The sequence below is a fragment of the Nannobrachium achirus genome (genome assembly GCF_963921795.1).
Source record: "Nannobrachium achirus genome assembly, chromosome: 16".
In the NCBI taxonomy this organism is placed as follows: Eukaryota; Metazoa; Chordata; class Actinopteri; order Myctophiformes; family Myctophidae; genus Nannobrachium; species Nannobrachium achirus.
In genome coordinates, this window is record NC_137823.1 from 50,830,854 (window position 1) to 50,902,942 (window position 72,089).

The following is a 72,089-nucleotide window of genomic DNA, read 5'->3' on the forward strand; positions in this document are numbered from 1 at the left end:
AAGAAATCATTGAGTTTCAGCCCTTTTCTCCCAACCTCCTTCCCTCTCCCCTCCCCTCCAGACTGCAGACGGGGCACACAGGCGATCCTGCTCTCCAGCCCCCGATTCCCCTGTTCATGTGTTAAGTGTCTGTATTTCTTTATTTATTTTCCCCCTTTTTTCTCTCAGAAATGAAAACGGAAACAGAGCGAGTACTTTTCTCAGCGAGACTGAATGGTGGCCCTCAACCTTTTTATTAATATTTTTACGTTTTTTTGAAGAAAGAAAAAAAAATAAACACGGAAAGTGGCTGAGGATTTTACTGTGAAGGCTTACTGGATTTAGGTAAGTGTGTACATTCTGTCTGGCCTGGCCTTAAGGGTGACTGGAGGCTGGTGCCCACTGATCATGGGGTTGCATTTGTAAAAACAGAAAACAGTTTATTATGGTTTACAAGATCTTGTTACATAATTACAACTAGACCTTACCCGTTCGAAGATATGTGCTCCAAAATATGTCAAACGCACCCGGTGAAAGTGTGTGAGAGAGAGAGAGAGAGAGAGAGAGAGAGAGAAACATTCCTAACTGTGAGAGAAAGGGGTGTGTGTGTGTGGGGCTACAGATCCCATGGCCTGGAGGAACGGACCGTAACCCTGGCAACAGACAGCAGAGTTCAACAGAAGTGGTTAAGAAAACGCTAAAAAACTGCTTTAATTTGGGAGAAATGAAATTCGGGCTCCGTCAGCGTTGGTATAATGCTAATGGCCAATACCATGTGAACTTTGGGATCAGTTGCTGAAGCGAGTGAATAGATAAACGTAGATAAGCGTGAGCGTTAGAGCGTTAGAGCGTGAGCGTTAGAGCGTTAGAGCGTGAGTTTGCTCCTTTATTAGTAGGATGGGACCTACAATGTCATACTATAGTAGTTGTTGTGGCAAGGTATTAACGTTTGTACCTAAGATTTTGCAGATGTGAATGCTTGCTGTCACATAATAGAAAACAGATCCTTTAGTTTTTGTTTTTTGTTTTTTACAAATCATCCATGCGTGTGTGTGTGTGTGTGTGTGTGTGTGTGTGTGTGTGTGTGTGTGTGTGTGTGTGTGTGTGTGTGTGTGTGTGTGTGTGTGTGTGTGTGTGCTTCATCAAGTTCATTATCCACTTAGGTCAACAGTGGCATTGACCATAGGCATACTTGGAAAAGTGAAATGCTTTACTAGCTTGTTGCCATATACCGGTAGTTACATGGAAATAGGCCTAGTTGAGTGACGTGACGTGCCTATGCCTGTGGACACACACTTGTTGAGCCTTTGATAAGAGTGACAGGGCCCACATCTGCACTGACTGAAAGCCTCAACATAGATCAATGTAGATCAATGTCACATTTAACTGAGGGGCCGCAGACAGCAGTGTTGCAATCAGTGGGCCTTCCATGATCATCACAGTAGAGAGTCAAGCAGGGTCTCTATAAACTAAAACCGCATCAGTGAAAAAGAACAATGATAAGCATGTTGTGCAAGTCAGTTACCTCTTTTCACAGCAAACATTTTGACATGTCATAGATGGTGAACACAGTTGAATGTAATGTAATAATGTTAATTCTGGGTCTGTTTCATTTAGATGTTTGCACATGCTGGCACACATAAATGGCTATACAGCAATTCTGTTATTACACTCAGCTGCATTTACCATCTACGACCTGTCAAAATGTCCACTGTGAAATGGGTCCATAACATTCACATTATGAGGCTGGATATTCTCCTCCTAGCTTGGTGCACCGTGTCTGCAGAGTGCAGACACACTTTCGCTAAAGTGACATAATGGTCATCCAATTTCGAGTTAATTCCCCAAGATATTATGTCACTCTGCAATGTCACCTACACAATGTGGAAACTATTAATTCATTATTTCCATGTCATTGTAAGGGTCCAGAAATCCAATTCTCAAATTCACCACAACAATGCAAGTCTGCAAATGACTTAATTATGCATCGGCAAACCAACAACAACTTCTCTAGACTCGTGTTGTGGTTATAATAAATGAAATGTGGATACAAATTCAAATCTCACTGAAATAGCAAAACTATCCATCTCATTTAAATGGATTTAATAGATTGCATAGCAATGAATAAATGTACTGTTTTCATGAAAATTAAGTTGCACATTATGATTGGTGTCCCTAGAGTACATGGAAGATTCCTACATGGCAGTTTAATTATTAGATTTTGTAGTATTATTTATATAACATTATTGAGGTTATTACTCAAATTGTATAATGTAGTGAACAAGCTAGCTTTTAGTGCCCAGATATGCTTGGATTATAGCTATCACTCCCTAAAGTAAAATAAATCAATCATTCATGATTTTCTCATTTAATACATTTTGGCTGCACACACATTTAAAGGACCCCAGTGAGCACAAACACATGCGCATGCAGGCACACACACGCACACACACACACACACACACACACACACACACACACACACACACACACACACACACACACACACACACACACACACATACACACACACACACACACACACACACACACACACACACACACACACACACACACACACACACACACACACACACACACACGCGCACGCACACACGCAACCACAAAGTAACAGAAACAAAGTCACTTTCAAGTGTTCCACATCAGCTGTCCTGGAACCCAGTAGAGCTGCAGACATACAGTAATGCATCTTAAGTATGAAAGCTACACATGTTTAAAGAAAAGTCATTATCTCAGGATAATACCAAGATGAAAGAAGAGGAGGGAAGGACTCCTCACTCATCATATTGTTCAGGGTCATCGAGTGCCCTCCTTATTTCTAGCAAAGCATCCTTCTCACTATTCTTGCACATCAATGTGTACGTTTTTACTTAAATTATTGTTTCATATGCATTTGTCTGTAGATCACATACATGGCTGAATACTGGTGGAATTTTAATAAGTCAAAATATGATAGTGAACAAAAGTGCATGGTATGCCAAACGTGTTCAATTCAATTCATTGGAGCTTTTTTGGCCTTGATAAATCCCAAGTTTACATTGCCAAAGCAAGTGTCAAAGTGACAAAAAACCACATGAACCCCATCCCTATTCTGGGGCAAACAGTTGGCGAAAAGAGTAGGTCGACAAGCTCATGAACGCATTACAACAAAACGCCTTGTGAACTCGTCTTATGATCTTGCGTTGTGAACTTGTAGATGGGCTATTTTTCAGTGAAATGATTTGGTGTGGAGGGGAAAAAGGAGTGGACCAAGTATCAAGTCCTGGGGGAACACAGTCAACTATGGAATGGATGTGCAGTGCTGTAGGGCACTTTCCAAAACACTGGGCCAGGACCCATTTGTAGGGTCGTGGACACATTTTTATGGGTCTCTACATTTTGTTTTGAATTATTATTTCTAAACATTTTCCAAAAACATTCAAAGATTTTCATGAATAAAAGTAAAATGGAATGATTTTCCTAAGTAATTTCATTAACAAATGAAAGAAAAATCTAAGAAATTCCAAAGATTATAAAACAAATGTTTAGAAAATAGCCGATCTACAAGCTCACAACGTGAGCCGGCACGTTGTGAGCTTGTAGATCTTCTGTTTTCACTAGTTTGTGTCCCAGACGTCTAATTTCTCTTTTGGGTCTCGAGCTAAAAAGTTTGGGAACCACTGCAGTAGGGTATAAGTGGTAACGCTACAGTATACAGAGATGTGGGTAAGCTCTATAGCTATGTTTTCAGAGGAGCCAATAACAAGGAGTAATTTAAGCACTGTGTTGTCCAACCTTAGACAAGGACTGGAACCTTCCCCTAATGATGTTCACTAGACACTGCCTCCCTTCCTCACACAAGCTACGGCTATTTTAAGCCAAGAAGGTTTTCAGCCAATAAAAGCAGCTACACAATGACAGAACAAAGCCATAAAAGGGCAACACAGGCCAGAGAGACCATTTCAAATAAACCACACTAAAGCAGCATGGAAAATATTAAGACATTTTCCAAAGACAAAGGCTACAGCTCCAGCCAATCTGTGATTGCTCTGCTCTGCGAGTTAGTGTGCCGCTTAGAGACTAGAGTTAATGTCACAAGCTGTCCTTTGACTTTCTAAGAGGGCAACTGAACACAGACAAAATACAATGTACCTGTAATAGGAATTTGGTTTATTTTTGGTTTTATTCTTTCATTTGGCATGATGTTTTGTTATTTTAAGCCATTGCCGTTAAAGGCCATAATAATGGCTTAGTCTCGTTTGTTCCTCAGTCAGCACATATCTTAGAGTACTCCAAGAAAGTAACTTTTGTAACATTTCAGACACTAAATGCAATTTTTATGTTCATTGAAGGGGAATTTCGGTTTAATTAAAATTAGTATGTAACCTTATCTCTTGAGTCTAGAGAGACACTTTTGCAGAAGTGTTTACACACTGGAAACTGTCAACTCAAAATGTGTCAAAACCTAGGTCAGCTGTTTTATTCCTAGAAATTCATATTGCATACTGGTACCGTTTCTGAATACATTGCAGCGCTAAGTACAATCAAGTAAATAGAAGTAAGTGTATGATTATGTACAATTGCTTTTACCAAGACAAAGCAATACATTTTCTTTCCTGAGATATAAGCGCATGACGTCTCGCATCACGGCATGCCTCAACACAGTTAAGAATCATTAAGTCTGGAGGACCCAGCCAAGTGGTTAGGGGGCATATGGGCTCTAATGCTTGACAGCCAGTCCCTGGTTCGACTCCCAGACGGAAGGACCATTTGGCCGCAGGTCACTCCCCTAGTCTCTCTGCATGCTTCCTGCCTCTCTCCACTCTACCTGTCAAATAAGGGCTCAGACAATTACCCCCAAATAATTATAATACATAGAATCATTACTGTAAGTCTGTATCAGTCTAATCAATGTCTAATTTATATACTTTATCGTACGGTGCCCAAAAATAAAAGCTCTACAAGCTCAAAATGACCAAGTATAAATCAGGCTTAATGGGTGACAGACAGCATCAGCTCATCAGACACATGCTAATATATGGATTTAGCAAAACTAGACCGACACTATGCAGACTGTCGGCATAATGTGGTTTCAATCTGGGCTGTTTTACAGATCTTCGTTTACTACCGTACTGTTCCCCCAGCCTCCATAATGTTTGTGAGGTCACCGTTTAAAATCAACCAAAACAGGGAGAGGGAGAGTGCAGCCAACAGTTGTGGTTGTTTTATGTTTTATGACTCCAGGCTGCACTGCGACTCATCTTTGAATAAATAGTCATGTTTTACAGTGACAGCCACAGCAGGCCTACCTACTGTACAGCAAGGTGTTCACTGTCAATTAAACCACATACAATAGCCTACTACGTTCCGTAAAGATGCGAAGCGTTTGGTGGATATTTACCCTTTCAAATTTTCCTTTCAGCCACAGAAATGTGAAGTCCACCACAAAAACAAACTGTACTGGGGTACAGCAGAAACCAAATGTGCTCCGACAGCAGAAAGAACCTCTGCATGTCTTCTAGCCCACACATTCCTGGGTCGTGTTTCAGAAAGGATTCCAGATGCAGAGGAGTGTTGATGAGGATGCGCAGTTGGATGATAACGTGTTAAGTGATAAAGTGAAGCTTTGCGATGTGTTCACTGTTGCACAGGCAGAAGAGTCGGACTGAGAAAACTAAACCTCTTCTGTGATGCAATTGTTGAGCAAACAGAAATTCAACAATAGCAGCTCCTTCCCTCTACCCTCCTTATGTTGAGATAATGAGGTACCGTAAATGCTGTACTGTATGCGTTAAAAAAGATCTTTGAAAAAGCCTCTAATCTTAAAGAAATACAAAATAGAGCTAGATATATCCACTTAAAGCCCTTGTGTGATGTACCACACACCACAGCCTATCTAAATATCTGACCTTCATTCATTTATAACAACTAGAATATACACCTAATGCCATGTATAACAGCGATGCTTGCAAAACACATGGACACTGCTCCTACAACTTTTGCCCTAAATCACACAAAGTGGTACACAGTATGTCTATACTCATGTCATCAACATGGATTTGTCCCTTTTAGTGACACCATCAGGGCGATTTTATCAAACACATTTTTGGACACTGCTTCTACAGATTTGGCTCTAAAATCACACAAAGCGGTACACAGTATCTCTACAGTCATGTCATCAACATGCATCTGTCCCATCTAGCGCCACCATCAGGCTGATTCTTTGCAAAACACTTTATTGGACACTGCTCCTACAGATTTTGCCCTAAAATCAAGCAAAGCGGGTACACAGTATCTCTAAAGTCATGTCATCAACATGGATCTGTCCCATTTCCCATATTCCCTCTGGATTGGCTACCATTGCCTTCTAAGGTTTGTGCATGCGACCTGACGGTCGCTTATCCCCCGATTTAGGGAGTCTTACTGGTTTAGTTGTGAATAGCAGTTGAACATTTTACTTTTGTGAATCAATCAATCAATGGCTTTACACAATTGCGATTGCACATCATCAATTTGAAATGTCACTCAAACAGAAAGATACAGTCACTCTAAAATAATATAACATTGATTATTTTTCTTAAACAAACTTTGCCATTGCAACTCCACTAGTTCGAAGACTCATTGAACCATGATGAAAGCAAGACCACTCTCTCGGTAATCGCTTCAGAAAACAGTTAGACTTTTTTACTCTTCAAATAAGCCCCATTCACTGCTCTTATATAGAATTCCTGTCGGTTTCACTCTAAAATCTAGACATATTTCCTGTTGCTTGCTAGAAAAGGTCAGGGTTGTGCTTAACTCAAGATGGATTGGTGGCTCTGAGCCAGAAGAACCTTAACTACTGCCTTCAAGCCTCAAGGATTTGTAGCAGAATGAAGGTCCTTGAACAATTAGAGGCTTGTTAGTGCTTCATTGATTACTAGAGAGTCAGAGTAGTAATTGTCCTGTATTCAGTAGACAACCAGTAACCAGTAACAGAAAAGGGAGCATGACTGGCATTGTCATCCTGAGGGAATTAGACAGGGACATGCTGGGCCCCTGATTCAGCCCGGGAAAAAGAGTTGATCTCTCTATAGTGCTGCTGCTACTCAAAGATTTGCCATTTCAGATCATGACAATTAAGTGACAAGCCAGTGGGCCAATTACATGAGTTATATTTCGTTGTTGTCGGGTGGAAACCTTGTATGTCCAAATCCGTTTGTTTTGTATTTATCATTTAAAAAATGATTTAAACTAGTGAAAACAGCCGCCGAGGCGTTGTGTGCTTGTAGATCTGCTGTTTTCACTACTTTTGTGCGACAGCTTTATACAGTATGATGAAGCAGGGCTTTGCTTTGCGAAAAATGTACAAATTTCAAACTTGGAGATACAAGGTTTCTGCCCGACAGTGACGATTTACTTTGTTGTCTGCCCAGCCCCCAAAATGGAACGAAGGCCGACATTTTATTTTAAATTTTTCCTCATGGCTCATGCCTGGACCGGCCGGGAATGAACCGGCCGTTCGGGAGTTGTCCCGCTTTTCCCAATGGCCAGCACGTCCCTGGAATTAGAGGTGGACCTGTGCTCATTCACCATGTGTGCCCGTAATCTTCACATATTCAGCCTGTGTATTACTTTTACTTCTAGTAAGTAGTCATTTGTGAACGAGTGTGACACACACACCACTTTAAAGTGTTCCTCCTTGATGACTCAGAGAAGTGAGTGCTGAAGCTCGGATTAAATAACTACTTCAACTCTAGCATCCCTACAGTATTCTGGGCACGTCATAATAGGCAAACATTCTGTGAAAATGGGCAAATATTCGAATTTGGTGTAGACTGTAGACTAAATGGAAAAAAGAAGGTGGCCAAATATCCCATTCTTCTTCTTCCCTTCCTCTTATATAACAAAAACAATCAATGGAGCTGGCACAAAAACACATTTCACCCACAGTTTTACACCTGTAAAACCTGTGATGTGACAATAAAGTTGATTCTGATATTCTCTTTTCTACTTTTATTTAGACTCTTACTCTTTACTGAATCCTGTTATAGAGAGTGATATACCAGTAAGACGCCCTAAGGGTGAGAAGCGTCGCGCATACGGGTGGGTGCGTGCATGCATCCGCCTGGGTGACAGCAGACTGCTGGGCGAGCGCTGGCGCTTTGAGGCATGGGATCAACTTTGACCAAAGAAATTGCTTGGTCGTTTAGGTTGGACAAAATGTGGCCAAAATGTGGCCATATTTTCCCAAATATGGAGATGACTGACGTCTGACATCATAGATGTTTGACGTCATAGACCACATGACGTCAAACAGATGGCACATCTCAAGGGGTTTAGCCTAATGAAGAAACTTGAATCATCAACACGAGACTGACAATTATGTCCATGATAGGGGCTTAATATTGATTCTTATATCTGGGAATAGCAAATATAGTTATCCTAGAAAGTGAAAATCTTACATCAAAGGCCATAACTACCTACCTACCACCATACTGCATTCCTCATTAAACTACCTACCAGTAAGATGCCTAAGGGAGAAAAGCAAAGGGCGAGGTTGCACCATTTCTTGGTCTTCTGGCCAGTGATGTATATCGGACCATTTAACCATATATGGAGACATCTGGTACCCATAGATATTCACAGATATGGGCTTAATATTGATGACATAAGGGATCTCCATAATATGGGCGTAAAAGGGATTTGGTTCCCCTGGCATCACAGGGATCTCCATATATGGGCATAAAATGGATTTGGTTACCCTGGCAACACGGGGATCTCCATATCTCCATATATGGGCATAAAAGGGAGTTGGTTCCCCTGGCATCACAGGGATCTCCATATATGGGCATAAAAGGGATTTGGTTCCCCTGACATTACAGTGATGTCAGTGGCTGGTTCTACAGAGGGGATCTCCATTTATGGGCATAAAAGGGAATGTATGTATGATGATGTCAGATATCATAGACGTCATAGGACTTTCACATAACGAATAACTGAGTAAGCATGTAAACCCGTAAAATCTATATTTGGGCATGGCTGATTTATGACCTCATCATGATGACACGAGCAAACACAGCTGAATTGTATAAATGATCAGTGCAGAAACCAACAGAAGTATTTGACCAAGACTCTTGATCTTCAAGAACCCTGAGAACCTGTATTGTTTGGTATTTTACAATTTTTGGTGTTTGAAATGTTGAACTGGACTTTACATCGTGAAATCTGTCGGTAGATAATGCCGGTCTTATATAAGAGTCATTTGTGTACGGTGTGATGTCATACTGATGTCAGCAGTGTGATGCCATACTGATGTCAGCAGCTATGTCTCTATATATGGAGTTATATGTTGTTCGTGTCCAAATATGGGGCTTGTGAGGTCAGACTTAGTGAGATTTGTCGGTTATCTCCATATATGGAGGGATGTAGGGTAAAAAACATGGTTGCTATGGTAAACAGTTGGTTGCTAAGGTAAAAAAAAACATGGTTGCTATGGTAAACAGTTGGTTGCTAGGGTAAGAAAATGGTTGCTATGGTAAACAGTTGGTTGCTAGGGTAAAAAAACATGGTTGCTATGGTAAACAGTTGGTTGCTAGGGTAAACAGTTGGTTGCTAGGGTAAAACCATGGTTGCTAAGGTGGTTGCTAACGTACACTAACAGACCAGCAACAACAGACTGTTGCCACAGCAACGTACACAAAGGTTTGTGTACACATGTGGTGTGATGTCATACTGATGCGGAGATATGAGCAGGGCAAAGGTGTGACGTGTGACGTGTGACCGACCGACCGACGGACGGACGGCCGGTGGAGGTTTTGATACTAAACTGCGACCTACGGCCGCAATAATATCAGGGATCAGGGATCTCCATATATGGGTATAAAAGGGACACGGGCGGAATTCATTTGCAACATCGTTGTGATGTCAGAACAGGTCACCTATATGCTGAGCTGGGATGAGGTGTCACGCACTGTGACGCACGCACGGACAGGATCCAGAGGTCTTTATATGGGACCTACGGTCGCAATATAAACTGCTGCAAATCTGCCCTGGCATTTATCGAGACCATTATTTCTCTACAGTATGTTTTTGCACTGTTGCAAATCCTACTCCTAACTAAAGACCATAAAGACTGCATTGACCCTCTATTAACCTCATCATCTGTCAGTTCACTGAAGTCATTCAAGGTCACTCACCCCCTCCTCCTCCGTTCCAGGTTTACCATGTGGCGCTACTGGACATTTTCCATCTTCCTCTGGGGATCAATGGCAGCCCTGACGCTCTGCCAAAGCGGGGATGACGACTGGGGTTCAGGCTTCCACATTTCAGCTGCCAACATGTCCCAGGCTGCCGGCGACGAACCTTTAAGGTTGGCGGAAAAACAAAAGCGGATGACACCCACGTCGACCTCGTCCCCGACCACACCCTCACCAACACTGCTCTATGAGCCCCGACCAGACAAGTGCTCTGTCCATTTCAACACCGATCCTGCTGTAGCTCGACGGCTTAAGGCCCAGAAAGAGGAGCTGGCCTACCTGAAAGCCATCCAGCACGGAAACCAAGCGGTGGTGGAGAACTTGGTCCAGTATGTTGGGGCGGAGCTGGGGGATCAGAGCTATGCAGATGTGATCCAGGAGAACATTGCTGGCATCAAGGAGGAGCACGGGAGCTGCCATGGGGTGGTAGAGAAGGTTTTAGAGGATTTAGAAAAACAGCTGGGAGGAGACGTCTCAGAGGCCCGTGGTTCACTGCACAAGTAGGTTGAATGAACTGTATTTAAAGTTAGAATGCACCAACATATTGGGTGGCTGTTAGCTGTTGCTAGCTGTTTTAGTGGCATGCTACCAAAAGAATGACTGTAAGATTAGATGACTTAGGCAATACAAGGCAGCATCAAAGCTGTTTTTCTTTTTTATAGTAACCTTTCAGTCATAGACCTTCTTCAGGCAAGAAGGGCAAGAATGTGAATGTGACAGTATGAGGGTCCATTTGATCACTTTATTGATCAATGTACCACACCTGTGCCAAACAAGTTTGTGTCAAAAACTCAAGGGAGTTATTAGTCCTCCTACTGTACAATTAACTAAGTGTACTACACAAATGTGTCCACTGAGACAGGAAACACCAAAAATATTACTTACCATATACAGTACAAACAGAAAAACAAAAAGGAATAGATGAAATGCAAGACAATGCAGACATCAGGCAGTAGCCATCATAAAGCAAAGACCAAATATTGTGATTTGTTTATACATTTTTAATTTAAACCTAGAGGTTGTAGACTTTATAGGGTATGTATTTATATATTTTATGTAATTATGATATTACATAAAGAATCTGTTCCCTTCCATTACACAAATGGCAATGACTAACTGTAGCTGTTTTCCACTTTTAAAAGACCATGAGCTCAAACAGTACAAATGGCTTGACTAAAATAGTTTTTCTTATTATCTTTACAAGTTACAAGATCAAGTAGAATCGTAGATCATTTGCAGGTAATTTGTTATTGTACTTTCAGTTGATTTGAAAGACTGCCAGTAACAATCCAAATATTAATTTATTTATCAATTTATATATTTATTAATGAAACGTGCTGACATTCTTTAAACATGATCTTTCACTCGTGCTTCAGAATCTAATTTACTTGAGTATTTCCATTTTCTTGATCATTTATACTTTTCCACTCAAGAAAAATGTTGCATATATAAGACTTTTACTTGCAACAGAGTATTTCCTACATTGTGGTATTGCTACTTTTACTTCTTTCAACACGTCCCCTGCCGCTGCACTCATCAACCTCTCGCCTGTTTCTTGCTCGCTCACACGCTGCTACTGTTTGTCTTTTTGATCAGAATCAGAGAAGAGTCCCTTGCCTTTGAAGGCATGCTCCGTACAGCTGCTGACATAGCTGGCAGGCTGGAGAGCTCATCACGCTCCCTGCATGCTGCATTCACCAAGAAACTGAAGAACACTCGGACCGTCCATCGCTAAAGCAGGAGGTTGTTGTTGAGCACATGTTGCACAATGCTCAGGAGGATATACTTTTGTACCTTTGGAATCTTTTGATAAGCCCAGTATCATTAATTATGATGAAAAATACAACCTCCTGCGTGAAAATGGAAGCTCCGGCGACCTTGTTTCCAACCGAGCTATTACAAATTCCAGTGTCTCTTGTTACAGTGCTTATTTTATGGAAATAAACTGGAAAAATACATTTCAGAAGAAAGGGGAAATCTATGCATTTACTGTGAGCCGTTTGCAAAACACCTGAGAGATAACAAAGCGAAGCATAGGCTATATCATCTCCCATATCACCAATGCAGTGAGTGGTGAAGAGAAACCGGGAGGTCATGGGGAAGTCATAATACTTCTTCCTCTGTATAAGAATGACCATAATTATGCACCTTGGGAGTCAAGAACACCTGGGGTTTTTATTGCCTGGTTTCCTGACTCTCTTCACAATATATATTCTATCTAAATAAAGCATATAAAAAAATAATTTAAAAAACTGCATGCTATAACATTTGACTGCATTAAGTGCTTAAAATAATATTTTCCTTCCAGACATTCTTTCCTGGAATGTGGTGAAGTCAATGATGGCAACAGTATGTGGAGCAAGGGAAAGACAAGCAGTATATTTATGCATTATGTCCTATTGGTCATTAGGGGGCAAATACAGAAAGTCTCTGGTAGTTTACTCTATAGGTAGCGACTCTTTGGCCATCTGGACTTCAGGGTAAGGATGGCGACTGGGATATAGGCTTTGGGTCTTCTGTGTGTTTTTTCTACAAAGCAGGGGTTAGTAAACTAAACTCTGAGAGGGTACAAAATGGAACCAAATGGATCCGTAAGGGTCCATTTTGTACACTCTGAGAGTTGCAAATGGATGAATTAAGCCTGAGGATTTAACTTTTTGAATGGAGATTTCCCTTTCTACTGTGAAAAGAAGCAAGAACACCTTCCATATATGAATAACACTCGAGGAACTAATTGGTCTTTGTTAGAGGGGTTATTGGGGTTATGCTTGTTAATGCTACATTGTCCTACAGTATAAACCACAGAAATAAATGGATGTTTCCGTCAGTCACAATGCTGTGTTTCCATGTCAACACACTTATCAACCCCTGGGGGACACTGTGGTTGTTTTCTCCATATGAAGATGTGGTTGGTTATGGTATGTATCCATAGTGATTAGTGTCATCAGGTCCACCAGCAAAGTACATCTCTGTTAACATGGGAGCTTATGTGTGTTAATATTTACACTACTATCAATGGCATAAACTATATTGACACAGACTGTTCTTCTGTCTTCAGAACCGTGACAATGGCTAATGTGAGAAGGTTTGTGCATATCAGGAACTCTCTCTCTCTCTCTCTCTCTTTCTCTCTCTCTCTCTCTCTCTCTCTCTCTCTCTCTCTCTCGCACGCACGTCTCTCTCTCTCTCTCTCTCACACACACACACACACACACATACACACACACACACACACACACACACACACACACACACACACACACACACACACACACACACAAGAGTCTACATGCATTAGTTCTCCTGTGCCCTTTCCTGTGTGTGTGTGTGTGTGTGTGTGTGTGTGTGTGTGTGTGTGTGTGTGTGTGTGTGTGTGTGAGAGAGAGAGCGAGAGTGTGCGCATGCATGTTTGTATCTGTGTGAGAGAGAGAGAAAGAGAGAGAGAGTAATTCATATGATGCAACACATGGTGATGATTGATGAATGCGTGTGTACTTGCTTGCACATGCACTCACATTTCCGACCAGATATGATATGGAAGGGGAAACATGTTTGGGCAGTACATGTTGGATTTATCACATTATCTGCAGGCCTATCTGAGCAAAGGGAGCTTCATTGATCGTCCCGATGCATTACTCTGTCAGGAGAAATATGGATTTAGTGTTTGCAGTCATAAAATGTATGAAGCTATGGTCCCGCTGTCCTATATGTATGATGTAAGTTAGGCTTTATTCAGTAAAGGATATTGGCACAAAAAAGTCAGCCTTGTGATTTTCTTTCAAAGCCTGTTTTCAATGTAATTTACAGGTCACTTCATATCTCAATAGAACATGCTATTTTAAGAATTCTGTCATGACTGATTAGAAGCCAGCAGCATCCACGCTGCCCTCTAGCGGTATATACGTGTAAAAACATAAGCCTTTCTTCAGCTGTGAGAATAACTTGTTGGTCATCATTTTGAGACATTACCTGCGGAATTGAATATATCAGTGAAACTACCGTTTTCCCCTTATGCGATTGATTAATCGATTCTTTCATCTTGCAGGAGCACACAAAGTGCCCAACCCTCATTCATGGGTTTATAAGATATACATATTATATTATAATATTGATTGGTGTGTGTGTGTGTGTGTGTGTGTGTGTGTGTGTGTGTGTGTGTGTGTGTGTGTGTGTGTGTGTGTGTGTGTGTGTGTGTGTGTGTGTGTGTGTGTGTGTGTGTGCGCGCGTGTGCGCATACATACACTAGGGAAGGGTGGGGTGGTGGACTGTGGGGTGGGGGTTGGTTTACTGGGATGGAGCCGAGGAGGTTGGTGTTGATAAGCGTGCAAACGCGGCTTGTGTAGTCAAAGAAGCAGAGAGCAGGTGCATGGAGTTTTTCACGGCACTTCTGGAGCAGACTTGACTCGGGAACAACTTGCAATCGTAGATAAGATATATTTACTGCAAGAATGGACACTATGAATTGCACCCTTATGTTGCGTAAACTTCGTGCGCAAGAAGGAGCGATTTGGAGATTTTTTGGAGAGCATGGTGAGTCTGCACGAGCAGCGAGCAGCACGGCGTTTAAATTCGGCAGAACTAATTAAGTGACTACATAAGCTTATCCATTAGTTTGTCATTCTGTTTAACGAACTTACAACAGTGTTGTTGAGTGTGGACGGGTTTTTAAACCAACCAGGGCTAACGTTGAGGAACAGAAAGGACACTGGTACTCACGACGAAGTCTTCGTCCGCAGAGCTAAGCCAGGAGGTCTCCACTCCACCAGACTGTTAAACAGCGTCATCCACTCCCCGCCCACAATATAACACAACAGGGATATCACAATAACTGATGCTACTTTTCAAGTTGTCCTGAAATGCCGACTAGCAGCTGTGAAGATGACACATTTTCCCCGCGCGTCATCATGGATTCAACATAACGCTTTGGAAGTGGCCATAACGACCTCCATGCGCTCCAGTGAAGCTCCTCATTCTCCGGGTCAGACATGGGATGCCAATTCAACCACCTGTTCTCTCTGAGGAGCACTAATGCCTGGCTGCTCTTCCTGTGCAGCTCCAGTAAGTTCCGTTTGCTTTTTTTAAAATTCATTCAAATTGGCAGTGGTGGAAAAGGTACTAAATGTCATCAATACTGCAATAACAGTCTGGAATTCAAAATGTACTTGAGTAAATTGTGTTGGCATCAAAATGTACTTAAAGTACCAAAAGTAAAAGTACACAATGATTGAAAATAGCAGATCTTGTAGATCGGCAATTTTCAAATAGCCTAGGTATAAAATAGGGCTAAAGTGGTTAATGTATGTTTTATTGCTACCGTAGGTCGCAGTTTAGTATGTGAAGCGTCACAGCTTGACCGTATCTTGACCTGACACATCACTGTGACATCACGGGTGATATTAAGCCCATATATGTAGATCCCTGATTTCAACCAATATGCACATAATATCTCCATGGATCTCCATATATGGGTATCAGCCTATCAGGGACCTCCATTGTGGGTAACTGTTCTGACATCTATACTATAATTTTGCGAATGTCTGAGTGTCTGAGTGTCACAGCGTTTCTCCTCAGTGGCTGGAGCAATTGATCTGAAATCGCATCACCATAAGCATATGAACACACCTGACATAACTGTGAAGCCCGTTTGTCACTTTCACAAATCGTATGCTGTATATTAGCATTTTTATGGTGTATCTACTATCTATTCTGCATCTAGCATGAGGCACATCTATTCTGCATCTAGCTTGAGGCAAAATGTTTAACCAGCTCTGTGTGTGTGTGTGTGTGTGTGTGTGTGTGTGTGTGTGTGTGTGTGTGTGTGTGTGTGTGTGTGTGTGTGTGCAGGCAGGCGGGTGTGTGTGCAGGCGGGTGGGCGGGCGGGCTGGGGGGGGGGGGGGGGGGGACAGTATCTCTGTAGCCATTAAACGAAACAGGTTTCTTACATTGATGCTCCTACATCATGCAAGCACCAGTTAAAGTTACTTTCCATCCCTCATATACTGTGTGCACAGTGCACATCCCATAAACCACACACTGCACATCATTTTGGAGCTCATATCTTTGAACGGGTAAGGGCTAGTCTATACTATAATTTTGCGAATGTCTTAGTGAGTGAGTGTCTGAGTGAGTGTCTGTCACAGCGTTTCTCCTCAGTGGCTGGAGCAATTGATCTGAAATCGCATCACCATAAGCATATGAACACACCTGACATAACTGTGAAGCCCGTTTGTCACTTTCACAAATCGTATGCTGTATATTAGCATTTTTATGGTGTATCTACTATCTATTCTGCATCTAGCATGAGGCACATCTATTCTGCATCTAGCTTGAGGCAAAATGTTTAACCAGCTCTGTGTGTGTGTGTGTGTGTGTGTGTGTGTGTGTGTGTGTGTGTGTGTGTGTGTGTGTGTGTGTGTGTGTGTGTGTGTGTGTGTGTGTGTGTGTGCAGGCAGGCAGGCGGGTGTGTGTGCAGGCGGGTGGGCGGGCGGGCTGGGGGGGGGGGGGAGACAGTATCTCTGTAGCCATTAAACGAAACGGGTTTCTTACATTGATGCTCCTACATCATGCAAGCACCAGTTAAAGTTACTTTCCATCCCTCATATACTGTGTGCACAGTGCACATCCCATAACCCACACACTGCACATCATTTTGGAGCTCATATCTTTGAACGGGTAAGGGCTAGTATTAATAAAGAACAAAACAAAATAAAAGTCCATATATGGGTATTCCCCAGAATCCCTTTTATGCCCATATAGAGATCCCTTATGTCATCAATATTAAGCCCATATCTAACAGAACGTCATATGGGAACGCCCATATATGTAAAAGTCCATATATGGGTATTCCACAGAATCCCTTTTATGCCCATATATGGAGATTCCTGATGTCATCAATATTAAGCCCATATTTAACAGGACTTCATATGGGAATGCCCATGGAGGAAGATAGCCCATAATATCTGTGTGGCTGGTTCAGACAGGGATCTCCCTGTGTGGGCATAAAAGGGATTGTATGTATGATGTCAGATGTGATAGACGTCATAGGATTTTCACATAACGAATAACTGAGTAAGCATGTTTGGGGTCTCACGTCACAGCACATGTCCAACGATCTCTATGGGTACCAGGGGTCTCCATATATGGGTGACTGGTCCGATATACATCACTGGCTAGACGGCCAAGACATGGCACACAGAGGTCGCTTGTCGCCCTGAGGCGTCTTACTAGTAATATAAAGTATTGGAAATTGGTAATACTCCAGTAAAGTACAAATACCTCAAAATTATACTTAAATGTAATTAGTTACTTTACACCACTGCAAATTTGTTTGCGAACCTACAAATGCAAGTCTAATTTTTGGGCTAAAGTTTGAACAAAAGACAAATGCGGCTGCAAATCATGTCTTTAGGCAACTTACAGTAATCTTTAAAGCTACTTTTTCCTCCCTTCTGCATACTGACACTAAACATCAATTTCTAACTTCTGCTGCTGCATCAACTGTCCATGCATGTCAATCACAGCCTCATGTTATCATGACATTTCCCCCATCTTCCCCTTCACTCAAGATCTTATTGCAGTCTGACAGCCCAGCTGTAGTAGCCAATAAATGTTTTATTCATAGAATAGGCCTACCAATACTGGCATCACCATTTGCTGTTACTTATGTTCAAGTATTTATGGAACTGGCATCACCATTTGCTGTTACTTTAGCTCAAGTATTTATGGAACTGACATGGCACTAATATTGAAATCGATTTATAGCAAACTGTTGGATGTTGTTGTGTGGTCTGTGAAGTTTTAAATACTGGACCGTCCAATTTTAACAAGAGCAGCTCTGGCTCTGGAAAGTTGCTGACTCTCATCCCAACTGACCAGCGGTTCATTTATACCTCGCCAAGCCGTTTGGGCCAGGGTCCAAGAAACCAAGCAAGCCCCACCAGTCGGTCCCGGGATGTCGGAGGAGGTGTCATCTCATTGCAGGAGGCTTTGATCCGCTGAGAGCATTTTGTCACGCCCCACATCTGTTCCAGCCCAGAAGGAAGAGAGCGCAGAGATGAACAGACATCGTTCTGACTGGAAAGAGCGTGCGTAATTGAAGTCCCTGGAGCACGTTTCTTTGCCAGAACGCAACGTGTGCACTGACTGTACATGACGTCAGGGGAAGATATGTCATTGTATGTTTAGGCAAATGGGCTGCAAACCCACATCACGCATTTACTGCAAAGTGGAAACAGCTACAGGTTATCACAGAACCATTGTTCCTGCACTGCCCTGTTAGGCGACCTGTTTGGTCAGACTCATATAGGGGTGTGTGTGTGTGTGTGTGTGTGTGTGTGTGTGTGTGTGTGTGTGTGTGTGTGTGTGTGTGTGTGTGTGTGTGTGTGTGTGTGTGTGTGTGTGTGTGTGTGTGTGTGTGTGTGTGTGTGTGTGTGTGTGTGTGTGTGTGTGTGTGTGTGTGTGTGTGTGTGTGTGTGTGTGTGCGCACGCGCACGCGTTGCATTGATTTTGAATAATCAGGCCACATTGGGACAAGCTCCTCAGCCGCCAGTGAATTATCATGGACAAATAAATCCCTTCAGGGTTGTCTTTAAACGGTAGCCTACAACAATCCCATCTTAAGCTCTCACATTGACTCTCGTCCACACCTATGAGTGACTTATCAGTGGCATCCTCAGAGCTTGGACTCACATGGATAGACAACAGTATTGAAGTAAACATGTCTCCTGCCAGGTGCAGGTAATGCATTTTTAGGTCTCTGTAATGACCCTTACTGATGGAACAAGCCATTGGGCTGCACAATATGGAAAGAGCTCTAAAGGGCAGTGAATGTGTTAATGGTGTGAATCCCATAATTCATTGGAATGGAATTGCAGTATTGATTTTTGGATTTGCAAGACAGGTGCAAGACATCGCTGCCTAAGCTTAACCGGCATTATGTTTGAATTTCCCTCAGTGAATTCCAAATATAGAGGCAGACTGGAGATGTTACTGTAGGTGGAATTCAACATTGTTGTTCTCATTACCATCCAGCATCACCTTTAATAACCTTATACTGCTGTGCTGCCTCTGGGCAACTGATTTTCCCCCTTGGGATAATAAAGGTATCTATCTATCTAATATATTGTAGCAATTAGCTTAACAGTATACAGAAAAATCCTCATACGTCATACTGCACTTGCATGAATGGCTACATGATTAGAGGATAAAATACAAACTAAATCACACCCTAATATATGGTTGCTGTCAGGTGGAAACCATGCGTCCTAAACTGTTACTTTTCAGGATTCAGATTCGAAAGTAGCAAAAATAGATGATCTACAAGCTCAAAATGTGTTACGATGTGATTTGAGATCTGCTATTTTTGCTACTTTTGTGTGACACTGTAGCATGACATGGCATTAATGTACAAAACAATGAAGTTAAAATTGGAGATATGCGGCTTCTGCCGGACAGCAACAATATCAACGTGCACTTGCTTCAGGTGAAAGATATCTGTTATTTGTTTATGCCGTCAGTGTCTCTCACAGGGTGACAGACAGTTGAGGCAGCTCAACAATATAACACTGTTTGCTTTAGAAGGGATTAGCTCACCTCTCCTTAGCAGCAGCCAAGTAATGATGTGTGTAATTGAATCTGATTACATTGATGAGGAGTTGAACGTTAATCCCAGAGGGAAGGGATTCCTGTCTATTTTGGTTCTGTTCATTTGATAGAAACAGGCAGCAGCACACTTGTCCCCACATTTTGCCTAGACTGCACACAGTGCACAATCAGTCAGTGAGATGACGCAAGCGCTCCCTGTGAAGAGGGTGACAGTCTGTATACGTTCCAGCATATAAAATAACCTAACATAACATCACTGTCGAGCGGAAACCTCGTATCCAAGTTTCAAATTTGTGTGTTTTTCGTAAAGTAAAGCCCAGTTTCATCATAAAGACTGTCGCATGAGACTAGTGAAAATAGCAGATCTACAAGCACACGTGTGCTTGTAGATCGACTATTTCCACTATGTTAAATCATTTTTAAAATGATAAATACAAAACGAAAAGGTTTTCACCTGACAACAACGATAAGATACGATAACAAAAAGATAAGTAATTTTTGATCATCGTTGGGAAATTCAGATAGCAATAACAGCAGGTAGTTAAGAGTAGAACGATACAAGGCTAGAGTCTGACAATAGACATCTGCTTTGGGCCTGACTGAGTTAATGTATCTATGTGATCTATCAATTAGTATAAATGTAGCCTACATTGTATCACCAGTAAGTATATGCATGAATATGCAGTACATCTACTGTATCTGAATATACTGTATGGATCATGGTTATATGTACATGAAATGTTCTAGAAAATTGTAGCAAAGTGTGGCGAGGCTACAGAAAGCTGTAAGCTACTATAAATGCTATACACAGTCTACCTGCTCACCTTGCACGATTTTAGTGCTCATGCGGGGAGCTACGATCAAAGGATTTGCTGAATATGTGCAAAACGTAAATGAAGAAAGGATTTAAGACATGCAGTATATGCTCTGGTACCTATATGCACTAGGCAGTGCTCACATCACATCAATGCCCTTCAACCCTGTTATCCCTCTCTATCATGTTAGCCTGGCTTGCCATAGTGGATTAGTAACTATGAGGGTAATGGGTAGGCAGAGTGGAGAGATAGGACTTAATGCTATACATCTTTCAAGTTCCAAATGTCTATGCTCGTCCTTCCACATGACTCAATCATTCTAACATATCCCCGTTAACCACCCTATTGCATGCTCTCTTTTCATGCTGCATCATCCAATTTCCTTCAACTAATTGCCACTGGGCTACTAAAGAAAGGCACGTTGGCTAAAACACAGCCCACATGACCTTAATGTCAAAACACCAGAGGACATTTGTTCAAACATTAATTACTTTTTTTTCATAACCATGTCATATTAACTGGGTGCGGTTTTGAGAAAATGGGATTCCTTATTCCATTTAGTTCCAGGAATAGACGTGGATATGTTAAATTAATTTTTAAACCAAAATGCAAATTATTTCACAGCAGAACAGACACTCTGGTGTCTATGAAATGTGGAAAATCTATGGGATTGTCTTTTTCTATATGCATAAATGTGTGTGTGTGTGTGTGTGTGTGTGTGTGTGTGTGTGTGTGTGTGTGTGTGTGTGTGTGTGTGTGTGTGTGTGTGTGTGTGTGTGTGTGTGTGTGCGCGCGTGTGCGTGTGCGTGCGCGTGTACATTTATAAAGCACTGACGCATCTATGATCTTGATCCCATACAGTTTTTTGTCATGAAAAGACCCACTCGCATGCTGAGGATGATCTGTTCAAGAAGTTGTTTGTGGGTTACAACAAGTGGTCAAGACCTGTGATGAACATCTCAGATGTGGTCATTGTCAAGTTTGGACTGTCCATAGCACAGCTCATTGATGTGGTGAGTATCCATAAATCCATGACTGAAATCAGAAATACTCTCAGCTGAAGCTGTCTGATGTGTAGATGGCTATAGTAAGACTCTCTCCCAAATTTACATTTGGGTTTAAATCTGCAATACTGAGACACTATCCTCTGGTATTTCATAGCATTTTGTTGTGAAAATGAATGGTGTCCGCTAGCCAGTAGAATCCTGAATCCTGAAGTCCTGAAATTTTACTTGATTCAACTGTTCAAGTTACTATATTATATTATAGTGGTGACTCAAAGGAATAGACTACATGACAACCAGGAATAGTCTGATGATCACCGGAGAGACAGCTGGAATGTAGACGGCACCCAGTCCCAGAGCAGTAAGGGTTGGCGCCCCAGCCTGTTTCTTCCGTGAGGAAGGGGCCCAACAAACCCACGGTGGAAGAGGGCCAGTCAGGCTCCTAAATTAAATGTCTGGTACTGGGAGTCTGGTGCAACGCACAGGTCCTGGACCTGGTGAGAGCAGGAATCGACCTGGTGAGACGTAGGAGGAGCTCGGCCAGGAGTCAACCCACAGAGCCTGGTCCCTTCCATGCGCCAGATTGCCTCTCCCAGTCTCGGCAGAGTAGTTCCGGAGCAGTGGAGTGTGGCCCTGTCTTTCCCTAATGGGACTGTTCGTGGGTAGCTACTGGGACGTAACGTCTGGACTTGATCACCCCGGCTGGGTCAACTGAGCGAGGGGTATGATGTTGCGAGACTCGAAACCCCTATGAGCTTGGGCTACATCACTGAGGATACGTCCCAGGTGCATCCATGCGATGTTTTTTCGTTATATATAGTTATTACTGAAGTTTCAAAAGCACAGTGTGTGAGCACAAATCCCCTTAAAAATAAAAAAGTGGGCTTTAGCGTGTGAACTTTCTCAAATCCTACATGTACTGCAAAGGTAATCGGTATAGCCGAGTAGAATTCCATTATGGTCCGACTGGTAAGAATACGTGACTGGCTTCTCCATTGTACAATAATCTAGGAGGGGATTAATTTTAATACCGCGCTCTTCCCACAGCTTGCTACTGTATACTTTTCAGAACTAAACTTTTTGTTTTAAGCACTGCTGCTCAAAACATCTTTACCTTCCCCGCTGCCAGCACTATATCCATAATGGCATCTTTACATAGAGCAGCAAAAAGAACTTGTGAAAACTAGATTATAGGCTTTCAGCTCCCTCAAAGCAGCAACTATGGCAGACGGCCTCACATCCATCAAGATATTAAAGTGATGTCGCTTGCTGACTATGTTTGGAGATGCCTTGAACGGGCTCCAAACCTCCAATATTCTCCTGGACTACACCCAGAGTTCACACCGTCTATATCACCCCTCTCTCTCTCTGTCTGTCTGTCTGTCTGTCTGTCTGTCTGTCTGTCTGTCTGTCTGTCTGTCTGTCTGTCTGTCTGTCTGTCTCTCCCCCCTCCCCCCTCTTTCTCTCTCTCTCTTTCAGGATGAAAAGAACCAAATGATGACAACTAATGTGTGGCTTAAACAGGTGGGCAGCAGAAATAGCAAAAAATGTCAACCCGTTGTTGCGTTGGAAAGCAGTGGTGCAGTGTGTGGCAAAGACAGAGTGGCTGGTTTCGATTCTGTATGTATTCACGTCAGATTAGGCATGAAGGTATGAAATCAGACAGGTGTATACTCTAGGCTAGGGAGATGGATTGCTATACAGCAGGCCCGCCATATGATTGAATGTGGTATGAATTGATAAAGACAAAGGTACATTTTTCTGTATGGGACAGTAGTTGGCAAAATCTGTGATGATCTAAATTATGATGCCACTTTTACATTAATACATTAATTTGACAAATGCTCAATTTAAGTGTCTATTCTTACAAGAGTTATTGTTTGAATCTCCTCAGGAATGGAATGATTACAAACTTCGCTGGAGACCATCTGACTATGATAACGTGACATCCATAAGAGTGCCATCAGAGCTCATTTGGGTACCAGATATCGTCCTCTACAACAAGTAAGTGAGAGCGGCAATAAGGCTTGAATCCAAAATAATTTACAATATTTTTCCCCCCTCATGTCTGTTTCAAAGGGTTTGACAATCAAGCCAAGCCCACAGTATTTTCCCTGTGCACAGAAACGTTTGCAGAAATGTAATAGAAAAAGCAGAATATGGTTTACAGCAAGGTCTACTACAGTAAAGCCTCTGAAACTGTTCAGAGCATTGAGGTAGACTGATTCTGATATGACAATACCACCATCTAGTGGACACAATAAATCAGTCTGCTGCTCTGCTGCAATGTCTAGATGACTCCTATGACAGATATATTCTATAAAATCATGCTATTATCACTATTCATACTTTCAGAAGTGAATGCTCTTTAATTGCATTTTTCTCCTCTGTACCGACATTAACCTTTTGTAATAAACTCATCCCATCCTCTGGGTTAATTTCAGAAGAGATTAGTGATTCTGGGAAGAGAGAGGTGTGCTGATGTAGTTCCACTTCAGCAAGCTTGTGTAATCACAATCTGTTAGTGAAATTAAAAAGGTGTGTGTGACAGATGTAATGATAAGGACTCATCATTATGACTTCAGCAGCCGCTATTACCACAGTTTAAGGGATGAATCACTCTGCTTCATGTGGAGAGAGAAAAAAAGATGAAAGTATGCTGTAGAGCTGATTGATTGATTACTGGAGCTGATTATTCCTGTGAAACCATAACTCCTTTTCCCTGCAGGATTCTTTCCTCTATGTGTTCGCATGGCACACAATGTGAAAACATCGAATGATGACTAAACAAAATCAATATGTGAATGACGATTTGTGAGACAACATAATATTACTATTGATTATATCATTCATTGCTTATCTACAGTACAGTTCAATGTTCCATTGTAATTTTCTTATTTTTTCTCTCTCCCCCCAGTGCTGATGGCGAATTTGCTGTCACTCACATGACAAAAGCGCACCTATTCCACACGGGTAAAATACGCTGGGTGCCTCCCGCCATCTACAAGAGCTCGTGCAGCATCGATGTCACCTTCTTCCCTTTCGACCAGCAGAACTGTAAGATGAAATTTGGCTCCTGGACATACGACAAGGCCAAGATTGACCTGGAGCCTGTTGAGAACACGGTGGACCTCAATAATTACTGGGAGAGCGGTGAATGGGCCATCATCAACGCCATTGGCACGTACAACACCAAGAAATATGACTGCTGCCATGAAATCTACCCGGACATCACCTACTTCTTCATCATAAGAAGGCTGCCCTTGTTCTACACCATAAACCTCATTATTCCATGCCTCCTCATCTCCTGCCTGACCGTCCTAGTGTTCTATCTGCCCTCGGACTGCGGCGAAAAGATCACTCTCTGCATCTCTGTGCTGCTCTCTCTCACTGTCTTCCTCCTCCTCATCACCGAGATCATCCCCTCCACGTCACTCGTCATCCCGCTCATTGGCGAGTACCTCCTGTTCACCATGATTTTTGTCACGCTCTCCATAGTCATTACTGTCTTTGTGCTCAACGTGCACCACCGGTCGCCTGGAACACACAAGATGCCCCGTTGGGTTCACTCCATATTCCTGGACCTCATCCCGCGCTGGCTATTCATGCAGCGGCCTGCGCCCGACGGACGCCGCCGCAGGCTGCTGGTTCTCCAGCAGGAGGCAGCGGCGATACGACGGCAGGACCGCGCAGTCATGTACCACAGCGGGAACTGCCTCAGCACCTCGGCCAACTGGCTACGGGACGACGGCAAGGCGGAATCCCCCAGCGTGACCCGCTGCTACGAGGACCTGGAGCTGGGAACGCTGACGTCTTATTTCTCCTTCCGTCCTCCGTCACCCAGGCCCCCTGGTTCCACGCCTCCGCCACAACAGAAGAGCGTACAAATCTCCCAGAATCGCCAAGAGGTGGCCGGAGGGCCCAACAACAGACAGCTGACGGGAAGCAGGATGAACAACAGTCCACGGGCGGTGAAAGTTGACAGCATGGTGTCGGAGTCGTCGTTACTTCTTTCACCGAGTATTATACGCGCTCTAGAGGGGGTGCAATACATCGCAGACCACCTGAGGGCAGAGGATGCTGATTTTAGTGTAAGTACATTTTAAAACGCTTCTCATAATGGATTTCCTTAACAGTAACAATGACATTGTACGTTGTTCTGCGTCTATGTAGACTACTGTACAATGTAAGTTCTGGTTGTCTCACACTGCTTTTGTCAGTCAAGGTGAGGTGAATGTAATGTGGAAAGTAAGAGTTGAATGTTAATAATAGATGTAAAAAACATATAATAAAGTAAAGCAACTTTCCAGCCCTTCAGGCCGGGGACTGCCCCATAGGTCGAACTCCCGTTGGGTCGAACAGCGTCGGCAGGTTAGATAATCACCCGCGAGTGTCGGCAGGTTAGATAATCACCCGCTTCACGGTTACTGAGGTTAGGTTTAGGGTTAGGGTTAGAGTTAGGCATAGTTTTACTGAGGTTTAGGGCTGCAAGCGAACCTTCGGGGATTCGAACGTTCGTTCGTTACGTTGGCAATCGAAGTTCGAAATTAATGGGTTCAGGTTTTTTTCTTTTTTTTTTATTCTTTTTTTTACACGAAAAATAATTATCAGAATGTGATAGGCCTATTCAGAATATCACAGTAGTAGAGATAGCCAAATACGAAATAAGTTAGGCCTACCGGTAAACACTAACAGTTAATGGTGACCGTTATAGTAGTTATAAAATGCACCAGAACAGCTTGGAGCGATCAAGGACCGTCCTCCGCTCCAATTCCGCTCCTGTTTGGGGCCGCGAACCATTACAGCGCCTCGCTGACACACGCTTGTTGACAGTAGACTGAGTAGAGTGACTGAGTGAGAGCAGCTGAGCTGGGCAGAGACAGACGTGTGTGTGTATTGGTGTGTGCTCTGAACAGCGAACACCCAGCCATCCACGCACCCAAAGATTAAACAGCCTTTCTCCTAAGCATGAGCAAAGATGGATTTCATTGCAACCCCCTAAAGGATCTATAATGCGATTTCTGGGGTTGTTACATCGAGACCAGTTTAGCCCGAACGCGACGCGCTCCGACGCAGCCAGTCACCAAGTCTAATCATCATCCGTGCAACTCCGCTATACATTGAGCCTGTTCGTCAACAAACTACGCAACATTTTCTCCGATTGGGTTGGATTTTCCAAGTGTTAGCCTAGGTGTTAATGCGGCCACGCATCCACACGTTTTCAATGGATAAAAGCGCATTTAAAACATTTCCTACAATGTTTTAGCTGGTTAAAGGTACAGTACGTTCGATGGTTCGAACGTTCGGTTTTTATTCAATTGAACGAACCATCTAAGGTTCGATGGTCCGTTCGGAAAATCCCCCCGAAGTTCGAATCCCTAAAACAGGGCTAGATTACAGCCCTACTGAGGTTAGGATTAGGGTTTGGGTTTGAGTTTGGTGGTCGAGTTTGGTGGTCGATCCAAAGGGTGTTCGAACTTCGACCTAATGACATGTTACCCTTCAGGCCATGTCCTGGAAACCATAATTAACTTTCACGTATCCCTCTCTCTCTCAAAAGGTAAAAGAAGATTGGAAGTATGTCGCCATGGTGATTGACCGCATTTTCCTGTGGATGTTCATCATTGTTTGTGGACTTGGTACTATTGGTCTCTTTCTGCCCCCATGGCTCGCTGGCATGATCTAAAGCTAGATCATGATCTAAAGCTAGATCATTAGAGAAAACGTTCTCACGAACGAAAAAAGCAACACTTGAAATGTGGTTAACTTGACTACAATTTCAGATTGTACCTGAACCCTACTCAAGACTGAGAGTCTTCTGGCTGATGGATAAAGACGATTTTATACTTGGCGTGCTGGTGTCGGCACCGATAATAGCCGAATGTGACGCATTGTAAGCTTGTAGATTGGCAATCTTTTGTACGTGACACCACCATGCAAAGAAGTACATCAAGACTGCCAGACACCAGAACGAAGAGAGGTGGTGGAAACAAACAGCAAACAGAGGAACAATTGAAAGATTTGACTTGTGAAAATACCTTTTCTTGTTTTGTTTTTTGTCCCACAACATTACCATTATTGGGAACCTGTAAAACACACAGCTGGGCCAGAACTACAGTATATATCCACAACTTTCCAACATCCCATCGTGCATTGCGCAGAAGGCGAGCAGCATTTCCGGTGTCGCAGCCGAGTGTGTGTGATCTACAAGCTCACAGCGGTTGCATCTGCGACGCGGCGTGAGCTTGTATGTCTGCTGTTAACTGGAAGTGTCCCGCAGATAATGCTACAGTAAAGTCTTGCGAAAACAGGTGGATAGTATTAGCCATTTTGGTAAGACTTTATATTAAGGTCGCATCTATAATGCGTTACAACCAAATGTATAATGCACTTAAAAGGCATTATAACACTTGTTATAAATGTTTATAATTATGCAAGCAACAATCTTTTTATTTAAGTTACCGGTATGTGCTTATAATGCATTATGTGCTTATAATGCATTATGACCATCACTTATAAAAAGTTATACATGTTATTAAAGTTGGCATACATGATTATAAACATTCATAAAAAGTGTTATAATGCCTTATAAGAATATTATAATGCATTATAAATGCCACTATGATGCATTATAGACCCGGCCTTAACTAAAGTGTTAACGCAATGTTTTTAAATAACTGAAACATCTTTAACCCTGGCCATGTTGCCATAGTGAAGAATATTTTTTGAATGATCGTGTATAATAAAGACCATAAAAATAACCTTTGGTAAGCCAGTTTATATGACTTTTGTTGAGCATTGTGAAGAGGCCGTTTAACTTGCCCTTGGGCCTTAAAAACCCTCCCTTGTTTTGACTAATCTTTTAGAATGACATCAAAGGAGCTATAGTCAACGTTTTCTTGAAAAACGGATGCTAAAATAAAAATAATGTTTCGAAAATATTTTATAAAAAAATAAGCGTCATAATATCTGTGTTTCTATTCAAAAATGACCACAAAAAGTGTAAAATAATGATAAAATAATCATTTTGGCCATTGTCAGAACGACACTTTGTTTACATTCTAGTCTATAGACTAGGATGTAAACAAAGTGTCGGCCCTACAATGAAAAAGTTGACTATAGCTCCTTTAATCATGTTCACACATAGTACCTTTGCTCCTGTGACGGAAGCCACACCTCACCCTGACAGCAGTGGTTAATGTCATATTGACTATGACTGCAAAATGAGTGCTGAGGTCTTGGGAGGTTATCCCATATTTAGACCATACCTGAATATGGGCATGAAATAAAGTTTGTTTTTTACGTATTAAATACAGAATGGTGACACATTAAAGGAACAACCTGAATAAATGAGAGGAGAAACATGAATACAGCAATTACTGTACATACTGTAGCAATTAACATCCTATATCATGCATTCTGTAATGTATAAAAATGTTACGCAGGCCCGGTTGACCTCAATTTTAGATGGTAAGAAAGAGATACATTCTAAAGTGGATTCCAGGGACTGTGGGTTCCTTTAGGGGGGTCTAAATGGACCCTTACAAGTCTAACTCTGACAGTGTACAAATGGAACCAAATATTTGGTTCCATTTGTACACTGTCAGAGTTAACACATGGGCTGCTAAGGTTTATAACATTTATAGCTGTTGCTGGTGCCACCATTGACTTACGCTTTGTTTTGACGTGCCTCGCAAGCTTCGTGCGTGTGCACGTGCGTGTCCAGAGAAGATTGAGGAGGATATTCCATTTGTTTACAAACGCTCGCGAAACTAAATCCAAACCGGGACCGACCATCGCGGTAAAGTGTCGCCGTGAAAACAATCAGATCTCTGCTTCCCAGGCGCTGTTTTCATCTCATTCTTAGATAAAGCCCTTCTTATGTTTCAAAGTAGAATCTAAAGCAATGTAAAGTGCTTCCGCAATTTCTCCCCCATTCTAACTGCCTGCAGCTGCCGGGTGACGTAATGGACTCAGGTCATTCAGAGGGCAGCTGCAGGCTCGTAGAGTTAACTCTTCGTTGCCTCGTCTGTAAACGAGATAACTTCCTTTTGGCACAGTGACATCTAGTGGCCTTAACTCGTCCCTGAACGAGTTTGGCTCCCCAAGTGTTAAGGGGAGACCTTGAAATTTGAAAGTTTGAGAAACACCGGTCTAAAGCACACATTGGGATGATTCATGATGATCCTCTTGCATTAGTGTGATATATAAGATAAAATAGACACAGACTCTCTTTTCAAAGTGTTTCGCCCCGGCTGGGTGTGGTTCTGAGGTTATAGGGCTAGGGCAAAGTGTTTGTGAGGGTTAAGGGTTAAGATTAGGGTTAGGCATAGTTAAATGCTAGGGTTTAGACATACAGTATAACTACGCCCACCTGGGCGAAACACCAAAGAAAGAGGAAGTCCCAAAATAGAAGAGCAGCACTTCCTCAGCTGACTGAGTGAGAAGGTCAATGCAGGACATTGATCAGACTGTGTCAGCAACAACAGTCTGTCGACAAGGACAGAGTGAAATGTTATAGTAGTGTTGCAAGGTATTTACCCCTCATTACAAAGAAAGACACAATACATTTGAGGGTTCAGTGGTGCAAAATCTACACGGGCACACAGAGATGTCGAAGAAAAAAAAAAGTGACCGAGGGGAATCTGGTGGCTCCATTATGCTGTTGGGGACACTTTCCTCTCATGGTTAGGGTCCACTTGTCCCCTTAGAGGGGTGATTATACATATCCTGAATGTTTTTGTTAGAATGGTATTCCTTAGAGCAGTGTTTCTCAAATGAGGGTACGTGTACCCCTAGGGTTACATAGAGGTGCTACAGGGGGTACTTTAGAGAACATGGAAAATTAAAAAAAATCTTTTACTGTTATGTTTAATGATAACACATTAACAAATGTATGTGAACGTGCTGCTCTGTATAGATTTAAACCAAACTAAGTGAGAATCTTACTGTTACCGAATAGAAAACAGGCTACTTTGTTTTATTTTCAACATATTGACATAAAAACTGGACCTTTGATGTCAGTAGCAAAGAGCCGCTATCAGCGGCTGTCTCTCGTATTCTCTAGTCAAAATACTGTTGTAGATTAAAGAGGTACTTGGATTCAGCAATCAGGAATAGGGACTACTGAAGCCCCAAAAGTTCCAGAGACTAGTACAAGCAGCTCTGGTGGCTTGTGGTGGCAAAACACCTTTCTGATAATTTTCTTCCCCCTTAGAATTGTTACCCGTCTGTATATTCTTCTAAGGATCATGGCTATGTTGGTTGGTCCATCTGTCAGTACAGTACTGGCTGGATTGCCATGTAATTGCCAGTGCATCTTCATGCTCCACACAGAATGGCCTCTACTGATTTTGGTGACCCATGTCGTCCTATCCTTGCTACACACAAGATATCTCAAACGTTTATGGGCAGATTGCCATGAAACTGGCATGAACGCATTTGTGCTCCCTGGAGGATAAACACTACTCGTTCACCCCATGGCCAATATCTCGAGACAGAGTCAATGATGGCTACGCTCAAAGGAAGAGAGACAGACCGAGTGGGCGTCGCCCTTTCTTTGATGATGGGTTCCCAGATTGCCCCATGGCTATCCTAGCACCACACTTAAGTCAAAAGGCACTGTTATTGTGCTTTTCACCAAGAGTATAGCAATACAGCAAGCAATAAAGCTTTAGCTGTTCTTTGTTTTAGTGAATCTAAAAATAAGGAGAACACTTGAGGGGGACATTAAAAACATCATTAATTTCAGCTCTTACTGGAGGAACTGGCCCGAACTATGCCTAATAAGCTATTCATTATAAAGTACAAATTAGTGTGTTTAAGGCGCAGTAGCCCCAAAAGGATTTCATTTTTCACTAATGATGTCAGATGAATAATGACGGTGATGACAGCCTACAATATGAAAAGCCTACAGTAAGCCATCTTCAATTATTCCACAAGAGATGGCAAGTATGGACATTTAATTAACATACCCCATGGTATTATTTATTTGTCATTTTAGTGTTTTTGCCACATTTTACTAATGAGGGCACAGGCATAAAATAAAAAATGAACTATTCTGCCATGTTTTCCATTTGAACAGAGAATCTAGACATATTTTCCATGGCTGAAATGCAATAAGGCTCATTAACACTTACATGGCTGGTGAAATATTATTATATATCAAATGTATTTACATTTCCCATGAGCTACTGACATGTGTGAGAGATTAAAGCCTAATGTCCAGAATGCTCCATCACACATCGGTGTCGCATGGCAAAAATAGCAGACCTACAAGCTCACCACGTGTTGCATCCACAACGCGCTGTAAGCTTATAGGTCAGCTATTTTCCACATGTGACACTGTCATGCAATGAAGTATGAATCAGGATTTAAACATTTGGTGTTTTGCTTTTTCTTCAATAGTACAAGCCACTGTGCTTTGCATAAGACAGAAGGTTAGTTACACAAGGGAAAACTGCATGTTACAGAAAAAGCCATCATCAGACAGTTTATAACACACCTAGAATAACAAACCTTCAGCCTTTTACATAAATTTAAATGTCTACGATAATGACAATTTAAATGTATATGGTAGGCCTACCACACATTGAATTACTGTCTCTATATCATTTGTTTGTATATATTTGTACGTATTTGGTGAGCCCATGTATTCGGTCAATCCACTCATTTCCAAGTTGTTCAGGTCCCTTCAGTGGTATTACAACATTTGAACACCAAAGTCTTTGATTTCCACATGTCTATGTCCTTGTGGAGCTGCAGGCTGCGTGAGTTGGCCTCGAAGGGAACGCCGTCCCTCAGGATTCCAAGAGTTTTGGCTGCGCCAAGTTGGCTCTGACCCTGGCCTGGTCCACAGCGTCCAACATGTTCTTGCCGTCTATGGCCAGGGTGTGTGCTGCGGTTAGCATCTGTCTCTTACACTCCTCCTTCAGAGATGTAATGGCGTTCTGCTGGGCCAGACGCATCTTGCTGATTAGCTCTGCCATGTCATTGTTCAGCAGCTTCTGAGTGCCCTCGATCTGACAGGGAGGAACGTCAATAACGTTATTTGAAACAGATGGCAGGCCAGAGTGGACACTCGACGTGACACCAGCTTTGTTGTAGTTTAGCTCTCTCCACCGGGAAAGGAAGAACATGGTTTCCATCTCGATAAGCAATTTTGAGGGAAGATAGAAATAGATAAATCGTGACCCAGAGCACTCGTCGTCACTGTCTGGCCAAAACCTCCCAACTCCAATTTTGAGGTTTTTGATTTTTTTTTTTTTGCATAAATCAGGGCTATTGAACACCCTTTACATCTGTGTGTTGGTTAAAATAATATTGAACCAATGGAAAAAAAGTGCTTTGGACAAAACCTCCTAACTCCACACTTTCAGCCAAACCAGCTACAGTAACTCCACCTATTTGGCCAACTCGTTTTTTTTTTCTTCATAAATCGGGGCTATTGAACACCCTTTACGTCTGTGTGTTGGTGAAAATAATATTGAACCAATGAAAAGTAGTAAAAAGTGCTTCGGTCAAAACCTCCTAACTCCACTTGAGCTCATTTTCCTGAAAATGAACATTTTGGAGTTAGGAGGTTTCGGCCCGACAGCAGAGACATGCAAATGATAGTTTTCATTTCATAAGCTGGCTCTGCATGGCTATTTTTGTTGCACCTTGTATAAATGGCTTAGTGACTTTGTCGAAACGGGCATCTGACATAAAGGTTATGGCTTTTATGGCCATGAGAGGAATCCTGAGAAAGGTTTAGCATCTCTTTCTCCCACATGGTTTTCTATGACAGGATATCTGCCTTGTTTCAAACTGTGAAAAATATATCAATGCATTAATCACTAACCCTCTTTTTTTATGTTCGCCTATAATAACATGCCCACAAAGGGGATGCCAGGGTAAATGTAGTTAAGGATGAAGATTCCACAGGAAGGAGAAGAAAAGGGCATCTGTGGGTATACCTCTGTCTTCTTGGTGGAATCATGTAAGGTAGGTAGTATCTCATCCACACTCTGGATCAGGTCTCGCAAGGACAGTCCAACAGACTGTAGTCACACAAAGACAAACAAGACATTATCAGATCACACTGAATTATGGACAATTAAACACCAGTTTGGCAGGAGTTAGACAGGTACAGTCAGACATTTAGGCTAAACGGATAACCCCCAAAAAGTCCTGGGGAATTGTTTCCATTGCAGTCCTATGTATTCAATTTATCAACATAGCATAAACCAGTGTTTCTCAAACTTTAAAATTTCAAGGTCTCCCCTTAACTCTGACAGCGTACAAATGGATCATTTGGTTCCATTTGTACACTGTCAGAGTTACAGACTCGTATGGGTCAATTTAGACCCTCCTAAAGGAACCCACAGAGTCCTGGAAATCCACTTTGAGAACCACTGGCATAAACAATAACACAAAAATACACATCATCAACAAATATGTAGATCAGCTATTTCCATTATTTCAAAGTCAGGCTATTGGGCCTCAGTTAACAAGGGTTGTCTTGCACTACCTTAACAAGGGTGAAGTACTGTTCAGGCGGCAGAGTGTTGAGGTCATTTTTGAGTTGGACGACCACCTTGACCAGGTTCATGACTGATTTGTACACCTTGTCTTCAGAGCGGTCCAGTTCAGCGGTAGGGGTAGACTTAAGAAAAAGAAGGAATCAATTACTCTGACTGACCTTTGATATAAGAAATACTTCACACAGATATTGATATTGGTTAATAATGATCAACTGAATGGACACCCTGGGACGTTACAGTGTAAGTGTAAACCACTTGTACACTGTTTGTGCAGGATAGCATTAATGAGGTATACAGTATTCTAATCAGTATTGAGGGAGGATGCAGAGCAGTTCTTTCTGAGATGTACTGTACTAATGAGCCTGCTACAGTTACATTTGGGTAAAGAAAGAAAGAAAGAAAGAAAGAAAGAAAGGGAAATATATACAGTATACTGCATTTCAAAATAGGAATCTTTATGGTTACCTGAGCTGTGAGGCGAGGGGGCTTATCTGGTGGTGCTGTAATACCAAAGGATGAATAATACAGATGTAGTGGTGAATTGGAGGTTTACACACTATGGAAGTATTCACATTCAGCTGGAATAATTATTTCGTCACGTGATAATCTTTCTTAAAGAGCACTCACCATGTTCTGTCTCAGTTTCAGGCGACTAAAAAAGAAATAAGATAAAATAAATACACACAGAATAGACAATAACAGAAGGTCCTAGACAAAAGGTAGTAGACAAAAAAAGTGTGAAAATAGCTCACCATATATTCATCAATCAACAGTCTGACAACTAAAAGATTTTCTAGACGGTATTTACTTGATAAAGAAGCCCTCTATAAGAAATACCAAGACAAACACCAAGTTGAATTATTCTTTGAAGACCAGTAATGCACAGGTGCACACGTACCGCTGGGCTGGCAGTGTCCTCTGGTCCCATGGGGTCCTGCAAAAGAACAGGAAGGTTCATTTCATAGGATAGGTAGAAGCTACCACCTCGCTTAGGAATTGTTACTAAGGGCAGATTCAATTCAAGACTGGTGGTGCGTCCAGAATGAACGAATGGGTTGACAAGGTTTAAGGCTCCTCTGTTCCATGTAGCCGTCACAGGCACATTCATTTCAAGAGCACGGGGACACAGAGACACAGAGAGTGGCCTGACAAAGGTTAATGATGTCCTGTTTCCCACCAGCAGTCTCTCTTCCTTCTCCAGCCACTTCTCGTCCTCGGCCATCTCTTGTTTCTGTTTGCGGAGTGTGTCCTGCATCCGATTTCGGTCCATCTGCCACAGACGCTGGGCATCCTCTCTGCTGTTTGCCTCCACCCGGGGAAACTCTCCTTCCTGGTAGAGTAGCAGGGGAGTGAAAAGACTGGGTTGGCAAAATATATACATACAGTAGATTATCACATATCGTCGTTGTCCGATGAAAACCTTGTATGTCCAAAACCGTTCGTTTTGCATTTATCATTTTAAAAATGATTTAAACTAGTGAAAACAGCTGATCTACAAGCACACAACGCCTCGCACCGCGAGGCGTTGTGTGCTTGTAGATCTGCTGTTTTCACTACTTTTGTGCGACAGCCTTGTATGATGAAGCAGGGCTTTACTTTGCGAAAGAACGTACAAATTTGAAACTTGGAGATACGAGGTTTCCACCCGACAATGACGATATCCAGCCTTTATTTGCCCTGGTGTGATGAAAGTACATAGAGATCGAAAAGCTTGCCAGAGATAAGCTTGCTGTATCAGCCCTAGGGATGATAATGGCAGCTGCCCAATCATTTCAAGCCATAGACCCCTGAGGGACTCCGGTCAATGCATTTAGGTTTAAGTGGTTAAAATGTTATGTGGTTAAAAGTGCTATTTTAATGGCATATTGATATTGTGTCATCATGAATAAATAAGGTTATGGGTATGTAATAAACAAAGTATAGTCTGGCACACTGTGTTGGCCTAGTTATCCAACCTCGGCCATAGCTGCATTAGGCCGATATGCCTGCCCTCAGTTGGAAAACGTTGTGGAACCACAAATGCCTGGGCGATGCATGTACATCAGGGTTCCCCAATAGGCGGCCCGCGGGCCATTTGCGGCCCGCGGGGGGCTACCGTCTGGCCCACACCAACCCCAGTAATAATGGTGGTATAAGAGCAGCAACAACACTAGTATATCTTCTTTGTCGGGTGGAAATTTCGTATCTCCAAATTTGTACGCTCTTTCCCAAATCATACAAGGCCGTCGCACAAAAGTAGTGAAAACAGCAGATCTACAAGCACACAACGCCTCGCGGTGAGAGGCGTTGTGTGCTTGTAGATTGGCTGTTTTCACTAGTTTAAATAATTTTTAAAATGATAAATGCAAAACGAACGGTTTTGGAGATACAAGATTTTCACCCGACAACGGCGATATCTGAACTGTCGCTGGAGTAGCGGGAACGCCGTCGACCCCTGCAATGTTGTGGCCCTCAGCTTGGTACCCTAGACATAATTCGGCCCGTGGGGAAACCTAATTGGGGAACCCTGATGTACATGGTGCACTGATGAGCTGTACTACTGCATGTATGGTGCATCGGAGAGAAGGAGGAACAACAACACAATTTGGGAAACTACAAAGTTGTTGCAGATAAGGTCAGGGGAATGGAGCATGGCACACATGAGCATGAAAGGTGATAGACATTAGCAACGCACGCACGCACGCACGCACGCACGCACGCACGCACGCACGCACGCACGCACGCACGCACGCACGCACGCACGCACGCACGCACGCACGCACACACACACACACACACACACACACACACACACACACACACACACACACACACACACACACACACACACACATGAATGCACTTTAAAAGCAATGTTTCTCTCACCCCCATGCTGCGTGGTCGAGGAGACATCCTTGGCAATGCCAGCATGTTCATGGAGTCAACAGGGGACTGGTATTCACATGGGCTGGCCAGGTCAGGTGAGCTGGCACACAGAGCCTCATTCAGCTGCATAGAGAGAAACACATAAAAAACAATTCTAGATTCATTAGTAATTAACAAGCTGTGACTCAGTCCCTCCCATTGAGAGATGCAAATGATGGAGAGAGGAAAAAGGGAAATATGTTTTCACATAAATGAAAGTGATGTCCTCTCCTCTGCAACTAAATGTGAAACGACATTGGTTTTTGATTACTTCTGGTGACACGGCTGGGCCTGTCTCCAGTACCTGTCAATCAGTTTGAACTAAAGTTTAACATTTCTCTCGCACGCACGCACGCACGCACGCACGCACGCACGCACGCACGCACGCACGCACGCACGCACGCACGCACGCACGCACGCACGCACGCACGCACGCACGCACGCACACACACACACACACACACACACACACACACACACACACACACACACACACACACACACACAGTTCATAGTGTTTTCTGAAGGAAAACATGGTACCTTGTATGAAAAAGTGAGATAAAAAAAATGTTGGTTACAATACGGTACCTGAATGTGCAGGCCAATGCTGAGCGTGTTCCCAAATCGCCCGGGTTTCTTTCTTGAAGGCTGTTGAAAAGTCATTGAGAACAGATTATAAAACAGGCAAGACACCATTTTTATATGCATGTTGTAATACTTAATGTTTTTGTACTGTATTGTGTAATGTGCTACTATGTAAGTAAATGCAGCATCGTGTTCATGCTGGTATACGGGTGGTATACAGTAATTAGCTGTCAGTCGGCTGTTTGAATAATTGTTTCTAATCAGCCACGCACGCTTTTCCACACCAGCTCATTCTCACAACAAGGTGGACTATTTAAACACGTCTTCCTCCTCCACTAGCTGCTGCGGGAAAGCTTTGCCTCCACCCCAGTCTCTACCATTCTAGTTCAGCCTCGCAGGGCTCAAAAGATAAACTGAAAAACTGCTCGGTTGGGGCCAGACTATATGCAAATATGGGGCAGGTTTATCACCATAGGCATTTTTTTAATTCACCCCATGGACATGCAGGTTCCAGAGATTCCAGACTAATATATAATATATATCTATGCAGTAATATTAGTCTGGCCATGCCAGGCTAGGTTTCTACATTGTATTTCCTGATGCTGCTTTTCACTGAACATGTTAAGAAGAGCAGACCCCTAGTGTAATAGTATTCCATTTGTCTTTTTTTAACGTATTTTGATGTTCTGGTACTGCACCTTAGGAGGGGGTTCGTTGAAGTTAAACTTTGTGTCAAAGTATTTCGTGGCGCGTGCTCTGTCCCTCTGTCTCTCCACATCTTGTTCCTTCTCCATCTTGTGAACATCACTGGGGCAATTCAGAAAATAGTCCATAATAAGTTATTAAATTATCATCATCATGTTCGCTATGAGAAAAAAAATAAACATCTAGTCATTATGTACTACATTAAAGCCTCGCCCAAGACAATTTTACTTCCTGTTTTTCATTGTATCACAAAGCCATATTCTACTGTGGTTTGAAACTGTACTGTACGTCACACTGTGATAGCAAATATATTTTCAGGTGGTGTTAAGTGAATATGCGTTGGTGTTAAGTGAAAAGCAAAAGTGAGCACAGCAATGTGCTAGAGCAGTGGCTAGAGCAGACCCAAAAGAGAGAGTACGGTAAATGTTTTCCCCGGACGCAAACTAGCAGATCTACAGTATAAGCTCACAACGCGGTGAGTTTGTAGATTGGCTATTTTTGGCAAAGAGATTTGGTGTAGACTGAAAAAAGCGGTCCAGGTACAGAGACAAACTCAGGTCCAGTTAACCAAGTCTAGAGCACTGTTTCCCAAACGGTGGGTCGGGACCCATTTGTGGTTTCATTTTTGGTTTCCTACATTGTGTTTTTAATTATTATCATTTCAAATAAGTAATTTCAGAGTCATTTCATGAATAAATAAAATACAAATCTAAGAAATGTAATAAATTAGAAAATAATTAGGCTATTTTCACTAGTTTGGGTCCTGGGCAAACGTCTGATTTCTCTTTTGGTTCACAAGCTAAAAGGTGTGGGAACCACTGGTCTAGAGGGTTTAATCACAACTGACTAGGGAAACTGTGAAGAAGTACCTGATCTTGATGACCAGTTCAGTGAAGGTGGGTCTCTCTCTGGGGTCATAGGACCAGCAGCGGGTCATCAGAGAGTAGATGGTGCCGGGGCAGTCCTCTGGCTTGGGCAGCCTGATGCCTTGCTCCAGCTGGTTGATCACATCTCTGTTCTCAAGCCAGAAGAATGGCTGCTGCCCCCGGCTCATTATCTCCCACACACACACGGCTGAAGAGAAGAGCACATACAGAATAATAAGCATGGTCACAAATGCACAAACGTCTTTTCATTCATCCATTATGAAAGGCTGTAAATAGGCTAACATTAAACGATTTGTAGTGATAATAGATCAGTGTCTAAAGGTCCCTAGCCTCAGACACGAATCAAGCGGTGCAAGAAAAAACTGCCCTCGGTGGCAGTTTGATATAGTCTGGCAACGAGGCAAAAAGGTCCCAGCATTAGGAAGGACAACACAACAGTGCATTGTTCCCCAGGAGCACATGGCCTTTGGCCGGGAGCTCTGTTTTAAAACTTTAATAGTAGCACATATGTGCAATTATTAAAGTACATTGTTATGTAGCACATTATAGCCAATATTATGTAGCACATTTTATTAAAAGGAAGAATTCCCTTTTATGTACACAGACTGTTCAAGGCACCATCATTCCACCTCTCTTATGTACACAGGTACCATTGTCATGCTGAGCCAGCAGGCTCAGGTAGCCACATATCCAAAAGGATGTCTGTGTAAAAGGGACAGCCAGCTGGGTGGTGTGACAACTAAGGTCAGTGGCAGAGCACCTTCTCTTTGTATTGATCCCCATTGTCCTTGTTAAGCATTTTTATGCTTACATAATATGTAGGTATTTAATATAAAGAACTATTTCCATTTGACCAAAGTACACGTAGATAGGCGTCAGTCACCAAGTCACACACAAGCAGCACAAGTAAGTATAGTGCGGCTTTGCCACTGAATACCTCATTGTGATTTTTTTCACAATCTGCACAAATAGTAACTTAACCTTTAAACCCTCTATGTATCTGTCTCAGTATGTATGTTGACAGGGGATCCCCAGGGGTCCATACTTGGTCCCCGCCTTTTTTCTCTGAATCTTAGCAAAAACAGCGAATCTACAATCTCACAATGCATTATGCAACACAATAGCTGCCGTTGTCCTCTCCCAGCTGCCGTTCTCCTCTCCCCCTCCCCCGTAGGAGGCAGCCTCTTCAAAACCATGTGACTTCCATAGGGAATGAATTGAAGCTGCTTTACCCCCCGGCCCCCGCCTCCCCCCAGGTAAAGCAAAGGTAGAGTGCTTTTTTATGTGTGAGTCCAGCCTAGGAATTGAGGCATTACATTTAGTTTGACTCGGTTCCACAGATAAATGTGAAAATAGCAGCTCTACAAGCTCAAAACACCTCGCGTTGCGAAGAGCATTATGTGCTTGTAGAACGGCTATTTTCTAAGATTTTGCCTATTTCTTATATTATTTGACAATTTGGCCAATGTTTGACCAGTTTTTATAGTATGGACTACTAAGGTATTAAAAAGATCTTAAACAGGTCTTAAAAGTCCTTAAAATTGATAGCTAAAGATTGGACAGGGATGCCGTGCCATTATTAGACTCTGGTTTTCGGTTGTCTTGTCACAACATTGAAGGTGCCTTTCTCTTAGGGCAATCATGTACCGGTAGGTCCAAAACAGAGGATATAATGCATTTCCTTGCTAGTTATCCCAAATAGTTTCAAATAAATTCTACCTTTCTCATTTACTTAAAAACCCTCACTAACTCATGGATTCTTTTATAACAAGCTCATGTTGTCATGGCTGGGATTGAAATGGCTCTTTTCATGGTTAAGAGTGTGTTTTATTTTTGATAAAAAGAACATGCAACTTACCAAACATCCAGACATCACTAGCTGAAGTGAAACGTCTGAAGTTTATGGATTCAGGGGCCATCCATTTGATTGGCAATCGAGTAACGGATGCTGAAATAGAAATGTACTGGTATGTTTTACTGGCTATTTGATAAATATTCTTCACCTTCCTTATTTTAATATAAACTGTTCAAAAATAGATATTCAAATGTTAAAAAAAATTATAAAAGGTTGAGTGTAATACACTGATGAATTTTCAGGGAAGAAGTCACTGTCACTGTGAACCAGTCTATACCTAAATACCAATAATAAGGGGTATCCAGATAATAAAGTATGTAATATGCCCATATAACCCTAGACTAATCATCATCATTACCTTTATAATATTCTTCTTCCTCAATGTATCTAGAAAGACCAAAGTCTCCCAGCTTCACACAGTCAGGACTGGCAACCAACACGTTCCGCACAGCAATGTCCCTGTCACAGTACAACAAGACAATGGTAGAGTAAATGTCTCTGTCACAGTACAATAAGACAAGGGTCAATGTCTGTCACAGTAATGTATCTTACATTTATTTCATCTTTTAATAAAGGACTGAAATGTAAAATTATTATTGTTATTTTTTTTTCCAATTAATTTTGGAAGGAAATCTTGTTTCTTGTACTTTAAGGTTTGCTTTTTCCAGTTAACCAAAGGCCTATTCCTTATGCTTGAAAGTTAGCAGTAGCAGAAAGTTAGATAATTTGAATAATTTTAACTGCAGCCTACAATTTCATTCCACGGTGATTAATTGTTCTCCTTCATTCAAGCACTGAAAGCTCTGAACAGGATGTCTGCATTAAATCATGTTTTTGATTGCCACAATGATGCAGGCCCATTGCAGCTAACGTTTTGAGAGATTTATAAATCTACGGTCACAGAAAGTAGAGTGAATTATTAATCTGACAATGTAATCTAACAACACAATCAAAAAGTGGTCAGTGATGGACAAATGCCAACATCTAAATCATCATGTGGATTGGCTTTGGTCCCTGTGGATGAGTGAGAGATAAACAATTGGATTTGCAAGAAAAGCCCTAGCAGGGACACTTCTGAGAACACACACACATCCTGGACCATGCTGTCCTCTCCACCTAGAAGATAGACCTTTATTGATCCCGTGGGGGAAATTCTGTCGCAAGAGTAGCAGTAATTAAGGTGCAGATACAGAGTAAGAGAAGTACTGTAAGACATACAGCGAGGTAAGGCATAAGAAAACAAAATCAATAATGAACAAAAGTATCCTGTACAACAGAATGCACCCTACGCAGGACAAACAATACGCATAATTATGTTTTGTTACTGGATCCCACCCTATGCTGATGTAGTGATACGCGGAAGCGGGGATTGAACCCAGGACTCCCACTCGCCAGTCCAACGCACAACCAGTCGTGCTAATAGGGCTGAGCCCGATTAGCAGGGCTGTTGTCGCTGGTTCATGGCTGATACTAACTGTGGGGTGCTACATTTACATAAGCAACCAGTATACAAACAGTATACAGTACACCCAATAAAATAGCCTGCACTATGCATAACAAAAAACACACAATAAAAGTGCTATTTATATCACATAATACACTAGTAACATACTGAGACGTACGTAAGATGTACACCCAGTAACCCCATGGAGCAGTCCCCAGGGATCTTGTTTTGCTCCTTGATATATCCCTCCCTGCTCTCTGTGGGATATATCAAGGAGCAAGACAACGATCCCTTCAGTCTTCAGGCGCTCGACACTCAGTGACACTTTGCTATGAAACTAGACATGAAGAAAGAGCAGGTGTCTTCTCCCATGATTCCCCCACTGGCTCAAGAAAAAATAACAAATGACAGGTCCAAGGCTGACAAATGTCTTTAGAAAGAAAATCTGATAATGATATTATACACATAATGTTGAATTAGCTATGTAACCAAAACCCATTTTATTCTAAATAACGTTTGTCTATAATTTGTGTAATTTTATACTTTAGATCCATTATTTGCGACCTGGAAATATTGCCTCTATAACATTTCTAGAACTGATTCAGATACTCAAGTGTATACACTAGTCAAGATTGAAATGAACATTAAAGAAACTGACATTTTAGCTATATTAGGAAATGACATAATATACTATAATAATTTAGATTTGTGTAAAAAGTCAATGAAGACATCTTATTAATTTATGGGAAAACTCAAGTCCCACTCTTTTGACTAGATTTTACATAACCTTTTGTACTATTCTAGTTCATCATTAGTATCAATATTGTCCTGGGTCTATAATTCACACAGGTTGTGTTATTAACAATATGAATTGTGATAGGAACCTACTGTATTAGAGGTATCTTAATGATACTGGAGTAGACAGAAGGCTGTTACACAAACATCGCCAGAAGGTGGTGCAAGAAGGTGACAAATGTATTTAGAACTGGAGAGAATCCCATGAACTGTGAACTTTTATACAGTTCTCTTTGTCTCTTGTTCTATAACACTTCTCTCCAATTTGTCTTTATTGGTTTCAACGTGTGCCTTTACCTGGTGACCTGGTGATAAAATAAATACAAAAGTTGGGTCCCTCACCTGTGCACCATGTTGACCCCCTCCAGGTAGACCAGAGCTTTGCAGATCTGCATGCTGAACAGGACTAGGGTAGTATTGGTCAGCTTTTGTTGATTATTTGTTAAGTAGTTGCCAAGCTGCAAACATGACAAGGCAGGATACACAAAATGTCGTTTTTGATATGTAAAGAATGGTCAGTTACACTCATCATTTGAATTTAGAATGTTGTTGCTAAATAAAACACAGTGTTTATTTTCCGTCAATATAATGCAGCATGACATCTTAAAGGTATAACCAGTTTAGGATTTGTACGCATTTTGTAAACAACATTGAGAGTTGGCCCCTTCCTCCCCGGCTCAACAAGGCCAAAAAGTAAGTAAATTGGTTCCTCAAACAAATCTCAAACTAAAAATGAAATGTCTGGCTGAGGCCAGGGTCTCTGCAGATACATACACTGCCATGCTTTTAGTGGGAAATAATAGTGGTGATTGAGGGGGACTATATTTTGTATGAGTCCACACATTGATTCTAGGAAAATCTAAAGAAAAAGAATGTTGATTTTCACCAACCTCCCCATACTCGTAGAGTTCCATTACGATCCACACAGGATCCTCCTCTATGATTCCAATCAGTTTGACAATGTGTGGATGGTCCAGGTTCTTCATAATAACTAGCAAATACAAAATCATCATCATCATTACTAGTAGTAGTAGTAGTAGTAGTAGTAGTAGTATTAAAAGTAGTAGTAATAGTAGTAGGCCTATTATACTGCAAAATACTGAACATTTATTTTAGTTAAAATCGAAGAGTCCTCATGTACTTGAGTAAAAGTGCAAAAGTATTGGCATCAAAACGTACTTAAAGCACCAAAGGTAATTAAGTAAAAGTACAAAATGTTTGAAAATAGCAGATGTAGAAGCTACAAGAGTTAAATCTAATCTAAGCTCAGGATTTTGCAGTGCACTAATAACAGTGGAGGTATTGTATCACCTGCTTCACTCATGAACTTCTCCATAACATCAGGTGAACAGTCTTTGCAGGTCTTGACTGCCACACTGGGTCTCTCTCCATTCTATTCAACAAATTCACAAATATCAGCCAAGTCGCCAAGATCACACAGAAACATAAGTACACACAAGTGGCATACATGTACAATGCCATAGCGATCTCATAAAATGCTCACTGGATTCTTGTAAACGCCGTCGTAGACCTCCCCGAAAAATCCTGAACCGAGTATTCGACCGAGAACGACGTGATTGCGGTCAATCCCATACTTGACCACTAGAAAAGAAAGTATAAAACATTGTCTCTGGTAAATGTGAATTCCCAAAGGTCATTTTGTTCGAGAGTAGACAGGCCTCCTACTGTACCTACCTGATCTTGGCCTTTCATCCATAATCTCACAATAGATATCTGACCCTGGAAATAGAAGGGAGAAAAAAAAGAAGATTTATGGGACACATTTCATTGCCAGCAAACATTTCTTAAAGAAAAACTGTTGAAAGAAAAAAAATCTACTCACCCATACTGTATCTGAAAGAGCCAGTGTCCCTTTTGTTGCTGAAAGGAGAGAGAAAATGAAATAGAGTCTAGGACATAAATCTTGCTCTGTGTTATACTGTAGCTCCGTAGAGCACCGACAGTCTGATTTACCGGTGATTCTCAAAGTGGGGTCCAGGGGGTCCATCCATATATTTTCATATAGGGTTCTGCGGCCAAAAATATTGGCGGTCCTTGACATGAAACATTTTGAGAACCACTGGGATATACAGAACTCTCTGAATAAATCTTCTCTTCAGTCCTAACTTTTCTGTTATTTCAATCAAAGTAACATCAAAGTACGACTGGAATGTGCAGCTACACATTCACTGCAACAAGATAGTCGTTCCCAAACACTGTCATGTCAAGGACATGACATATTTTGTGCCAGAGACCCCCATAAGAGAAGATTTGTGTCAAAAGTATTCTATTATTATTTATTTAAAGTTAAAGTTAAAAAAGGTCAAGAAATTGCAGATCTACAAGATCACAAAGCATCAAGTACAGTACATTTCAAACAGGGCAATTCAATGTGCTTTAAAACATTAAGCAAAAGAAACACGTGACATAACAGGACATTTGAATTCAGTGTGACGTGTTGTGAGCTCATAGATCTGCTATTTTCTAATAGCCAAAGTATAAGATAGGATTAGAGTGATTCTCCCTTTTGAGAACCACTGTATTATAGTAAGATATAATTCAAATCCACTCACTCTGTAGGGATATCAGGCAGAGCTGTTTGTAGATTTGCGTCTAGTCAAGAAAAGTAGAGAAAATCAGAACAATTTAAATTTGTGTTAAATAAAAGACAGCCGTTATAATTGCTTCAAAGGCAACTTCTCTGAGGATGAGCCTCTTTACCATGATCTATTTCAATAGTAATGCTGCATCATTCAACAAAGCCCCCAGAGCTGCTACCCATAATTATACCTTGTTATGATGAGCTGAGATTAAGCACAGAAAACACAGATACATTCATCTTTAATCTCCTGAGAACACACCTTTGTTTGGTCGGGAAATAAAAGATTCCTCTGTGCCATGCTCCATGCGGCAGTAACCATCCATAAGATCCACCATGTTCTCTGCCATGGCAAACGTGGCCACGTTGATGGAAAGAGGCTATCGCAAAAGAGCATACCATCCATTTACAAGACTAAGCATGACATGCAGCATAACAGGTTACATTCTTGGCGTATGATGCTGTACTATATATCGTTGCTGCTGGTCAGAACAGGTGTATGTCCATGTTTCATCTTTTATGTCTTTGTCATAAATGAAAGCCCTATTTTATACGTAATCGTATGACAATGTTGCACAAATGTCTGACAAGTTAGGGACATTTTGAAACATTTATAACACTTTTTTATTGACATTTTAACTAAGTATTTACAAGACCTTGTGAATAAAAAGTCAAACATTAGATCCATTGTAATTCTTTTTTCCATTTCCTGAAAAGTAAAGGTTTTGGACATACACGGTTTCCGCCCAACAGCGACGATATGGTAAATGTACATTTTTAATTCTGGATTCTGAACCATGTATAAGCAGCGTAAAGGTGCATAGTTTTGTTTAGATGCTTACTTGTCTGGCTTTCTCTATGTCCACGTGTATGAGAGCCTTGCCATCACTCTGAGATAAGCATTTAATACTCTTGATCTGTTTGAAGTCAGCTAGAAACACAGGCTGGGAGGGGTAAAGACATTAAAGTCCGACTGAGGCATGCAATAACAGTAACATTATTATGGTACTTACAAAGGTTACCGCGTTGTGTTATGTTAATGAATGACATATGCAGCGTTTCTCAAACTTTTGTATTTATTTCAAGGACCCCCATAACAGCACACTTGGTTATAGTGACTCGCCACAGAATTAATTTATCCCACCATTTGGAATAACAATATATTATTACCACATTAGTCAGTTTAGACTACATGTAGTCAAAGGAAAATAATGTAATGTGTTCTGCATAGCTTAACACACAATATTCCACCAAGCTTACCGCTGCATCCTTCTGTGTGCGTTGGCGAATGCCTCTGGCACCAATGACCAGTTCCACGGCCAAACTCCAACCTTGCTGTTGACAAATAACAATGGTGTAATATTAAAAAAAAATGTTAACCTGAGTACATTTTGAAATGTTTGTGTATTACTGAAATCATATAAGCTATAGAGAAGAAACAATATTCTCTCAGTGACTTTCTTTTCGCCCTGCCACACGCATGAGTAGCAGCGTATTGAAATGGGTCCTGTCAGACTAAAATACGGATGGGTGGATTTTCATGAAACTTGGTGGCAATGATCAATTATCTGCTCCAAACAGATGATTAATGGTTGGGTCAAAAAGGTCAAAGAACAAGATCTATCACGGTCAACATCGGTGGAGTTCCCTGGGACTATTAAGAGATATTGGTGCAGACCGTTTTTAATTTTGTTTACTGTCAGACATATTTCAACTTTTTATGGCCTATGTCATACAAAATCAGCTACGTAAAATAGTCAATATACAAGCTCACACCGCATCACATCAACATCACAACGAGTTGGGAGCTTGTAGATCTGACTTTTTTGATATATATATTTAAAAAAAAAGATTATATCTTTCTTTAAATATTGAACCAATGAAAAAGAGCTTATAACTAAATAATTTTATTTTGGTTGTTGTGGACATACAAGGAAATTGGAAATACTAAAGTAAAGCACAAATACACCAAAATTGTACTTTTAAGTAAATACACTTAATAGTTCCTTTACACCACTGACTGAATGTCATTCTGTCACTCACCACCAGCTCACAGGGGTAATCCTCCTCATCATAGCTGATGAACTCTCTGAGGGTCTCAAAGAACTTGACCATGCACTCCTCGTCCTTCAGTGTGGCGTACTGCTGGAACGTCTGCTGGATCAGCCTCCGGAGCTGTCTGGACTGAAACACATGGCAATATGCTATTTTAGAATGAGTTTGCGACAGGTAGGTTTTTAGTTTCCGTTTAACATTTTAGCTGAGGTTTTATAAAAAATAAAATAAAAACAAGTTCGAAGTGAGCGGTGGTGCGTGTGTGTTCACGTGGCTGTGTAGCAGTTCAGTGTGTGTGTGTGTGTGTGTGTGTGTGTGTGTGTGTGTGTGTGTGTGTGTGTGTGTGTGTGTGTGTGTGTGTGTGTGTGTGTGTGTGTGTGTGACGCAACAGTGCCACTTGGTCACCAGCGGTATTGCAGCTCATGCTACGGACATAGTAACATAAATAGATAGTAACATACAGACAAAGTCACTCTGAGGAGACGGTGTGACCACCGCTCAAACATATATAAATAAAGAGAATCATATGAAGGTCTTGATTTACAGATCTGCAGTAAATTATGAATTATGCAGAGCTGTCTTCTCTCTAACTCGGGGCAGATACACTATTGATAAAACCCTGTTGGCATCAACAAGGACATACCTTCATGCTGTCAATCAACTCCTGAGGAAAGAACAGATTGAGGCCCACTTCCTTCCTATATTTTTCAACAACATTCAAAAGAAAAAAAAGAAAAATCAAAGTTAAGGTCAGATATACCGGTATACAGTATGTACATAAGCCAAAGTGGTGATGTTTGTGAATAAACAAAGTCAGTAAAAAACAACTTACTCTAACAGCTCAAAGTTAGACTTCTTCTCTAGACCTTTAGCGTTCATGTCTTTATAGAACCTCCTGTAAGGTGCACATGCAAGATACAGATATTAGCAACGGATAAATCGTGCAAAAGCATATAGTCTGGCCTAAATAGCAAATTTACAAACTCACAAAGTGTCACAATGTGAACGTGTCACAATGTGATACTTTGGGAGCTTGTAAAACTGCTACTTTTGATATTGTGTGATTAACATACAATTTTAACTCACTTCTTAAATTGTAATTTTATCAAACATATCAGCCAATCATTTCCCAAAAGGAAATACAGATATTTAATTGCATCTGACCAGAACAGCAGCTGGTGATAAAACATACGGTAATGACTAGAGGGGGAGATATCAAAAGTATCCAGCAGTATCCACAGCTACAGTGAGGACTCACCTGATCTCCAAACAGCCAAGCTGCAGTGCCATCCCATCACTGACCTTATTAGCATGATACTGCATGTAATCACTTCGTACCTGAGACATCACAGCTATACATTAGTTATATGCTTCACCATCTTGACAGTACTGAGCTTATGCAGTAAATAATTTATCTATTTGGTGACATTTGTTAGATCAAAACTATCGATTTTACTGTTTAGTAAAATATAATTACATTTACAACCAATAGAATCTATGGATGTTGATCAAAAACAATCAAGTGTTTTACCTGTTGGTATAGATATAATAACGTGGTTCTATCTTCTTTTAACTTTTCCAGGAAATTAACAGGGATGTACCTCACACGTAGGTCATATCTGTAGTCAAGAGGAAAGCAAATATGACATGAAATATTCTGATCTGAAGTATTATGATTTAATAAAGAGAGTTGATCAGGAAGCCACGTCCAGCAAAGTCATGCAGTAATGCATTTTGCGCAGACCTCTGAGAGCTCTGAGAGCTACCTGTGCCTTCCTGCATTTACTAATAAGAACACAGGGAACCTAAATTATATTATTAATTTAATCCACAACCAAAATCGCACTCTCATTGACCTCCCAAAGTGTGTAATGGCTAATGGCGGCATTACCTGTGTTAGAAAAAGGGAACTTTATGTTGGTAAAGTAATTGTGTGTGTGCGTGTGTGCGTGTGAGTGTGAGCGTGAGAGAGAGAGAGATGTTAAACTTCAAACGGATTGACAGGTACTGGAGACAGGCCCAGCTGTGTCACCATAAGTAATCAGAAACCAATGTCGCTTCACATTTAGTTGCAGAGGAGAGGACGTCACTTTCATTTATGTGAAAACATATTTCCCTTTTTTCCTCTCTCCATCATTTGCATGACGTCTCTCAATGGGAGGGACTGAGTCACAGCTTGGTAATTACTAATGAATCTAGAATTTCTCAACAAGGGTAGATGTGCTTCAAAGGCTGTTTTCAAGTTTTCTTTTCTTTTTATGCTGGAAAATAATTGCTCATAAGTGACATTGAGGAAGAGGTACACCCGAATACGCATAATTCCTGAAACTATGCCTTGAAGCACAACCTCTCCCTTAACCCGCATGCGCCCCTCCAACAACAACATCAAACAAGTTGTGTTTGTGCTACTGAGCACGATATGGCTTTTACAGCAAAGTGTACTCATCCCTCCCACTCTACCACTGTCAGCAACAAGTGCACATGATAAAAAGAAAGGCAAAAAAATCTTCTATCTTTTTGGGGTGCTTTGTGGAAGCTTTACAGCGCCACTCACAGGCCTGGCATATATACTACAGTGGTTTTGGTGCGTTCTGGTGAAGGTCTTGCCTTTCTCAGTGGTTTCATGTGGCCACACACATTTCTTGAGACGATTCCGTCTGTACAGTAAACGGTTTGGAAACGACTCAGTGTATCGTCTTGGTGTATATGGGGCCTTAGTTCATGTCTCAATAATCCACTGATTCACCTCCACTCAGCTTCCACATGGTGGCTCTCATAGCGCTGTTCCACCTCTCCCACAGTTAGGTCTGGATGAAGCCAGTGAACCTCCTCTGACTTGAGGTGCTTCAGTAGAAGACCGTAGCAGCCGTTGTGTTGGATGTTTGGCCCCAAGCGACCGCTGATTAGGATCGACTGGATGATGGCCTGAAGGACACAGATAGATCAGGAGACCTGATTAAAGTTTTGACCACATTGTCCCTATTTGGGACATTTCCAAAACGTTCCATTAAAAGCTCCAGCTCAAAATAAAGAAAATGCTCTGTAACACAATAAGCAGTCTAGTAAGAGTCCAATTTCTAATATTTCTAATTTTAGTAACTGTATAATTGATATCTTACTCACCCTGATTTGCCAGGTACTGTCACATTTGACCAACTTGAAGTTCTTGCTCAAGTTGTTGTTGGTGCAGAAGCACACTTTGAGGATCTTGACAGGGCCGTTCTCCCCAATGAATGATGACTCTGGGCTGGGCTCAGGGGCTTCGGGCCCTGGACTGGGGACCTTCCAGGCCAGGGTGTCGCCAAACATCTCCTCGTACATTCTCAAAGCAGGGCCAACACCATCATAGCCACATCATCCTTTCAAAGACAAGAGAAATGTCTATTTAGAGATTTAGGCCTGTAACATTGTTATAAGCCCATACGTTATTAATTAATGAACCTCTTATTCAATCTGGTCAGGGATAAGATACAATAAAGAACACAGCGAAGAAAACATGGAAGAGAACAAGATAATAGTGGGTTGTAAGTATGTAATTTATCTGAGGCCAGGATGGCATGTTCACAATGTTTCTATTATGATTGTTTAAATGCACATCCAAACACATTTTCACTTGCATGTGGTGCTGAATACACATACTGCACAATGCGCCAAATAGTGGTACACTATGCTACTGTGTTGTTCTATGAGCTGATAATGTCAAGAGTATCAAGGTCATAATATTGTATGTTTCACATTCGTTCTATGAGACTGTGTAACGTGGCAATGACTCACATCATTCAGTTCTGACTGAGATTTGCTGATTACATTCCTTGCAACCTACTAATTCAAGTGAGGGTCAGTGATTGAAAAAGGCAAAAATTGTTTGTCAATCATTTGTTCCAAAACAAGATATCTTGAAAACTACAGACTGGATTTCCATGGAATTTGCTGTGCACCTTATTGCTCTGCAGAGGATGAATCCTACTGATTGTTAAGTCACCCCATTAACTTTCCTCTTCTTGTCCCACCATTTGGCCAAACCTGCACACAATATATCCCAGATTGCAATGGAAAGGATTAAGGACGGCAAAAATTAGAACAATGTTTTGGGGATCTGAATACCACAATGTAGGACAGAGTGGAGAACAGCAATCTAGTGTTTTTGTAGCTCTGGGCAGTTATGCAAGCACAGTGCATTTGTGCTGCACACAAGGCTCTGTGCTTTGAAGCAAAGTACGCAAACTGTAATCTAGGAAGGAGGCAGTCATCATGTTTGTTCTAGCCATCTTAAATATGTTCCTGAGATACGGGATTTTGCAACAAATAGCCTGGCTTCAACAAACATTACTGTGTCATCAATGATCACAAAGAGCCAACAGAAGAGCAACAGTTGCCTTAATAATGTTCACTCTCACCAAGTCCTTGGTGTCAAACTGTAAAGCTGTTTCTTAAAAAAAACCATACAAATGCCCACACTTTATATTGAAAATCCCACTACTGTATCGAATGACATAACAGGAAAATGCATCCATCTATGCACTAATAACTTGTCTATACCCGACTCCACATTCCTAGGATATTTAGATAGTTGATACTGTCAGTCTAGCAAAGAAGGCAGGTTGACCCTACAAACTATACATCACTACAGCTACAAGGAACAGTAGAGACTTCTACCTCAGACTTTTACCCACCTTACTCACAGTACTGTCCATCAAAAATATATCTGACTGTCATAACATGTCTTCATGAGTGAGTCCACATTCTGTTAGTCTGCTCTGTTAAAGGTAGCTGAATATTGTGTGTGTCTCTCTCTCACGGCTTTCACTGCTGTTGCAGAGGGTACTGTTTTGTTAGCCTGAGGCCATGAATTCCTCAACTGGGCTGTGTGTGTGTGTGTGTGTGTGTGTGTGTGTGTGTGTGTGTGTGTGTGTGTGTGTGTGTGTGTGTGTGTGTGTGTGTGTGTGTGTGTGTGTGTGTGAGAGAGAGAGAGAGAGAGGGAGAGAGAGAGAGAGAGAGTGTGTGTGCGCGCGCGTGTGCGTGCGGTGCGTGTCTGTCTGTCTGTCTTGAAAGATGGAGATGGACAAGGGAGAGGGATGCATGTGTGTGCCAGCACCTTGCAACACCTAGGTGTGGGAGGCATGAGATAGGGTAGGAGGGAGAGGGCACAATAATAAAGGAAAATGTATCATACAGTAGATGTGAAATCTGGACATATAATATTTATTTATGTATGTATTTATTAGTCTGATATAGATTGCGTAAGTTTACTGTATCATGAAGCAGTGTGTTTATTTTTTATCTTTATGTATTTTAACAATTGAGCTGAACTGAATTTAATAGCAGTAAATATTCAATGACCTATTGTATATTGTAAACAGTGGATAGTAGTGAGCTGCCAAATAGCCAAGGAAAAGGCATAAAAAATATAACACCAACCATATAAGTTATGTTTGATTACGGTTTTAAAAGAAAGTCATTAATAAATAATGTTTACTGTGTGTTCTGGACAAAAAATTAAAGTGAAATACATAATTAATCCAAACTATTTTGGCTGTGAGTGAGTAACTTGTGGTCATACAGTACGGTATTTCTATCTTTCTTTTCTTTGGAATGAGCAACATTTCTGTGACCTCAAGACTGGTTCAGATAGCAAGTGTGTGAGACTTGATCTCTGTAGTTTTGACTTTGGCAGGCAAACACTAAAACCCAGAACAATTGAGCATAGATGGAGAGGGACTGGATTTCACCTAAGGGAAAGCAAAAGCTTACTGGAACAAAATGTGAACACTTTCACAAGCTGTGCGTTGTTTAATTTGGAATGCCCTACACCACTAGTCCATGGCTTAGAAAGGTCTTATCAAACAGAGTTCACAGAGAGAATTACACTACATCAACAGTCAACACAACTCAACAGATCAACTATTGTGTACTATTTCATTACATTCACAAGGCACCCTCATGTATGTATTTAGTTGGCATAAAACTCATTTTTATCTGGCTGTTTTTTAATGATGCTGTAGTTACTTTGTAGTGAATGAAAGCTACTGTGAACTTTCCAGTCACACTTTTGATGTTTCTCACAGACACACTGTCATGCCAGTACTTGAGTCGTTATGGTAACAACCGCTCCTGCAGGGAGATTTGATCACAATCACACACACAGAAGAACTACAGTAGGTGGTGTGAAGCAACACTTTCAACACAACAAGCCACAAGACCGGTCGTGTGCAATATGGACAATCATTTGGAATAGAGACTATACTCAACCCCTTAATGGTTAGTGTGAGACTCAAATGACAGAATCAAAAGAAGGCTGATTTCAGGAAGCTATTCGGCTAGCTATTTTCCCATCTCCTCATTTTTGGTATAAGAGAGATAAGTGAACGACAACTGTGAAGTGTGAATTTCTTGGTGACAGATAATGACGGATGAGAGGGAATATTCCACCGCAGGTTCCCCTCTGCTGGAAAATAATTCAACAAGTTGAATCAGGAGTGTGGCTTGATAGAAAATGCAGCTATTTGGGGTAATTCCACAGCCCACAGAATAAAATAAATCCATATAAAGCACACAAATCAAAACAGAGTCGCAGGGGACTATTAAGAGTATTATTTTTGTCCAAATTGTATTAAAATATGTATTAAAAAGGAAGGAACCAGCTCATAGCCATCAAACCTACTATGGTAATGTGTCATACAGTACTTATTATCCAATACAGTCTATGAAAAATACTTTTCTGGCAGTTTAGCAATCATCAATTGCTTGTTTTATAGCATTTTTGTATCATGATGTGTTTTCATATTTGCTATATTACGTCACCTTTCATTTATCTTCCGATTTGGGTAATGGTTAACAAATTGGTATTGGGGTTGACTTATAAACTACTCACTGAAATGTTTAAACAGAGCTATTGTTACGATATCTCAGTTGCTATATATCTACTCTAATGTGAAATTGCGTATATGGGAACAGCTTACAGCTCGTCACTAAAACTGTGAACAAACACACTGTCTGCAACAGGAATTAAACTGTCTGTGACCCAAGAAGGCTTTGTTTAGTGAGAAAAGGTCTATTGAAGCAGGCTAGTACAGTATAGGCTACTGTAGACTAACTGTATATGTGACATGACTGAACATGTCATGACATCCAGATCCAGTTGTACCTGTCCTGAATGTATAGCCTATCCACAATGAGCAAGGATGGCCTCTATAATTAAAATAGATTAAAATAGAGTGTTTCCAGTAAAAAAGGGTGTGTGTGTGTGTGTGTGTGTGTGTGTGTGTGTGTGTGTGTGTGTGTGTGTGTGTGTGTGTGTGTGTGTGTGTGTGTGTGTGTGTACATACTAGTTAAGTTATTGCTGTAGTCTGAAGAACATTTATGATAAAAAAAACTAATTTTACAGTTAGAGTTATTAGTCGATACGATAATAAAACAAGTAGAATATTTCAGATGTTAATCTATAAAGCCTGTAACATCTTTTTTTAGAGAGGAAAAGCAATGTTTTGCACTCAGGTTCTACGTGTTGCAACGTCATGTGTGATGTGTCCCCAGGCCTGTGGAATGTTGGCCAACTATTTCACCACCTGCACAGACTTGCTTTGATAAAGCAATGCATGCATCCGTACAGCAAACGGCAGTTACAGTTAGGCTGAAATGGGCTGATAATATTTTTCGAACAGATACAAAAATATCCAGTGATTGTGGCCACATTTAACAGTTTTGCACAAAGCAATAGAACATAGACGACCACTTTAATAAAAAAAAGCTTCTATTTACAAACACAACAAGTTAACTTGTTAAAATAGAATTAAATAATAACTTTGAGCAGTGTTTGAGTAATGTTGCGCCTAACAGCAGGCCTATATTGTACCTGCCAGTGCTGCTGCCACTTGCACTTTGGGCAGCCTCGCTGGGAGGATAGACTTCCTAATCCTAACCGTGACATTTTCGGCGCACCCTGTTTGATCAAGTCAAGTGAATAGGCCTATCATGCAGTGCAGGCGTTTTAAGACTCACCTTTGTGTAAATTGTTCTCGTCCAAAGAATCAGAGACGAACAGCTTGTACAAAAATGTAATTCCTTGCGGAGTTGTGGTAGGCCTGACAAGTTGTCTCAAACAGTTATGCTGACCAAAAGGTGGGACGTGTTTACAGAGCCACTCCCTCACCTAGCTGCACTTCACTGCGAGGGGGACGCGCTTCCTTATTTGATGTAGGCTAGTCTACCCTATGGCCTTCATAATAATTACAGTGGGATTTATAAAGTGGGAAAATTATACTTTATTGTCAACTTCGGATACAAACAAGATAAGCCACACACCTTCTGGTCAATTAATTAACAGTAACTGGTTGGTTAATTGTAACTTATTTAAGAATAAACAAGTAAAGATATAATAATAACTTAATAATAACTTGAATTTCTGTTATAGAATAGGCAGCTGCGCTAGTTAGGCTAAATTGATAACACGACACTAGCCTAGGCCTACTAAGAAAAAACGAAACTTTGAAATAGGACCGACTTCTACACTCATTATGCTACTTTAAATACATTAACGTTTCTTCCACTATCGTTTCCAGTAGGCTAAATACATGAATAAAATGAGATAACAATGTATAATTCTTCATGTAATAATGAAATTAAACAGCAGAGGGGGCCATAAGCTTTGAAAAGCCTGAACTTGGATGGGCCATCCTATTTTCAGCACAACCCTTGTGGTTGTTGTTACAATAGATGGTTAATAGTAGCTAAATCATTTACTATAGGCCTATGGAAATCACTATATAAAAACAAACAATTGATCCTGTGTTATTGATCACCACTACATTCCACTCAGTCAGCTGTCAATTCTCTTTATCATCATAATCATTATCATCAGCATCATGGTTTTGCTTGCTAGAAAGTCTTCAATAGTTGTGTGTAGATGATGACAGCTGTGAGTTCAAGTCTGGGGCAGGGCCGGGCAAGACCAAGCCACACCCACCTGCCATCACACCAGACCACAGTGTCAAGGACAAGAATCTGCAACAGGTGCCACTGGGACACTGTTTCAGATAGGGCACTTAGTACAGTGGTATAAGTAAGTACTCAGTGTTTTCAAAATTACTAACATTTTCTATTAAATATCAATGCATTGCTTAATAAAAATAGGCCTAATAATAATAATAACAATAGCCTAATTATTATAAAATAATACATTATTTAAAAAATCTGTCATTTTCAGATATGGTGAAAAAGAAGATTGGCTATATTCTCTATTTGAAATAGGGCTTAAGGTAATTAGGCATAATTAATAATATATTTCTGGTGGGTTCCAAAAGTCCCTTCCTAGAAATGTATTTGAGCCAAAAGTACAATATTTCTATTTAAAATGTAGAGAGGTGAAAGTCTTGGGAACAAAAATAAATTAACTATAGGCCTACTCTGGAAATGTACTTTTTTGGGGGGGATATTTCACTTTCAAATAAAATAAACATTAAAAAAAATATATAAAAAATAAATGAAAAAAGTAATGGAAAAATCACTACCCCCTCATGCATTAGACATTCTAATGCAGGAGGGGGTCGTGATTTTTAGACATTTTAATCTAATGCATGAGGGGGTTGTGATTATTCCATTACTTTTTTCATTTATTTTTTATATATATTTTTTCATGTTTAGTTTATTTGAAAGTAAAAATTAAACATAGTGGTATTGAGTTTGCATGAGATGGTAAAATGAAAGCGAAAGCATCCGTTCATTTTGGGTTAAAGTGCCGGTTCTCTGCATCAACTTTTTGAGACTTGCTGCCCGAGGCTTATATTCGCTGCAGCTCTGATCTGGGATCAGGCAGGTGAGTCTGACTTGATGTTCCGCTCCATACATGATTCTGCTGCGTTGAATGAGTAAGCTGAAGGTCACGGATTCGCTCCCTGGACTATCTGTCGAAGTGTCCCTGATTAGGACGCGAGCCGTTGTGAGCATGTAGATCGGCTATTTTCACAATTTCTGCCTCTAATATTTGATAATTTGGCCAGTGTTTAATTTGACATTTTAGAGGTATTAAAAATACCTTAAATTGTCACTTTAGAAATGTGCAGATACCCTGTATAGTCTATACACTTGAACTTTATGTTGGTTTGTTTACTGTTGAGAGAGAAAACAGTGGTGCAAATTAAGTTAATCATCTGGGGACCACCCAAAATAATTTGGCGACCCCTCTAGGGGTCCCGACCCACAAATTGAGAACCAATGGTATAGCTCTTGGTCTTCATTGGAGTTAAGGTTAGTGGACTGGGCCCTCCTTCCTCTTTAATGATTCCTGCCATTCCTGTTCTCACTGTGCCACTGGAAAGTGAGGAGGATAGCAGCGCCAAGCGGTGCCAATCTCTGGGAAATTCCAGCTCAGGGCACAGATAGTTGGCCTTCTGGCATTCCCCCTTTTGCATATCTGTTTGACTCCTCTCCAGGGACATTCGCAGGCTGCCTGAGGTGTTGAGGGAAACGTACCATATACATTCTGACGGTGTAATGCCACATCAGGGGCCAATAATATGATTGACTGTGATCTGTAAAAGAGCATGTCATTTCATCATCCCAGACTTATAATGTGCTGATAGAATTAAAAACTCTCTTGAAATGTAAGGCTTGACAAAATGGTAACGTATCCCTACAGGCCTACCCATTTTACATCTTTGACTGTCTGTGTGTGTGTGTGTGTGTGTGTGTGTGTGTGTGTGTGTGTGTGTGTGTGTGTGTGTGTGTGTGTGTGTGTGACGTGTGTGTGTGTGTGTGTGTGTGTGTGTGTGTGTGTGTGTGTGTGTGTGTGTGTGTGTGTGTATGTGTGTGTGTGTGTGTGTGCATGCGTGCGTTCGCACACGCGTGCTAAGGTCTAACTACTTGTGTGCACTTCAGTTTGATTTGTCTGCCAGCACAGCTTTTTGTGTTAGGTGTTTCAGAACAATGATGGAACTCTGACACTAGATCGTTTATGATGATATACATATAGTCACCAGCTCCAGCATAGATTTCTTCAATGAAATGTAACACAGAGTTTTTAGAAGTGGCCCACATGATCATTTTACCCCTGGGATTTTTTCGTTCGCGATATTTCGACACATTTTGACCTGGTGTTATTTTTAGTGACTGATTTTAGAAAGAAGTATTACTAAAGCTTTTCAGACTACTCCCATTAAACCACCCCACCCAATAACCAATGCCCCCACCCCCAAGTTAATGTCCCACTGCCACTGAAAGCTCTGTGCAAATAGTTCACGTGGAATGCTTTGATCTTGTATTTAAGTCTACACACCCCATCTTACCTCATTTGCCCCATCTCACTCTTTAGTAATGTCTAAAATATTTATCTTTCCCTTGATGGTCATTAAGTCCACATTCCTTCACCAATGGCCTCATCTTTTTCAGCCAGGGCACATCATCACTGTTGACCAACATGACATCACTCCCCTGCATAGTGGTTGGCTATATGTTTAGTCCATCTTTTTGTATTTGCTCACCTCTGACCTGTATAATGGCCTCCTGGAAGACAAAGAGATAGGAGCCCTGGGCAATGGAGCAGAAACAGCAGGGGGGTTCGTGTGGGGAGCTGGTAGGTATGTGTCAATGTGTGAGTAATCTGAAAGAGTGTGTGCCTACCGGTAAGTACGCGCATGTGTGTGTGTGTGTGTGTGTGCGTGCGTGCGTGGCTGCATGTGTGCGTGCGCGCATGTGTAGGTAGCAATCCTGTGGGTCATTTCATCCCATCAGCTCAGCGGGAGCTGGTGGTGTTCACCAAGGTGTGAATTGGGAAGGGCAGGGCAGATAGGGAACAGATTAGAGAGCTGGCATTCCATTGCCCCTGGATAGAAAACAACCCAAAGCAATGCAGATTAGACTAGATAATACTGACAAGATAACAAAACAACACTTTGCATTTGATTATTTATTTGCTCAAAAAGAACACAAGAACAAAACACAAGGTCTCTTCTTTATATTCATGCTTTATAAATTATTTTGAAAAATATAAATGTGTAATTTGAATAAATTCCTTATCAAAAACAGGGAACAGTAGCATTTGAGTCAAACGTTTAAAAAGATACTAAAAAGAGACAGGTTGAAAGTCTTCTATCTTATATTATAAAATGATGACAGACATTGAACAAATATAGGTACACATAGTGACTTCATAAATCAATTACTAATTATTGTAAATATGTGTACACCACACAAGACACAATCCCAACCCCCACCCCCAGAAGTTTTTTCAATTTGTTGCATAACACCATTGATCAACATATTGAATGTGGGAGGTTGGTTCAATAGAATTTGGTAAGGACATGCATTTTTACAGAATGAACTCGTCCTGCCAAGGTTAAAGGGATAGGAATTGGGAACCGGTCAAAGTCATGTCTTTTGCAATGCTAATATTAAATTACCTCACTTCATCTTAGATGTCAAGTGGAAGCTACTAACACTACTCCACTACAAAACTCGCTGTCACTCTCAGCTAGGAAAAACAAATACAAATATTCACTGGTGGTAAAATAACTTTGCACCATCTGTCTTGGCCATCTGTCTTGGCCATATATGGATTCCGTTAGTGTGGTTCCCCTAAGTGCATCATCTGGGAATACCCATATATGTTTTTTATTTTATTTTATCCTATATATATCGGACCAGTTACCCATGTATGGAGATACATGTATATGGAGATATGGGCATATTGGTTAGACTGACATGTATATATGTATATAGGCATTCACAAATATATGGGAGTCATGTCAGAATGAGTCAGCCATAGCCATATATGGAGATCCGGGGGATGTAGACTATAGAGTTGATGATGTCAGTGCTGGTCAGCTCCATGACATCAGGGATCTCCATATATGGGCAGGTCAGCCTCCATATATGCATGGGCAGGATGACATCAGGGATCTTTATATATGGGCAGGTCAGCCTCCATATATGGGCAGGTCAGATATAGGCACTGAGGTTACCTATAGACATTGGTGTAACAGAATCGCGGACAGCAGACCTACTGACAGGATGTGCCGGTTTACATACTTAACTGCGACCGTCGGTCGCAATTATATACTGACCTGCAACAATAACCTTTATTTGCCTGTACAACCTTTTTTTCCTCAATATGTCCTCAATGCATACGTGACTGCATTGTCAGGTTCCCCATCGGTAACATGTTTGTGCTTATTTCAGATTTGACAAAGTGAAGCACACACATAGTTTTGCATGGAGATTAGATATTTACCAGTCATACCCTTTGACACTGCGTAAATGAAATATTCACGGTAGGCCCCTCAGCGTTAATATTCCTGGACTGTTAGGACACAGACAAAGGGCAGTGATGGCATGGTCGGCATCATGGGTCGGCATGCTTGGATGGATTTAAGGGGCATCAGCTGCCGAGGGCATCAGCTGGTGTAAAAGCATGACAGAGGTCAATCCTGACAGCGTGATGGAGTTCACCCTAATGACTGGGGAAAGTTATTAGGTGGGCGGTGCAAATATTCATCCCACATGAGAAATGCGTTTTATGAACCATTAATATAGGGAACATTTTGTATCACAGAGGCTGACATTTCACAATACTGATAGTAAAATGCTGTAATTTTGAGACCTTTATTGTTAGGAAAATAAATATTTACTTGCTGTTGCATCCGTTAGGACATTCCCTGACAATGAGATAACATCATATGTCAGGTATGCCTGTTGCTTGATATTCAGTGCATGCTATACATTTCATACACAAATACTTTTGCAAGTGTAAAAAAGGTATAAATAACTACTTGAAACCACTTCACGAACTTGCAAGCATGTTTTAAAAGCCAACATCCAGACGAACACATAAGTATATAGATTAGAAGACAACTTGTGATGTGTGTATATGTGCTGTGGTACAGCGGCTTGTTTCTCTGTCTTTCTGTGTCTAAAGAATACTCAGTACAATAATAAACCTGTTGAGTGCAATTATAATTAAGTTCAGCTAGAACTGAAGGGTAGCCGCTGCTATTCCTTCAGCCCCCTGGTGTTTCTGTAGAGGTAAAGTAAAGCGATTATGACAACAAAAGCTCCACGAGCTGAAGTTTTCAGTAGAAGGGGCATGAAGAATTATCTTGGCTCACAGGAAAAGATACAATAGTTTGGACAGACAAAGTTTTAACAATAGTTACTGTACAGTTCTAGCTCACCATATCATTAACAATACCATTGGACATGAAAGGTGTTGATGATGGTGGTCAGAGTCTACCTGTCATATCAAACCTCTTTTAAAATATATTCCTGGGAAATGATTTTAGATATGGTCAAGATCTATGAATGGAAATGTGAATGGAAAGTTCCCCGTAACTGGAAGAGGATGATGTGATACTGTAGAAAAATAGGTCTTTGAGAAGGTGTTCTCAGTGTTGGTAACTAATTATGAGCATAAGTTGCTAGGGACAGGTTAATTTGTTGCTATAAGTTGTTAAATTATGTCGCAACATCATGGCGTGATAATGTAATTACATAATGTAGTAAAACTGATGTAATTACATATGTTGTAAAACTGCATCGTAAAACTGCATCATGATTATGTAGAATACTTCATTAAGTAGAATACATAACCATGTTACTCAAAATGGCAATCTCTGAGATAAATATGACATGACCTGTTTTAGATTCATCTGTTAATTAATTTGTCACATATTTTTATTTGTTAAATAATCATAAAACAATTATTTATCAGATATATGTTTATTCTAAGCCCTCACTAACGCCTGTAAGGGTCCATTTGTAACCCCCTCAAGGAACCCTGAGGGTCCCTGGACCCCACCTGGGAAACCACTAGTTTAAAAGATGCTCTCATAGTTGAGAGGCTGTGTGTCCCCTCAGAGTTGCTGTAGGCATGGGTTTTTGTCAGACCTCTGCCGGTTTTGACATCGTGTTTGTGTTGCATTGTTGAAAGAACAGTTCAAGTGCTGCTGGCTGCAGTTAGAAGTCGACCCTGCACAGCTAAAGGGCCATTTATAGTTACGTATGGTTGATTTTGTGTACGTTTGGGGGTGAGACAGTACGTACGGTAATTGCGTTGACATTCATACTTACCGTATGGTCTCTGTGTACAGGGTTCAATAAAGCCTATATGTACATACTATATCCACTAGATGGCATCCACATGCATCTTCCCAATGAGCAAATGCTACATGCTACATACATAGCGCCTACATTGTTGACAGAGAGGTTTATAGACACCCTTGGAGGATACACTCGGATTGAACGACACTAACCATCGGCGCTAGTCACTGTGCTGTCCGGGTATAATATAAAAAGGACTGGAGAATGGGGGCGCCGCTGACAGTTAATGAGCCACGGTATGGTAGCCACCCAAACCGACCCAAAACCGACTAAAAACACCCCGTGCACGGGAGTGGAGAGAGACGCATTTGAGAGAGCTCAGCTGGTAGAGAGCGCTGATTAGGCTGACATGCGGGTCTGCGTCCTTACGGAGACAATCAATTACGTCCGGACGGCCGGAGGAACCGGATTAAATCACTCTCCCCCTCCGTTTCTAGTGTATTCCTGCGGTCCTTAGGTACTACTATGCATGGTACTTAAGAAGACACAACGGCTGAAGGCAACCTGCATGGTGATTTGACCTTTTACATTTGTGTGCCATGTGTGTGATGGCAGTGCCTTCAGTATAAGTAAGTATCACCATGATACCCTTTGATTCGGTCCACATGACCAGAGAGAGTGGAGGACTATCTTATTCAGAAGACGACCTGGCCTGTGGCCCTGAGTGGTGGGACGAATATTTGTTTGCACATACCTCTGTTTATGAGTTTGGAAAGGTCTTTTTTAGTGTTGACACTAGTTTATTTTCCATGTATTGCATGATTCTGTTTTCCAACATGTCAGACTTCCACCTGCATAGCCCCTCATGCATTTTTTATGAAAACTCTACACAGTGTCACCTTGCAGACAGCGGCGGAGCTAGGCTATTTGTCATTCAGGACCGGTCTGACTCTGAAATAAGGAGACAATTATATTACAGTGTATATATATATATATATATATATATATATATATATATATATATATATATATATATATACAGTATATATATATCTCACACATACACAAACTTCTTTCTGACCCTAATATCCAGCGCTGCAGTCCGCAAGAAACAGAAAAGTTGGTTAATTGGTGAACTGAGCAAAAAACTAATGAATGTATAATTATTCATTTATGTAAGGCAAAGGGGGGACATTCCAATGTTTGTTTCATTCTGGGTAAAACAATTATACAGCGTCATAATAATACCTATATATATACCTATATAATACCTATATGCCTGTGTGTGCACCAGCGCACAGGCATACAAAACCTAAGTCACAATCACACAACATGCACACTCAAACTCAACACGAAAAAAGAACCACACATGCGCACGAGAGAGCAAGGAGAATGCTACAGAAGGGGGAGGGGCGAAACACAGGATGATGTCACCTCTGTAGGCACAGACAGCTAAGCTGCTGAGGCTTGAGATAATGGTGACATTTCGGGGAAGGTGATGTCATTCTTCCACTGCTACCTCCCTCCCCTCCCTTCTCTCCTCTTCTCTCCTCTCCTCTCCCATCCCCTCCCCGTCCCTCCCTCCTACCTAACACCTCCCTTCTCCTAATCATCGGTGCAGGTGGCTGACCAATCTCTTTGAATCCCAGCACAGGAGAATTATCTTTTGAATAGGCAGAGAACATACAGGCAATGTGAGCCCAGAACCCCTGCTGTTCTTCTGGAAGTGATGTGTGAGAGGGCTTTTAATGTGTGTGGGAGCGATATCCTCAAGTGTGTGTGTGTGTGTGTGTGTGTGTGTGTGTGTGTGTGTGTGTGTGTGTGTGTGTGTGTGTGTGTGTGTGTGTGTGTGTGTGTGTGTGTGTGTGTGAGTGTGTATAGCTACAGTACACACTTGTATTCTCTGTACTACGGTGTGCTGGCTTTGTTGTGTTTGTCCAGTTTTTTCAATGCATATTTGTCACTGTGTGTTTCTATGCGTGTGTGTGTGTGTGTGTGTGTGTGTGTGTGTGTGTGTGTGTGTGTGTGTGTGTGCGTGCGTGCGTGCGTGCGTGCGTGCGTGCGTGCGTGCGTGTGTGTGTGTGCGCGTGCATGTGCGTGTGTGCGTTGTGTGTGCACGTGTAGTGGAGTGGTAGATGGGAGTTCTGCCCACCCATCCTGGCAGCCCACTGAGACCAATCGCACAGCGAGCTGCCAGCCTGCGGGGCTTGTTGGCAATGAGACCCAAACTGAGCTGCAAATCACCCACAGGAACTGCTCATCTAACATTTCCATGACTTCACAGAGCCCTCCACGAATGCTGATCTCAAAACATGTAAAAAGAATCCCTTCATATCCAGTGTTTCAGACTTAAGTTTTGTTTATTATTGTTATTATTATTATTAGTAGTAGTTATCATTTCTTTGCCATCAAACACTTTTAAGGATGTGGTGGTACATTTCTATTCCTGCTTGGATATTTGGAGTAGGATGTGCAGACCAAATTGACTCTAAATCAACAATCTTGATATTGTTATTGTTGTTGTTGTGCTCAGCATGCAGCAACCTTCTCTTCTTTTCACAAGTTGTGCCATGCATTTTTCACTTCATGGAGATTCATTTGATTTGAAGCTACTTTGACACCGGGCTGTTTGCCACAGATATACTGATGCTACAAAAGCGTTTAGGGTTCTTGTATCTCTCTAGTAACACACACTGCTGGGCTCGAGGCTGCTCACTGCTCGATATTTTTATCCCTGAGAAGTCGCCGCTGGTGTGCTGCACTTTCACTCTTGCTGAGCGCCGGTACGCCGTTTCTCTGCCCCTGTCGAGAGAACTCAAAGCAGCGTGTGTGAGCAGTAAACAAGTTCCCACCCCCCACCCACATCCACACGCACGCACGCACGCACGCACGCAAACAAACACACACACACACACACACACACACACACAAACACACACACACACACACACACACACACACACACACACACACACACAAGCTGTATCTGGGCAAAAAGAGCTATCTGAAACCAAACCGTAGGCATCTGTCTTATCATGTGAGAGTATTTTACTGTAACACCCGTGAGTCACGGGACAGAGAGAGAGCTTCCCTTCGCACCTTGAGGAAGTCTACCCAGAAGCCACAGCACATGTTACAATTTCAGAAAGAACAACTGCACCCACACACGTGTGTGTCGAAATGTAAACATGAGCAGTGAGAGTACATTTGCAGCCACAGTGTGACAGGGTAACAAACAATTGCACCGCCTAAAATGTGCCATTGGCTGCCTGCGGAAAACCTTTCATGTTTCCTTCACATCTATAGCCATTATTTACTGTCAAACAGAACACAAGCCCTAGCAACAGAATTGTTTTTTTAGTCAATGCAGTGATTAGCCACTATTACAATTAAATTGGCAAATGTTAATACTAACAGTGCTGAGACACAAGATTGCGGGATCAGATTTGTAATGCTTACTTACACCAAGAAACCCTTCTCTAACACCAGGCTCTGTTTTAACATGTAATACCTCTGCATTTTAGCATAGACTATAATAACATGCAGAAGACTATCTGAAATAGAGTCATCATTGACCGTTCAGTGGAAACTGATGAAAGTACATCAGGATCGGAAGAGGTGTATGATGTTGTGTTTTAACTTTACATTCTAGAAGTAATGATGTTGGATGATTATTATTATTATTTATTTTATTTTCAGCTTGAATTAGGTAGCTCATATTATGTTTCATAGCACTTAATTGAAAATTCTAAAAGTGGGAGGACATGATTGATGTGTGCTATGAAGCCATGGACATCAGTGCTATGGGGGATTGCTATAACATGCGACATCCTCCACCCACCCATCCATCATCCATCCATCCATCCATCTTCTACCACTTGTCCGAAAATGGGTTGCGGAGATAACAGCCCCAACAGAAAATCCCAGACTTCATAATTAAACATTCCAGTACGAGAGCGAAGGTTTCTAGCGGTAAAAACACTCTATTTCACCCATAGAGTGTGTAACAGTTAACCCCAGGGACCTTATTTCAACCCTGAAATACAAAGTTAAGTTGATATACATCAATTCCAGCGTGACTGCCCCACTTGACATGTGGGGAAACTCTTCTGGTGGCTAACAGGAGAGAGCATCAATTATTAAAACTCCTGAGTCTCTATGTGTTCTTGAGGTAGGGATGGTAAATCATTTATGTTCTGGTGGCTTGAAGCACATATACTGCAGGCCCCAAGGTTCACGCGGACCTTGTTTATAAGCGCAATTAAGTAGCACAGAATAAGAGGAGAATTGGGGCACATTTGACAGGTGACAGGGAAGCTGTGTTTAATTTTCCAGAACAACATGAGGCTGCATTGTAATGCACCTCCTCTCGCTGTTTAGTAAAACACGCACTCACTTTAATGACAGATGGCATTCTCAATCCAGAAGCATTCATCTGTGATATACTAGTAATCATGGAGGATGGATCCCTCGGGACCCTCTGCTGTCAGGGCTGATGGACTCATTAGATACGCATCAATGTCTGTGCAGGAGCGGGACTGTTCATATCAGCCCTCGGCTGTTTTTACACGGCCGCTTCAGGTTGGATTGGTGGAAGTATAGAGTTACAAATCAAGATGTAGAGAGAGAATTTCTGATAACTGAATGTAACTAGAAATGCCTCTAGTCCTGTAAGGTACCACAAAAGATGTGTTGGAACTTAGTGAAAGATCATTCACTTACTAAAGTAAGAAAAGTTATCAATGTTATCTTTGATCATATTTGAGTAAATATCTCTCAGCCTTTTCTGTTATTCTCTGCTGTTGGTCGGTGTTCATGCACTGCTAGATGTGGCCTAAGTGAACTGGGCTCATCAATATCTCTAGAATCTTATAAGTGTTAAGGAATTCATCAAATTAATGATCTCGTCTGATAGCAGCGGGGCTGTAACAGCTGGCTCAGCACTGGCGTGAGGAGCAGCTATATAGCCTTTAGGGCCCAGTAGCGAGGCTTTAGTCTCGTTTCAGTACGCACAAAATGTGCAGTAAAAGCAGTGCATACTGCATAGACACCTCATTATGAGGTCGAGATTGTCCGTAAAGGCCAGCGTACTCATTGACCCCACCCCCCCTGCTCGACAACATGCCACAGGAATGCGTGCCGCTGGCGTTCACTATCTGGCTCATTGTTAGCCATCTGGACCGTGGCCTTCCCTATGACTCCCCCGCCCCAGATACGGGGACGTACACACAGGGGTGATGTTTATGAAGTGCAGGTGGCTCCTGAGGGGTCAGGGGAGTCCCGGAGGGAGACCGCAGAGGGACCGTTCAGAGGGATGACATCACTTAATCCTGATGCGTCAACGCCTCAGTCGCCAAAGGAACTGTGGTGTGTGTGTGTGCGCACGTGCACCCTCATCTAAAGTGCATGTGTCTATTTATGGGGGGTTATTCTGATGTCATTGTTTGTCTCAAAGTCCTGTCCACCCACTTGAAAGAACTGAATGAACATTTTTTTGTAGTTATTTCTGTCCACCCACTCCCGTTTTTATCCACCTCTCCCTCAACCTTTCCCTTGACAAACATCCACTTCCCTTGCCAAGTCAGGGCTGAGGCTTCCAAAATATTGGTCTAAAAACGGTCAGTTTGATCACCTACCGCCACGGCTTTTCAGGGAAAATGTTGGGTTGTGGACATAAAGGCAGACTTCGGAGGTCTGACGGGTGAGGTTGCTCTCCACCTCTCTACCCGCAGACCTAATAACTAAAGCATTACCTCAAATGTTGAAGTAAAATTTACTTGTACAGAATTCACATTTGGCAATTCTATGCTTGTAGACAGCTCAGTCTGAACTTGTTTGAGATGAACAAGGTCTCCCACAGGCTACCTAGAAATAAGACAGCCAAGACTTTTAATGATTATCGAAAGAGAAACTAATTTAGGAGACGCTCCATTAATAAGTTATGAGATGCACTGTACGTGCAGTGATTGTAAAACACATTTTATTGCTACATGAGCAGATGCTCTGCGTCACAAAAGTAAAACTGTAATAAAAGTTCACCCTCCAAATTTGAACTAAAGCTTTAGGCTTTGGTAGCCTACTCTGCACTCTTTAATAAATGGAGAAATGATTAATTGACCGTGACAGGTGCATAATGACCATCAACCAACAGGTGTTAATGTACTGTTTACAGTAGCTAGGTGCAGTATTAAACTCTGGCTGCACAACACAATGTACTGGCTGTATTCAGTATAGAGTACATTTTGACTATGTACTTCTTATAATGAGAAGTGTCAAGTTAATACATGACGTACCGGTATCCTGTATGTCACTGTTCAAAAGTCTTCCCACATGTGATGAGAATTTGTTACAGTTACATTTATTTTCAATTTACGTACATTACATGTGATGTTGAACACTTGAAATACCTTGTTAAATACGTGCTTCACACATAATGGGACAATACTGAATGAGAAACCTCAAGTGATATTCTATTTCCAAACATCATCAGGCAATTACATTAAGACGTTATTTCTCTGCTGTTGGTTTACACTCGGTCTCCTAGATAGTTAGCTGGACTCATTCCAATCTGGAGGGAAAGTCACACAAACAAGGCCATAGGTCATCTAATGCATATGACCCGTTATGACCTTCTGATCCTCCACTGGTATTTAAATTACACATGAATTAAGTCCTGGCTTTAGCAACGTAATGAAGCCATAAGTAGGTCAGGTTCTTATGTTGCAGGGAGAAGTCCACACGATAAGTGTGTTCTGTGAACAATTATGATATGCGAAATTTCTCAGTATCATGCAGCAGTAAATTCTGGCTGAACAATATGAGAGGGGTAATAAGAGGGATTCCATGATTGCTCATTGCAGAGAAATGCAAATGAAACTTATCCATACTGCAGATGATCTCTCAAATTATTAAATATATCATTCTGTCAAAACATAACATCCTGACATCATGGTATTAGGTTCCTGTTCAGAACCTCTGTGAAGCACGTGTCTTTTCATAATAACACGCTTGCCAGCATTCTATTTCCGTGGCGATAATATAATTCTAAAGGAAACATTCTCTCTCTGTGCAGGGTATAGTTCTAATATCAAGTTTCTGTGACAACATGCAAAGTCACACCCGTTAATCAATTTTAGCAGACTTAGGAGTTTTTACACCTGCTATTTTCACTATTTGTGAAATAAGACTTAAGTGGTTAATCGATGTGTATTATGTGTATTTTGTACATTTGGGTCCTGTGCAGACATCATATTTTTCTCCCAATTCATACCAAATTAAAGTAACACTGAGGACTTTGCTTTATAATCTTGTGCTGGCACCATTTTATTATTATCTATGAATATAAATGCTTCCATGTGATACCAATGTCCAATAGAACAGTGTTTCTCAAACTTTCAAATTTCAAGGTCTCTTCTTAACTCTGACAGGTAACGGGTTCATTTGGTTCCATTTGTACACTGTCAGAGTTAGAGGCTTGAATGGGTCAATTTAGACCCCCCAAAAGAACCCACAGAGTCCCTGGAATGGAACCTACTTTGAGAACCACTGCAATAGAACATTCAATTAAAGTATTCTTGTTTTAATTCGCTGGACTTCTAGCCCTGCAACAGGAAAGTTTGGATAATGGTGTCCCATCCATAAAGGTGGCAACAACAACCAACAAACAATGAAAGGAGACTGCAAAAAGACACTCTGTAATTACGTTCTGTTGTCACACTTAAAGTGACCCTTTAAATGTGCTGTTTACACGACTTCTTTTGATCTTACTCCACGGTGGTGGTGTGAGCATATCTGTACTAGGGCTTTCAAAGCTTTCAAGTAACTACTAGGGTATATGCAATATGAACTAAGACATTTACAGCATGTGCTATATACTGCATGCTGCGTAAACCAAGCTAAATTCATTGAACTGTGACGATTGGCATGGTATGTGGAATGAATTCAAAATGAATGCTTACACACAAACATATTTGGGCTTTAAATGTTCTACTAATGGATTACCTGAGTGTGCTTTTGCACAATTCATGAACCCCATCATCGCTTTCCTGGCCATGTGTAATAATCAAAATATCTAAGGCAAACATTCCCTAAAAATAGCAGATCTACAAGCTCACTGTGAGATTGTAGATCAGCTATTTTAGGCAAAGATTTGGTGTAGAGGGGGAAAAAGGAATGAATGATCCAAAGACCCCAGTCAATGAAGCATATAGGGTTTTTAGGTTAAGTTGCTGTAAAATTCTGCATATACCGCTACCTTTGCTCTTGAAACGAAAAGGGAAAACCCCCACAAACTCGTTATCATTACCACAGGAAATGAGCTCATCTCCTCTGCAGAGGCACCCTACCGGGCGCTGAACACATGACATCATCATGGCTTCGGTTACATTTGGCTCCCTGCAATGTGCTGTTACTGTATGCCATGTGCTTTCAGTTCAAAAGGTCTGATTATTGAGCTCGCTGTGGGATTAGACAAATTGCAAAAACTAACAAAAGACTATGAAATATCCACACTGGTAAACTGGACATTTTGCTGCAGCTCCGAATGAAATGTTTAATAGCAGGAATGGACCAAACTGCATGGACAAACCTGCCATTATCTAAAATATAAATACCATAGTTTGTATTTATATGCTCTGATGAAGGCTCATAGCCGAAAAGCATAAGCGTTCGATCGTTTGTTGGTGTGTGTGCCAATAAAAAAGTTAATGTGAATAAGCTACTTTGTCCTCCATTGATTTGAAGTTTTGGATGTGCTACTTGGGGACTTTTTATGTTTACTGGATTTTGGATCTAGCACTCCACTGAGAGGACCCATTGCTGATGTGCAACCTCTCTTTCTTATTAAAGTTATAAATAAAAAAGTGTTTGTGAAGAATTTTAGACTATCCTCTTCATACGTTTTCATGGCTTTGCAGCTTTGGATTCCAATGTCATTTATATGTAGAAACCACTTTCATCCCCCATCCCCGGTTCTATCCTCAGGGACAGCTTTCTATCTGGCGTCCAGTCATTTCAAGGTCATGGTGCACAAAACATAGCAAAAGAGAGATTTCTCTGGGCTCTCTATATA

General features: G+C 41.4%; 2 protein-coding genes across 2 annotated transcripts; one reads left to right on the plus strand and one right to left on the minus strand.

The window, feature by feature from the left end:
- Positions 1-21,534: 21,534 nt before the first annotated feature.
- chrna2b (cholinergic receptor, nicotinic, alpha 2b (neuronal)) lies at positions 21,535-27,325 on the plus strand (the record flags this gene model as incomplete). The annotated part of the gene is made up of 5 exons (XM_080744575.1): positions 21,535-21,603; positions 23,119-23,163; positions 23,534-23,643; positions 24,557-25,730; positions 27,200-27,325. The coding sequence occupies exons 1-5, from the start codon at positions 21,586-21,588 to the stop codon at positions 27,323-27,325; spliced, it is 1,473 nt and encodes a 490-aa protein (XP_080600701.1). The 5' UTR covers positions 21,535-21,585.
- Positions 27,326-32,024: 4,699 nt separating this feature from the next.
- On the minus strand, positions 32,025-56,130 carry ptk2bb (protein tyrosine kinase 2 beta, b). The gene is made up of 31 exons (XM_080744407.1): positions 55,991-56,130; positions 51,116-51,351; positions 50,739-50,917; positions 49,524-49,611; positions 49,251-49,330; positions 48,825-48,887; positions 48,636-48,690; positions 47,981-48,121; positions 47,198-47,272; positions 46,780-46,881; positions 46,200-46,317; positions 45,912-45,951; positions 45,182-45,219; positions 45,034-45,078; positions 44,843-44,940; positions 44,650-44,731; positions 44,229-44,329; positions 43,681-43,796; positions 41,458-41,558; positions 41,103-41,192; positions 39,227-39,431; positions 38,351-38,459; positions 37,656-37,715; positions 37,029-37,151; positions 35,341-35,493; positions 35,062-35,097; positions 34,791-34,815; positions 34,629-34,663; positions 34,151-34,285; positions 33,597-33,680; positions 32,025-32,660 (listed from the first exon to the last, which is right to left on the minus strand). The coding sequence occupies exons 2-31, from the start codon at positions 51,311-51,313 to the stop codon at positions 32,439-32,441; spliced, it is 2,997 nt and encodes a 998-aa protein (XP_080600533.1). The 5' UTR covers positions 51,314-51,351; positions 55,991-56,130; the 3' UTR covers positions 32,025-32,438.
- Positions 56,131-72,089: the final 15,959 nt, after the last annotated feature.

Excerpts from the sequence above, each read along its gene's own strand:
- ptk2bb (XM_080744407.1), bottom strand. The coding sequence starts at position 51,313 with ATGTACGAGGAGATGTTTGGCGACACCCTGGCCTGGAAGGTCCCCAGT. Across the intron at positions 50,918-51,115 it reads ACAGTACCTGGCAAATCAGG|GCCATCATCCAGTCGATCCT; the intron begins GTGAGTAAGATA and ends TGTGTCCTTCAG. Across the intron at positions 35,494-37,028 it reads CTCGACCACGCAGCATGGGG|GAAGGAGAGTTTCCCCGGGT; the intron begins GTGAGAGAAACA and ends CTACTCTACCAG.